This window comes from Triturus cristatus, chromosome 5_1, assembly GCF_964204655.1.
Source record: "Triturus cristatus chromosome 5_1, aTriCri1.1, whole genome shotgun sequence".
NCBI lineage: Eukaryota > Metazoa > Chordata > Amphibia > Caudata > Salamandridae > Triturus > Triturus cristatus.
Genome location: NC_140587.1, coordinates 975,841,623 through 975,913,711, shown reverse-complemented (window position 1 = coordinate 975,913,711; position 72,089 = coordinate 975,841,623).

Genomic DNA, 72,089 nt, shown 5'->3' with positions numbered 1-72,089 from the left:
TCCCATAGACTAACATTGAAGTTACCTTATTACATTTAATTAGCTGTAATTTCCAAATGGGATCAGGTAACCAGTTCATGTTTGATTTCTTTGCAATTGTAATGAAAAAATTCTACATTATGGCGAAGTCAGATTTTTAATCACAATTTTGACATTTTCCTGTCTTAGCCATTTAGCACCTGGAGCCAGTACCAGACTCAAACGACAGGGTGTAGCTGACTGTTGAACTTTGTGTATTCCTCCTAGATAGTCACACACAATAGGGAGCTTAGGTGTGCCTGGATGGGCATTCACAGACAAGATGGGAGGGGGTAGCTGGGCTCAGCCCCGCTTACACTTGTGTAGGCTGTGTCCTTCCTCCACACAAAGGAATGCATATCCCTTGTAGTTAGCCTGGAGCCAGGACAGGGAGGCAGGAGGACTAGGCACTTTAAAGAGAAGCCTCTTGAGGCTTCTTCCCACTTCAAAGGCACATCTGGGTATAAATACTGAACCTCATACACTAACTCATCAGTACACTTCTTGACCTGTGGATACTCGGACAGGAAGAAGGACTTCCAAGTTGCTAGCCTTCTGCTCTGCTGGACTCCTGTCTTGCCTGACTGCTGCCTTGCTGTGGTGACCTGCTGCCCCTTTGCCTCAGTGAGAAGGACAGGACCTGCATCTCTAGAACCCAGAACCCCAAAATGACTCCATGGGTTAGTTGTTGCCTCTGGACTTGAGCCTCAGGGACAGAAGGCTCCAACCTTGCTCCTGCACTTGGACTCTGCCATCTGTGAGTCTACACTGCCAAGTGGTGCTACCCCAGTTCTGGGCCCTTGGAATCGGGCCTAAGGTGCTCTGCCAGGATCTGTGGACCCAGCCAACTGTGCAGTGCAACTCTAAGCAGAACCAATTCATCACCACTGCCACAAAGACCTGCATCGCATCACAGCCTGTTGTTGCATCGGAACTGCTGCTGCGCAATGCATCCTCATCACTGGTCCTCGCATCCCTCATTCGGTCACCCGAACTGCGCAACGCATCGTTGACTCCGGACTTTGCATCAGAAGCCCACATCAACAGGATCTTTGACGATGATGCACCTCAGCCTCGCTGCCACTCGGAACCAACGCATGTCTTCTGCTGCGCAATGCATCTTCGATACAGATCTTAGCAAGGCTCCCCGAACCAGGATTTAAGATACTTTTTTCAATGGGCATAACTGGGTCCCTGGAGCTGTCTCGCACTGCATCGCAGTTGGCCTGAGCTTTTGCCTTTGTCCCGGTCCGGCGCGACCAGATATCGACAGTTAGGGCCTTTTTGACTAAAATCTTTAAAATTGAATATCTCTGTTTCTACTATTTGGATTTTTGTTGTTTTGCTTATAAAATATTACTCTATTTTTCTAATTCTGCTGTAGCCTCCTTTTTTGGTGTGTTTTTACTGTGTCACTGTTTGAAGTGCTGCACGTATACTTTTGACATTGCCTCTGAGTTAAGCCTGACGGCTCTCAGCAAAGCTACCAGAGGGTTGAGCACAGGTTAATTTAGGGTTTACTTGTGACTTCACCCTGAGAAGAATTGTAGTTGCTGCTTGAGAAGGCTTTACCTTCCCTCAACCAGTAAACCAATTTCTTACAACGACCAAATGCCATAGGGACACCATTGTCACTGTTGATGGTACCCCACCCAATTTGATCCTCAAAATATGGGAGGAGATGTCATGGAAATATTGGACCTTTCAATTATGAAAATGATCACTGAAAGGCATAGATGCTGGAGGCCTGTCACAAGAGCAGTGAGGTAGGTGTGGCATTCCATACTCATAACTGCATCGTCAATATAAAGGGAGGTTGTGGGTAGAACTAATGGTGAAATGTAGCTCAGTTTCAGAGCACGTTTCTACATTTAAAGTCATGGACACAGGGATTTCACTGGTAGTTTTTCCCCACACACCCATGTCCAGCTTTAACAATGCCCATGGTGAAAAATAAGATATTCTAGGGGATATTTTTATCATCTTCACATGTGTATAAAATCAAAACCTTACTTCTACGCACATTCTGGATAGTAAAATGATGAACTGGATCATAAACTAACCTGATCAAGGGCATGATGTGGTGGAAATTGTCTTTTCCAGGGATTATAATTCCTAAGTATTTAGTGGGATTTAAGATTGAAGGGATGTAGAAACATGTGCCAAGAGTGTATCTTCACATCCTTATTTAAATAACTCCCAAACTAAGGACATAGCTGTATATGTGGAACCATCCACCTGTACCGACTACAAGTGCACCAGGAGAAATTACCCCATCTGCTGCCACCACAACTGCAAACTTCACCTCTGCCACTACCATAGGTGCCACCATCATGACTGCCATAACCACCGCATTGCACTAAACGCCACCTCTGCCACCACCACAGATGCCACCATCATGACTGTCATAACCACCGCATTGCACTAAACACCACCTCTGCCACAACCACAGCTACCACTATCAAAACTGCCATCAACACTGCACTCACCAGCACTACTGGAACCGTCACCGCAACAAAACTCATTGCGTCCACTACCAGTATCCTGTTTAGACTACTGCTGTGAAATTTCTTTTATAGACACAAATATGTTTAGATAGCGAGACCCCTCACAAGAACAAAACAAGGAGATAAGATTCAATCAGATAACCTCATCAATGCCACATATGCTTTAACCACAGTTCAGTTTCTTGTTTTTCTCAGCTTGTTAAAATACTGCATCATTGACACAGTGTGAGACTATCTAGAACATAACAAGTGCTAAGGCAGAGTGTGGTGTACAGGTTCGAAGCTGCCGGCGTGTTTTTGTCAATGTTTTTTTTTCTTTTTATATGTACTTAAATCTGTTCCTGATCCCGAGATGAGCAATACTACAATTCACAAAGCACCGACCAAACGTACACCCCACACACCTCGGACATGATTACTTTCTTTCTTTCTCTCTCATAATAAAATACGTCTAAATCAGCTACAAACAGAACAAACCCCACCGAATCAAACACCTACATAGATATAACATGGTTTTCGTTATACTGGGTGCACCGAAGATAATATTTGTAAAGCAAAACGGATGACAGGTTAGACAAATAGACCAGTAGTATTATGTATGGTGTAGGAGCCAACAAATAAACTAAGATAAGAAAAATGAGTAAAACTCAGTCTGCTTCTGATAGAACCTAGATTACCACAACTATTCTTTTTATCTTGAAGTATTCTGTTAATATCGTATCTCTTTTAGCTGGTCAGTTATTTTTTACCTGCAGCATTTGCCTTCAAAGACAAGGTTTGTGTTTCAAGTATGTTTTATCCTCTTTTCTAAAAGGATGTTTTCAATTCCTATTACTAGTTAACATATGTTCCTGGATGAACAATTAGTATGGTTGTGTTATATATCACTAAGATAGTAACTATGTTATCTTGTTTGCAAAAAGTGCTTCTTTAAGATTAATCGAAATTTTCTTTCTACTGAAAAACGACACCAACATCTGTTAGATGTACACCTACATAGTTCTTTCTTAGGAGTATCAAAGAAAGAGCCCAATTTCTGAAATATGATCACACTATATATTGGAGAGCATAGTAAATTGAAGGCTTCCTGTTACAAGATGTGTTACATCCCTGACATTTGAAAGAGTATCTGTCTGGGATTGTCTGACCTCTGGATGCATAGCACATGTTTAATGTCAAAGAGGAGCAAGGTGTTCTACACCGCTTTTATGGCTCTCTTTGGAATTATTTTTATTTATGAAGAACATGTGCTTTCCAAACTGTAACAGAAACTAACCAGAGCTCAGCACATAACTTTAAAACTAGCATATAACTAAACGTCGTTTCAGGTATAGTTTCACTATTTATAAAACAGAACATCAGTATTTTACCCACTTTTCCAAAAAGCTCATACACAAAACAAATAAAATAAGAGCTCTGCTGGGAATGGGAACAAAATCAGCAATAGACCAATTTTGCTTGTAAAGTGACGCGGCGGAATATGCCTCCAGTACATTGTGTAATGAATCTGCAAAAGTAGGATATTTTGCTATTGTGCAGAAAAGTGGGGAATTCCGTACACTTTATGTGGGGTTCACCTTGCTGTGTATTACCAACATGAATATCTGTAGGGAAGCCTTGCTCCTACGCTGTCCTTCAAGTCCTCCGGATTGGTTGAATGTCTTAATTCACCAAAATTAAATAAAAAGAGCCACATAGTACCTGATTCTCAAAGAGAAGTTTGCATGCGGCGATCTTCGCACATGTAGAACTCCGTCTACACCTGGGTGGAAATTTCCACCTGGGTGGTGATCCACCAATTTCTACCAATTCCAGTTACAAATATGCATGCAGTAGTACGTTTTACACGAGGGGGTGGAGTCTCTTATGAAATAATTTATACCATAAAGATCACTTTTTTGATGCACTGGTAGCCCAGTGTGCCTGCTCATATTTACAAGACCACGTAAAGTCACCCTGCGTGACTTTTCATGGCCTTGTAAATATTGGCCCCATTCATATATTAATCTGCGTGAAAGGGGCGTTTAATTGGCATTGCTGTGGTTGTTCCCACGCAACATCCATGGAACTTGACACATTCCCAGATTTATTAAGTTTTGGAAAGCTGGGAATGCGTCAGAATCCTGAGTGGTGCAATGAGGAGAAATACTTTTATTTCTCCTTGTTTTTTTCCTCTTTCTGTGTGTGCTGCTTTCGGCAAATGCTTGCTTGCCCTCCGTTGGGGGCCAGAGACCGGAGGGGGCCAAAGGGGGTCAGAGAATGGACCGGGAGTGCTGGACTACACTCCCCAGCGTCCCCTGCGGCTTCCAGCACAGTAGCGCAGCTGCCAACGTTTGTCTTGTGTCAGGAGGTGCCTTTAAAACCACACAGGGGCTCCCGCAGCACGGGAAGCCCGGTTGCTGCTTGCTTGCCCTAAGTTGGGGGCCAAAGACTGGAAGAGACCAAAGGGGGTCAGAGAGCGGATCGGTAGCTTGGGGAGCGCAGGACTACACTCCCCAGCATCCCCTACGTTTTCCAGCGCAGCCGCCAACGTTTGTCTTGCACCAGGAGGTGCCTTTGAAACCTCACAGGGGCTCCCGCAGTGCGGGAAGCCCTTTTGTTGATTGCTTGCCCTCCTTTAGAGACCAGAGACCGGAGGAGGCCAAAGGGGGTCAGAGAGCGGACCGGGAGCTGGGGGAGTGCAGGACTACACTCCCCAGCATCCCCTGCGGCTTGTAATCAGGATCAGGGGAGCGCAAGAGTAAAGATGCCTAGGAACTCTGCATCCATCATATCTTACCTGACCTCCGCGGTGGGTGCCCTGAACAAGGAAATTCATAAAGCTGAGGTTGAGCTGGGTTTAAGTCTCGACATGCCTGGAAGTGCAAATGTAAACATATCAGACAGCACACCAAAACATCCTGGGGCTCATTTATGAGCCCCTGCGTCACTTTTGCGCCACCGGTGCGTCACTTTTTGTGATGCACCAGTGGCGTAAAACATGCGCCGTGATGCGCCATATTTACAAAGTGACGCATCTACCTAGATGCGTCACTTTGCAAACCCCTGCGCTACATTATACCTGCGTCAGGTATAATGTATGCAGGGTGGGCGTTCCCACGTAAGTAAGCATCATAGAAGTGACGCAGTGAAATCTACGAGATTTCACTGCGCCACTTCTAGGGTGCAAATGCGTCAATATCTTACGCCTGCCTCACAGCAGGCGTAAAACTGACGCAGGCCCTATCACATGGGGCTTGCCCCATGTGAAAGGACACATTGCTGGAGTTGCGACACTTTTGTGACACACTCCAGCAATGCGTCACTTTTGCGCCTACAGATACGTCAGAAATACTGACGTATCTGTGACTCCTTGCGACATGATGCGTCATACTGTAAATATGACGCATCACTGGAGTCGCAGGGAGGGCGCAGTGAAAAGTGATGCATCACTGTTTTCACGCAGTGATGCGTCACTTTTCATAAATGAGGCCCCCTGTTCCCATTGAGCCGAGAGTAGTGATAATCGAGCAGGGAACAGGGGGGGAGTGCACTCTACCCTGTGATTGACCGGCAAGGGGGACCAGGGTGGCGAATGATGAAGCCCGGAGAGGTGATGGATCTAGGCAGAGAGCCCCATCATCCAATCTAGGGAAGAAGAAGGGAAAAAAAAGACCAAACAAACCTGGACAAATCTCCAACCAGGCTGGAGATTTGGATTCACGTGCTGAGGCAGCAGTGCAGAAAGTGATGCCGGCCATTTTCACCTTACGGTTAGAGCCTATTCTTTCAAACATTGTCAAAGACATTGCTATGCTCCTTACTGCCGTAGAGGGGATTAAGGCTAAACTGCAACACCTTGAGACCCAATTAGGGGGCTCAAAAATGGCATGTGATATCTCTTTTTTAAGTTAAAAAGATTTTTATTAGACAAATAAAGGTGTCAATACATAAGAAAACCTAAAACATAGCATCAATATGAGAGGTGGAATAAAACATGACTATGGAAATAAACATTAATTTAAAAGATAACAAATAATTGAGGCTATATAACAGAAAGCAATACTGGAAATAATATGCAGTAAAATGGATTGTAAAAAATGCAAAGGAACAAAAAGGCCAATCAAGGAGGCTTAGAGACCTCCTGCTGAAAGGGAGGCAAATGAGATGAACGCTTAGCACAAATATCAAGGTACAGGGTCACAGGAAGCCAAAGATCATGTCGCTTTTTGGCCAGACTGAGGGGGTAAACAAAGACAGTGTCTAGCCTGTGATTGTGACATACATTGTACCACCATGCTCTAAAAGAAATATTAGCGAAATGTTTCCAATTTACAGTAATTTGCTGGAATGCAACAGCTAACAACAAGTCAACAATTTGTATATTAAAATCAATATCTGCCCAACAGGGAGAGAGACTCCCTAAAAAAATATTAACAACGGAGAAGGGAAATGCAGTATGAAATATGGCATTAATTTGGGCCCAAACTTGTTTCCAAAAATTGTGCGTAACAGTACAAGAAAAAAGCATGTGAAAAAGAGTAGAATTAGGTGTCGAGCAAGACCAACAAAGATCAGGAACTGAAGAAAACCTCTTATTCAACATATGGGGTGAAAAGAGAAGTCTGTTATAGATAAAAAAAGGGTTTGTGTGAGAGACGCAGCCCTAGATGACTTGCGGAGCTTGGTCCACATTTTATCCCAAAGAGAGGTGGGCCAAGAGATGTCAAAATCGGACTCCCATTGTTCCTCTACCATGGACTTTTGGCCTAGGTGTGAGAATCTTGTGAAACGCAGCAAGGAATGGATGTGCAGAGTAGGATTGGGAGGGTCAGGTTGAATGGGAGAATTAGAGAATTGGGTATAAGTGGACATAACTGCGTTCTTAAGCGTGAGATATTTACGGGCAAAGGAATGAGGGAGATTGAAATTTTGGCTAAGAACGGAGAAAGGTAAGAAATCGGAACCAGAAAAGAGATGGGACACCCAGATCAAACCCTTTTGTCTCCAAGATTTCCAATAAAAAGGCTTGTGGTTGATGAGGATACTATTATTATACCAAATGGTGGTATTGAGAAATTCGGCTGCAGAGGAAGGAGGGCCTGGGGAAGTGGAAAGAAGAAGTTTGGTAGTGAACTTATGGATGGGAGTGGAGGTAAACTGGGGCTTACGGGAAAATGAGAGATATTCAGCGAAAGTAAACGGGGACAAAGAAAGACGTTCAGTAACAAACCATAAGGGGGGAGATTCAGCAGGGTCCCGCAACCAAAGGGAAGCTTGCCGCAAAAGGAATGCTTTGTGATAAGTGGGAAAATCTGGAAAGTTGACCCCACCCTCTGACTTGGGAAGTCGTAATCTGAACAAGGACATACGTGCTTTTTTGCCGGACCAGAGGAATGAAGAGAGAATAGTATTGATTTTCCTAAAAAATTTAGTAGGAATAGGAACTGGAATATTGGAGATAATGTAAAGAACTATTGGGGAGAACATCATTTTAATCGTGTCGAGGTGACCCCACCAGGAAAGGTAAAGCGGGTGCCATCTAGAAGTGAGGTCAGACAATTTCTGGGTACACTTATTAAGGCATAACGATACAGTATCGGGAAGGGAGGGGGTAATGTGCAAACCAAGATATTTGATATGTGAGGGACTCCAAGTAAAGTTGGACGCAGCAAAATCAGGTTTGAAGGTAAATTTTGTAAGGGGTAAAATTTCACATTTGTCGTTGTTCAACTTATAACCAGAAATTTGGGAGTATTCATGAACTTCAGTTAGAAATGCGGGAATAGAAATGGTGGGATTGGACATAAAGAGTAGGATATCATCTGCATAAGCAACAAGTTTGATGTTTGTTTGGGAGATTTGGAAACCATGCAAATTAGGATTTTGACAGAGTTTTGAGAGAAAGGGTTCTAAGGCCAAATTAAAAAGGAAGGGGGAAAGGGGTCAACCCTGACGGACTCCTCTACCTAAGTTGAAGAAAGAAGAGACTAGGCCATTAGCACAAACCGCCGCTCTGGGACTGGAATACAGGAAAGAAATGAAGGAGATAAAATTAGGACCAAACCCAAACCATTTGAGGGCGGAAAAAAGGAAAGTCCACTCTACTCTATCCAATGCTTTTTCTGCGTCTAAAGCAATTGCCGCTAGCGAATCCTGGAACCGTGAGGATTTGGACAGGACATTAAACAGAAGTCTAGTATTATCTGTGATGAAACGACCCTCAACAAATCCAGATTGTTCCGGGCCCAACAATTCAGGAAGAAAGGGGTCTAATCTTATGGCAAGGGATTTAGCATATATCTTGTAATCAATGTTAACCAAGGAGATTGGTCTATAGTTCTTACAATGCTGGGTGTCTTTCCCTTCTTTGGGTATAATACATATGTGGGCGTCTTAGAATGTGCCAGACGAAGTGCCACTAAGTATGAAAGAATCAATAAGAGAGTGCAATCTGGGTAATAGTAATTTAGAAAAGTGCAGATAAAATTCAACTGTAAATCTGTCCGGACCCGGGGCTTTGTCCTTCTTGAGTGACTGAAGTGCAGTGTGTAGTTCGCATCTAGAAATGGGCAATTCAAGAATGGATAAATCAACAGGAAAATTGGGAGGTGCCTGAATGCTGGAAAAGAAAGTAGCGAGAGATTGGGCAGTAGGGTGAGTTTCAGAAGGATAAAGTGTGGAGTAAAAACGGGAAAATTCCTCTAAAATATCAACGTCCGTGTGCTTTAAAACAGAATTAACATCATAAAGAGACTCAATGTTCAATTTATTTTGCTTGGCTTTTAAATAATTGGCTAAAACCTTCCCCGCTTTGTTCTTACCCCCGTAAAATTTTGAACTAGATTTCAACAAATATAACGAAGCATCTTCAGTGGATTGTTTATTAAATTGCATCTTAGCATCAATAAGAGCAGTCAAACTTTCCTGCGAGTGGGAAGTATAAAAAGAATGCTCCAGTTTTTTAATCATGAGAAGAAGATCACTAGTACGTTTACGAGCAGTCTTACGTTTCCTAGCCACATGACCGATGATGAAACCCCTGCCTGCAGCCTTATAAGCGTCCCAAATAGCGTGTTTGGGCAAAGTGGGAGTGCCATTAATGGCAAAAAATTCTGTGGTGAATTCAACAAAGGAAGTGGTAAATTTGGGATGAAGAAGTAAAGTATTATTAAAGCGCCATCGTTTTGGCCCAGTGGACTTGGGTAAAACATCAATGTTAACCAAAACAGGGGCGTGATCAGAGAACAAGATGGGGCCAATATCGGCGTGGGTAAGGGACTGAGAAATATGATGGGAAAGAAAGATGTAATCAATGCGTGATTGTGATTGGTGGGACGGGGAGTAAAAGGTAAACTCTTTAGTAGTAGGGTTACATAGACGCCAAGCATCAATGAGTTTGTGTTGGGATATTGCTTGAGCAAAGAGCTTATGAGACTTATTAGGGATATAAGATGCTTTGGAATGTCTATCTAAAAAGGGATCAAAGGGTAGATTACAATCTCCTGCCATAATAAAATTGTCATCAATGTATTCAGTTATACGAGAGGCCATTGCGCGCCAAAAGGCGGGGTCACCACCAGTAGGTGCGTAAATATTGAGAAGGGAGATGGGAATACCCTTCGAGGAAAGTTTGACATACAACCATCTACCTTCGGGATCTGACTCAGAAGTCAAGAGCGAATGAGAGAGAGACTTGCGAACTAACACAACCACACCATTTCTCTTACCATCACCAGGAGCAGAAAACACATCCCCTACCCATCCCCTCTTGAGCTTAGCAGCTTCAATATCAGACAAATGGGTTTCTTGCAAGAAGGCAATGTCTACATTCAACTCGGCTAGGTGAGAGAGAATTTTTTGCCTCTTAATGGGAGAATGAAGACCTTTAACGTTCAAAGAAACAATACGTACTGACATTAAGGATTATTAGAAGAGTAATGCAAAGAAAAAGTAAAACATCGAGAGAGAGCCTCACGAAAAGTAAGAACGTAGGAAAAAGAAAGAAAGAAATAAGAATAGAGAAGAAATAAAATGGACAAGAGAAAGAGGAGTAAAAGAAGACTAAGAGATGTCATAAAGATAGAAAAAAGCCAAGATGCTACTGAGATCGGTGAGAAAATACAATGAAGTCTTGAGAGATTGGTAAGTAAGGTCCAATGAAAGAGAAAAAAGAACATGCGTAAAAAGACAAATGAGCAAGCAAGACAAGAGAGGAGAAGGCCAAAGGGAGAGAGACGTAAATATGGGTCAAAGGAGAAGTGAAATAACAGGGAGATAAAATATGTAAAGAGAAAGAGCATGACCAAGGGAACCAATAAGAGATGAGGAGAGAGAAGGAGAGAAAGAGAAAAGAAGAAAAAGGGCGTGAAAAAGGTAATGACACCAATAAACCTGAAAATATGAAGGGAGAGATCAAAGTAAGGAGATACAAAACAAGGACAGACATGTCAAAAAAGGGATGAGAATACTTACAAAGGGTAACTTAGGGAAGGTGCGATCAGGAACAAGGACAAGCAAGGACGTACGCGGAGGCGAGGGGAGGGAGGTAGGGCCAACTGGAGAAGGCAGGAGACTCGGGGTCAGTGAGACGTCCAACCAGAGAAACAGGACGGAACGCGAAACATTGATCTGTGAAGGAAGAAAGGTAACAAGGTTAGGCGACGGCAAACGACAAGGGCACAAAACAAGCAATGAATAGGACAAACCGCGGAACCACTACGTCAATAACAAATGCTACAATGGAAAGCATAAACTCATCAAGAGAACATGCAAGTTTAAGAACAGTTGAACTACAAAAATCAGCAGACATAAGAAACTGGAATATCATAGTACAACTTCAGAAAAAGTCACGGTGGGAGAGAAGAGGAAGGGCCAGAAAGCTCCATATCAACCTGGCCGCAGGAATTCAGGAAACTCCGAAGTCGCGTAGGCTCCTCATATGTCGTAGTCTTATTATTGTATGTGACTTTAAATAGGCAAGGATGGAAAAGACCGTATCTGGCACCAATGGAGCGAAGGTCAGGTCTCATGTCCAAGAAGGCCTTACGTCGATTTGCAGTGGTTCTGGCGTAATCCTGTGCAAAGAACAAAGTGGAACCCGACCATGTAAGACGAGGAGAGGCTCTGGCTGCTGAGAGAACTTTCAGCAGGTCTGTGTATTCTAGAAAATACATTATTACACCTCTAGGCTTCGCTGGCGTGGATAGAGAGGAGGAAGCTCGTCCAAGCCTGTGGGCATGTTGGATATTGAGTGAGGTATCCTCAGGCAAGTGTAAGAGCTTAGGAAGAAAAGACTTGAAAAAATTGATGGGATCACTCCCCTCACAGCCTTCCACCAGGCCGTAAAGGCGGAGATTATTGCGTCTATTTCGGTTTTCAAGGTCCTCCACCTGCTTCTGGAGAGAGGAGATCTGCGCATGCATATGGGTGACCTTGGCTGCAGAGTCCTGAAGAGAGGAGACATCTCGCTCCACCGATGACATTCTTTCATCCATCAAAGCCCAATTGTCAGTAAGAATCTGCAACTTAGCATTGGTTTCTTCCATGAAGGGGCGCAAGGCCCGTATCTCCTCAAGGAGTAACCCCATCGAAATGGTTGAAGAGGACTTAGGAGGTGAAGGTGGATCTTTTTTTAACCTCTTGGGAGTCATTTTTACTGAAGACTGTGAACAGGCTTCCATGTTCGGCGTCGTCTCGCTAGTAGGGAGAGAATGAGAGGCTTTTAAATGAGCCAATTCCGTGAAAAGCTTGGAATTTTGTAATATAGTTGCGTTTTTGGACCTTGCTGGAACAGTCAGCCATCAACACACCCGTGAAAACAGGCACTTTGCGGGATCCAGAGAGCGTGGAGAGTAAAAGAGGAGCAATTAAAAAGATTTGACAGGAAAATATGCTATGCCAAAAAAAAAAAAAAAAAAAGAGCCATGAATACCAAAGAGCCAGGAGACGCAGATTGAGGTCTTAAAATGGCCGCCAGGTTTGAGGAGAGCAAAGAATGTCAATTAAGTCCATGAAAAATGCCATATTCATTAATAAAAAGTCACCTAGAGATGCAGGTCTATTTCATCTGTGCCGCTGGGAGTGCTGGGGACATTGCAGATCCAACGAGGCAGTCGGAAATCCAATGCGCGGTGAAACGCGCTGCTGAGGAGATCACAGGCAAACACAAACAAAATGGCGGTCGCGGCCGATGCAGAGCCGTGACCGGGAATCAGAAAGGCAGCAGGATTGAGAATAAATCTGCCGCAGCATCAGAAATGGGCTCAGGACACGCCCGGCACTTCCGGCGGCGAAGGCTTCCCTCCGTTGTTCGTAGAAGAACCGCGAACCGCCGGTGAGCTCTGGTGTAGACGGAGCTCCTACACCGACGCCGCCATCCTCCTCGGGCGCCTAGCCACGCCCTGCATGTGATATCTCTAATTACAACCCCATCCCTCAGGCACAAATACAGCCCACAGGTGATAGCAGGGTGCTGGGAAACCAACATCAACATCTACCTAAGAACAACTCTGAAGGTAACTCTGTAATGAATATAGGTGCACCCATAGGGAGTCAGGAAGGGGAAAATATTTGTCGTAACACTGAGCCACCTAGAGGACTTCCGCCAAATGCTATGGTTTTGGCTCAGAGCAGGTGCCAAGGGATTGATGGGGCTATAAGCGGGATTAACATTAGTAGACTCCATCTGCCCCCAGAAGCTACTCCACTAGTTGCCATACTTACAGGGGTTTCCCCACTGAGAGAGCATAGTCTGGAATCCACTATGGAGTTGTTATGTAAAACTAAGCATTGCTGCGATCAACACTTCAACAGTGGGTTCAGCATTTCCTCACACATTATAATGGCCAAACGAGTGGGGTGGGTCGGCCCCAAACCTAAACAGATTGATGGCGACTGCATTGTCGTTAATTTTGACAGTGCAGATATTGCGGGACAGTTATTCAGGGATGGTCCCAAGGGTGGTCAGGGGGGCATTAGGGCGTTGCTAATGGGTTTTTCCACCCACCCCCCCAAGGTGGTTCAGTCACTGGGTGGCACTTCCCAGGCGCTTTGGCCCCATTTGGACAGTCGAAATCGCCCCACTCACCGTTCAAACACCAGGGAGGAGACTTGTCCTGCCAAGTCTCACTGGAGTCTAGCAAGTGACCCGAGGTTGCCAATTGGGCTTTTAGAGAGGACCGCAGAAGAAAATAGTTTATTTTGTCAAAAGAGATTCCTCCCCTTGTCCTCTTTAGATGAAAATGATTGACTGGTATCGTCTGGCTGTCATCAGAGTAACATCTGCGAATACATTAAAGGGCAGGGCCCAGAGGACACTAACATTCCTAACTGCAATAGTGTCAGCTGGAATATTGTGGGTCTGAGAAGCAAAAAAGACGATTCCAGGTGGCTAAACTTGTTAAAGGAGCATCATATAGTTGGGCTACAGGTGACCCGCGACATGGACAACAATTTGTGGGTGGATGGGTACAAATCTTATTGTGTCCGCTCGCAACCATCCCAGTCAGGCAGAGCAAGAGGAGGCCTTTAAATGCTGTTTTCACTCAAACTGTCAGGGTTCCACAAGATGGTGGAAGTGGGTTCTTACAATTGTCAGGCAATTGAATTCACTGCTCACAACTCGTTCAAAGTGTTGTTTGTCAATTTTTATAATTCAGGTGAAAGTAGCTTTTTAAACGAACATTTACTTAAACTGAAATGTTTTTTAGAAATGTATCGATCAAAGCAAACCACATATTATTCAACAATAATTATGGGCGATTTTAATATTCACGTATGTGATTTGAACTGTCAGGGTAAATAATTTTTAGGGCCAGCAAATCTGCCAACGCCACATTTTGAGCATACACAACAAGGGGAATGTTTGGCTGCTGTGGATCTTTTTGAACCGAGCTCCATTGACACTGACGAGAGGAATCCTACTTTTAAAGCACAGGGGAGGGATACTATTATAGATTTCATTTTTATTTCCTCTAATCTTCTATCTCAAGTGACCTCCTATAATGCCAAGTGGTCTCATTTTAGCAACCATAATCCGGTAATTCTTGTGTTGGACAGAGGCTGCAGCCAAAGGGGAAATCGGAAAAGCTACCAGGTGAAACCTGCCTGAAAACAACTGATCAAGGACGGAGGCTAAAATGGGCCAAAGAACTCCCGGATCTCTTTTTCCAGGACCTTTGTGAGAAGGCTGGGGATATGATTGTAACCTGTTTTGATAACTCCAAACAGGGGCCAGGGGTCCTTTTAGCCTTCGAAGGCATCTGTGTGCAGGTACTGTCAGTCCTCACCCTACCAACAAGGTTTAGGCACACCATAGGAGAGAAATGGTTTGACAGTAACTGCTCTGAAGCAGATCGAAAATTGATAGCAGAACTGAAAAAAGGCCCCACGAGACCCAGATCACAAAGCTAGGTTATGAAAGGAGTACAAGCTAGCCCTATCTTTACGAAAAAAGGAAATCAAAGAAGAAGCTTGGAGTGCCTTACTATCAGTAGAGTTTATAAAAGATAGATCTAGCTTCTGGGCCATTGTTAACAAACCTTTTTCCACCAGGGCAGGTAATGCCCCCATTGAATGCAATATCACAGAAGCCCAATGGCTTTCTCATTTTGAAGCCATATATAAGGCCACCAATAGCCCGGAAGCACCAACTAGTTGTGAACTTAGAAGGGCCTCCCCCACAATAGTTTTTAATGAAGGTGGAGTAGAATCGGCAATTATACAAATGACTAGTAATAAGGCCCCGGCCCTGATGGTGTCCCGGCGGATTTATATAAACAAAATCCATCCTTCTGGGCCAAAATCCTGACAAATGTTTTTAATGTGTCAAGTTGTCAGGGTTTCTCGTCATCATGGGCATCTTCTATTATCAGTCCGGTTTTAAAAAAGGTCAGAGAGGGGACCCACGCTGTTATAGGCCGATTTCACTAATAGATTCCTAAGTTAAAGTTTTAGGGAGAGTGATTTTAACTAAGTTAATGGATTGGTTGGAAGACAAATTAGGTTTTAACTAATTTCCAATTTTGTTTTAGGAGTGGGAGGGATACTTTGGATCAGTGGCTACATTTATGTCTATTAGCAGGCAAATATACTATAGCTAAAGAGGGTACGCTACAGCTGGCATTTATGGATCTCTTGTTGGCTTTCGACCTGGTAAATAGATCCAAACTCTGGCATATCCTGCTAGATATGGGCATAGATTCAAATTTAGTCTACTTCCTGGCTGATCTACACAGGGAGCTCACCGCAAGGGTGAGGGTCAACCGAGACGGAAAATGCACTAGGCACTTTACATCTGATAGAGGTGTTCGCCAAGGTTGCATTCTAGCACCACTACTTTTTACCTTATATATTAATAATTTAGGCAAGTTTTTAGAAACGGCTAGTCTGGACGTATCGCGGGTAGGGAACAGGTCTATTACTGTGCTTCTATACACGGATGATGCCGTCTTATTAGCCTGCACAGCATTAGGGCTCCAGAGGCTTTTAGATTCCTTTGAGGCCTATATGAAATCTTTGGATCTAGTGGTTAATATAGCCAAATCACATATAATGACCATGGACCGGACACATAAAAAAACAAAAACATTCCTTTGTGAAGGTGCTGAAATGACTAGGCTGACCTCTTTTACCTATTTAGGAGTACTTTTTGATGAGAGGGGCTGCTGGGTTTCTCAACAGAAAGTAAAAATAAATGCGATGGAAAGGTCGACGGCCGCTGTGAATGGATTTGCACAGCGACTGGGGGCTAAACCAATAGAGGCCATGCTCTATATTTACAGGTCCAAATGTTTAGCCATTGCACTATATGGCTCAGTCATTTGGTGTTACAAGTCACTGGAGGGGATACAGACAATGGAAAATAAATTCCTACGCACCCTCTTGTCTGTCCCCCAATCCACTCCTGCTTTTGTAATTCATCAAGAGTTAGGTGTTGGTTATGTGTCAGACAGGCTGAGGCCGGCCCCGGTGCTCTGTTGGCTTAAAACTTGGCTCAACCCCCAACTAACTCTGAATCATAAGATTATGAGGGATTGCGTCACCCTGGACCGAGTTCACAATATTCCAAGGCTAAACTATGTTAAGAAACATTTTAACTAAGCTTGGACGTTCAGACTTATTTGATTTCCCTGAAAAAAGATGACGTGGTGTGGGTAAAAATACACTTTCTGAATCTGAAGTCGGTAGAGCGAGAGGATATTGAGTTAATGAAACCATCTGTTAAAGCCCATTTCTTCCCCTGAGATTGAACCTTACTTGAGGATTGTCACAAAGCCATGCCACCGCCTGCTTTTAACCAGATTTAGTTTTAACTTAATTCATTTTTTTCTGGATAATTCACAAGGCTGGAGTAGGACGTGTGATTTAGGCCCCTGTATCTGACACAATTTTTCGATTCAGGACACAATGCATTTTATTATGTTCTGTGACCATTATCGTGATATCCGCAGAAAGTTCCTAGTTCCGATTTAAAGGGGACATTTTATACAGGTCAAACCCGCTCTACTGTATTTACCTCTGCTTAATGACCCATGGGAGATTTTTAACATTGCAAGATTTTTTGTCGCTGCTGTGAGACTTAGGAAAATACGGCACCCTATGTTATCCTGTGAGTATTCGCAAAGCTCATGTTATTAATCTTTTATTATTTGCCTTTTTAATATTCAATTTTTTTATCGCAATGATGCACTGTTTTAATTGTTTTATCTACAGCCAAGATTTTTATGTAACCTCATGAACTCTGATTTATACCCTCCCAGTATTGTATTATGTCGCCCTTATTTTTGATGATTGGGTTATGACATGTTATTGTGTGTTATATGTGATTTATATATCGTTTTGTGATTTAAGTATGGTACTTTTATGGCTTTTATTAATCGAATAAAGTGATTTAGTTGATTGATTGTTTTTGTTCAGGAAGGTGTTTCTTCCTGAACAAAAACAATCATACCCACAACACAAGCACTCTTACAACATGAAGCAAGGGTGCCTGTGCTGGTGCATGGCAGCCAATTGTGCGGCAAAGCAGGGGAAAGCACATGGATGCGTGCTATTGTTGCTAATATGACGCATCCCCGTGCTTTAAAAATGATGCATATCGGCACAGCAAGATAGGTTGTGGCGCCACATTGCATCATTTTTTTGTATATGAGGCCCACTATTCCAAATTTTACTGTTGTATTTTAGAAGCACACCTATAGTCGGAGAGCTTTGCCTCTGCTGTGGAAAACTCAGAAAGGACAAGTATAGGCAAGTAACGTTCACCTGGCCTTAGAAACACACATGATAATCATCACTCATACAAGCAGCTAAATACTGCCCACCACACTAGGCTCTCATGATTATGTTACTGGGCTCCATGCCACATATCCTGAGAAATGGTGCAAGTTTCAGGATGCAGCTAACCACACAGAAGAGGAGGAAATTAATTGAGGAGGAGATAGACCTTCTAGATAATGTTGTTGTTGATCATTACAGGAAACTGCATGATATGCCTACATAGAAGACCAATTTTTACTTTTGCAGGCATTTACATACATACTTTTCCATAAACGTTGCACACAGGGCATTGGTTTTAGCAGAGTTAAATTAATTGGAACAATGTCACCATGTCATCATGCAATACAATCCTAATGACAGTCCTTGGCAAGTATATTATGCAAAAATCAGTTGAGAAGTATGTTGATGACTTGAGAAGCCATGTCCAACACTGACCATACAGATTAGAAACTTGATATGTAACTCACTCAGATAATGTGGAAATCACACTTGGGTCATGCATTTGTCTCATGCAAAACATTTACATCTGAAATTAGCAACCGATTCATGTAAAGCAAACTGTTTGGCACAGCACCGTCATCTGTTGGCTCATAAGGACCTCAGAGTAAGGCCCACAGTGTGGTCATCTCATTTGCCAACATGCCTTGAGAAAATTGTGACGTTTTGAAGATTGTAAAAGGGGGAGGTTTAAAGTGGGGAGTGTCTTGCAGTTGATCCTTTGTTGACTAAATTGATCCACTGGAAAATAAGGCATATTACAAATTCATTATTACGGGAAACTGCAAAATGTAGAATAGGCCAATGGCCATCTATCTCATTGGAATTAAGTATATTTGATAGCATTATCATTGAAGTAGTGCACAAATGCACTTTGCAGTGAAAAGCGAGGACCAAAGTGGGGGCAATTGGACACGGGGAAGTGCATAAAAAGAGCCACAGCTTCAATATGCACATGCAGAAAAGGAGATAGATGAGGAGAGAGATGACTCCAATGATGGTGGCAGTATGCCCACCAAGAGACAGTCATGCTCACAAGCAAAATGACTCCAGTAGGAGGACTCCAGCTGCAGTGGGTGGTAAAACTTGATGCACATACTAGGAGGAAGCTAATGACAGGGCTTCTCCTGGCCATGAAGGACCTGTGGTGTCTGAAGAAAGGCCATACGTCTGCAATCACAAGTGATACGCACAAGACACACAGCCTTTTGTACATGTTTAGGATACTAGTCCTTTGGGAAATGACTTGCAAAAACATAATTTTCACTGCAGAGCTTACTCTGTGCAAGGAGACACAACCAATCATTTTCACCATGCATGGGTGTTCTAGAGCAAATTATAAGCACTTTTAGAAGCTCTTCTTGACCAAACATGTGTTGGCTGGCTGGAACTGTAAATATCATTAAGAAGCACAAAATTAACGAACTTCATTAAGGACTCTTGATCATTTGTTTTTCAAAGGATGGTGTGCAAAAAAGCAATTTTCGTATCTTTTATATCAGTGGATGCCCTTCTCCTATATGACTTCCAGCAGCAGCCTCCATAGATGTGAATTTCACACTCTTCACTGTGAATATCTACTCTTTATACTTAAAATAATAGACTTCTAAGAAGTAATAGTGCTTTGGATTTAATTACTCAATTTGCTTTCAATAGCAGGTGTGAAATCTGAGAAAATAATCTCCAAGCCCATGTATACTCTTCTCTTGGCTTTGGCTGTGAAGTCCATAGCTGCAGCGTTTCACCAGAGCAGCACACTGGGGTTTGAGGGGTAGAGGAATTAAGGAAGATAAACAATATATATAATCTCCGGGTATACAATCTCTTTTTATGTCTGAGGGACACTGAGACCTGGGGCAGGTTCTAGATTAACTAAATCAGTTTGGAGGCATATTGGTTTGATGACGAACATAAAAAAAAAACTTCCTTTACACTCTTAAGCCCAGAAATGACCTGAAGGAGGTGATCTCCCTCCTTCCCTGGGAACACACAAAGAGTGATTATGTGGAAGTTCAAAGGCATCACACTGACATGGATATCATCAGTGGAAAATTGGCCAAAGTAATATCCGGCATGCTTTAGTCATTAATTTTCTGGAAGCCACTGGGCAGAGTGGCTTTCACCAAATGGGTGTCTTACCATGCCTTGTATACTTGTTGCCGCCATACCAATGCACCTGGCTAAAACCTCATTCAGGGCTCTCAACAGCAGACTTACAAACTTTATATAGGGAGGGCTCAGACACAAACCTTCACTAGGCAAACTGCAGCTATCAGTATTGCCTGGTTGATCACTTTGAACTATAAAATCTGGCAGCCCAACATCAGTGCGTAGTCAGGTGGCTGATGTGGCCCAGCAACCCAGAGGTACAATACATGCACAACATGTAAAATGGCCCATTTGTGCTGACACAATTGTTTGCAAAACAGTGCAGATACAACAGCAACCCAAAATTTAAAGATACAGCTTTATGTATTTGGCACAGAGCTCTAATTGGAGCAAACTCAAAACTAAATGACCTATACTTCTGATCTGACATCATTTTGTTTACCTGGTATATAAAAAAAGTGAAACACCATCTAGCTGTGTTCGAGGACAGGAATACTGACACTAGGGGACATGGTTAATGGTAAACAATTGCACACATTCTACTGCGTTGAGTAGTCATACCGTATTACAACTGGCCAGATCTTAGCATTAGCTAGTATGTTTAGGAAACTTCGGATATGTTGACTAGGCTGCTGCAAATCCATGCAGTTATGTCAATGTTGTTGGTGTTGGGTAATGTAGGAAAAGCAGTATGGCAGTTATAGCTGATGTTGTGGAACATGACTAAAACAGACACAATGATGTTGAGGGAGATTTTGACCTATGACCTGGACAGGGAGCTGAAGAGGTAGAAAAGTGGATTGCAGTGAGGTATCCAAAAACAGTTTCTGGAAATGCCAAGTTTAAGATGGTCCCCTACAACATAATACACCACAGGTACCTAAAGCCCAGTCGCTTCGATAGAATGTTCAGCACAGCATCAGATGTATTTCCTTTGTATTTCCAAACCACAAAGCTACAGTACACCAATTGAAAAGCCAAGTTTGTCCCTTTAAGCACTGACTCTCTTAAGGGACTACGGGTAAGATGACAAGTATTTCTAAAGGTGGTGAAGCAGATTAGAAACTCAGATACTATATGGCACAGTAAATGCCTTTCAGTATCATCAGCAATATACAGACATTGCTTTATCTTAAATGAGAGAAATAATGAATTTAAGGTTCATGTAAATAAAATAGGAAAATGGATTAGAAAAAAACACAGATTGTGCTAGGACCTTTGAGGCCATCATACATACCCAAATGTTTATGTAACTCTTATGCGCTTCTATTACATTTGTGTATGGCCACTTATTTTCCTATGGATCTGTGTTCAACTTGGCTATGGGATCTCACAAAGGAAACAGGGCTGCATTCATGTTTAGAGCTTTTGCCCAGAATGATTTGAATTTTGAACAGCTGCATGGATTCTAAACATAACATTGTTCTTGGACAACCTTGGGTGCCAACGTACACAACTCAGTGATCAGAAGTCTTAGCAGCTGAATTTCCAGGGCCAAGGCAAAAATAAAAGGTGACCCACAAAACTTTTCTCATCCCCAAAACACCTAATTCAAACAAGAAGCATCCCACATCTATCAAATCATTGTTCACCCATGAATTCAGTGATGAAGACAGTTGTTAGGGACATTGTCCAGATCACTGGAGTCCAACTACTATTGTCTTCATGATCGTACTTGAGAAGGAGAGGTTCAATGTATGACAGGGCTTTGCCTGTTTTCTTTGATCCGCTGATGGTTTCTTCAGCACTAGGGTCATAGTATTTTGTTGCGAGATTCAGACTCCTCTTTTCTACAATGGTAACTGTACCTCAAACAGTTTGTTAGGTTACTTATTGATTGACAAATTTTACAAGAGTGATACATGTCACCGACCTGTCCACAGCACTGTACACATAGGTAAATAGGTACACAAAGTGACAGGGTAGGGAGTTCAATGATAGTGTGTCCAGTCTTCTTTAATTTCCACCCCTATTCTAGGCTGAGGCCACTTTTATGCGTGTTGAATGCCAGTGTTCTTGTCCTGTGTTTTTTTTATTATCCCAAGTCAAATGTGTAGCTGTGTGTTATAATGTACATTCTAAATTTTACCAGTCCTTTCCCTCTCTTTCCCTACCCTCCTCCTTCACCATTGTTGGTTCATTCCCATTAGGAGTTATATTGAGGAAGTTCTCTTAGCAAGATTGCAACTATCATTTTCTCTCTGACTAGAATTGTGAAGGTAAATAAATATTTACCTTTGAAAGTACAGGTTGGGTTTCACGAATTCTTTTTAACAGTGGTGACGAGGAGCAGCTGTAAGGGAAGCATAAATTGTTCAGAACTAAGCTTAAAACCGGGCTGGCTGTTAGAAATATTTCCTTTCCTCTCTTCTGTTGTGAACTATTTCCTCCATTTGAAGCCGCTGCAGTGCTTTGAGATACTTTTGGGTGATATGTGTGCTCAACAAAACCCAATAACATAACATAACATAACCACCTTTGTTCCATACAGAGTGCCCACTCAAGAGCCATAATAATGAACTGCCATATGGTACCTTTACTAATGTATACTATCAACTATTGCCGACTTCATCTACATTGAGTTCTATGTGACAATTTATGGTGCCACCAGCACTTACTATTTTGTTTGCAGTGTGACAAATTCACTTATTCGAGCCTCCTTTTGTATTTACCCACTCTGCTTCCACACATTACCAGAAGCAGAAACTGCCCTCTCTAATATTTTGTCACTGACACAGCACCCAGTGCAGCTTTTGCTGAGTGGACAGTGCTCCGGGGGGCAGCACCACCTGTCAGTTTTGGTGCCCCACAGAGGCCCGATGCATCTGGCTTGTGCTAGTGTTTGCCCAGAATGTGGCTTTGTGAGTCTCAAGGCGGCATCTCCTGTAAGTTCAACTACCTGCAAAGACTTTGTGTTCGCCTTTACGGCTCCAAGATCATGTCATTGGGACTGGGCTTTTAGGCAGCAATTTCCAGAAAATTACTTCAAGACTTCCTTGTTGAAGGATCTTGGGATCTCAGGATGTTTTACTCTTCCTTTGTAACCCAAAGCCCTCCCAGTCACACCCATAAAAACCAGTAGAAAGTAGACATCTCTATTTCGTCCATGTTGGAAAAGTTCCTCATTTAGAAGAAGTATTGAGAAGTAACATAAAATAATTCCTACTACACTGCACAGTATTGACCTATCAAGGACATGTCAGCAGCTAGTATGTCCCAACCTCCACCCTTTCTTAGTGATGAAGGTGACCCCGCCCTTTCTTTGAAACAGTGGACAAAGCTATTTGAGTCATATTTAATTGCTATAGGAGGAGAGAACCTTTATTCAAGCAAGCAACCTATATTAATACATAACCTAGGTATTGAAAGAAGCAAAGTATAAGACAACTTACCTCAGCCTGAAGATGAAGGAGATGAGGTAGAATTGGATCTCCATCAAATTTCTTACAATGAACTTCAAGACGACTTTGGAAATAAAATGAATGTGATATTAGAAAGGCATACATCTTTAACCTAGGGTGCACGGTAAAGCAGAAAAGGTTACTTTGTACATTGCAGCTCAAAAAGAGCTAGCTAATACTTGTGAACTTGGCACATTAATGGAATCCGTGATCAACTGGTAAGGTGGACAAATAATCCTAGGGTGCTGGAAAAATTACTTGTGCAAATCCTTCATCTCAAGAGGTCTGTGAACATAGCAGTGGTAATCAAACACTATGCGGAATGTATGAAAAAAATGAAAACTAATGCAGTAAAACTACCATTGATGACTGAAGTAAATGTAAGAAAAAATACAGGAATGCCTAGGAAAAAAACAACATGAATGAAACTATGAAACAACCAACAACCCAAGAGAAAATTAAATGTTATCATTGCAGACACGTAGGATTCCTTGAAAATAACTTACATTGCCAAATACTTTTATTTATTTTATTTATTTATATAGCGCCTGAATCGACCCCTGAATGGATATATCTGCGCTCCGGACAGTGCTGCGGGAAAGCTGACGGCCAGAATCAGAATAGGATGGATAGGATGGTCTTAAGGAGATTTCTGAATTGGAGATTATCAGAGCATTGTCTCAAATGATTAGGGAGCTGATTCCAATAGAGAGGGGCTAGGTGGGAGAATGCTTTCCCACCCAACCTAGCTTTCCTGACACGATGGACCACAAAATGCAAAATGCAAAAAATATGATAAAGAGGACACTTTGCCAGATCATGTAGAGACATGCAAAATATACTAGTACACGTGATAGAATCCGATATACAAGAAGAAAAGAAATTTGTCTTCAAAGTGGGAGAATATGACAAAGATGTGAAACTTCCATCATGTGAAATTACTTTAGATTCAGAGGTCTCCAACCTTTTCTGTACTGAGAACTACTTATGTTAAATGAAACGCATTGAGAGCTACTAAGATTATTAGTATTGTATAATTTAAATTTTTTAATATGTATCATAATTCAACCAAGCAAAAGCTTTCTAATTTAATAAACTGGGCTGCACACAGGTGAGCTACTCAGAGGTAGCTGGAGAGATAGAGTAGCTCACAAGCTACTGGTGGGAGACCCCTGCATGAACCTGTGAATGTCTTTGAATTTGTTATTGTCTTTGCCGATTCTTGCTCTCCATATACACTGCTAGATAGTAACGTTTTTGAAAACATGTTTCCTACTAGCTATGATCATTTAGAAAAGCTGATATTAAACCTAGAGGTTCCAATGGAGACCTGATTCTTCTTGAGGAAATGATGACAATGTGCCTTTGTTTCAAAGACAGAAGTACCTTAGGGAAAGTGTACATTACTAAAAAAGGGGTCAAATCTACTTAGACGGAAACATCAAAAAGAATTGGGAATGATGTTTTCTCAGTGAAGTTTGGTTTGATGGAGAATTATCAACACCACAATTGCCCTATTTACAAGGCAGCATTAAACCACTTAATGTGGCTTAATGCTGCCTTGTAAATAAGGCCCCCTTTCACAAAATGCTTAGCGTGAAATGGGTGGGCAATGGGTGTTGCTGGGAAAACCTGGTCTTACCCTGGCACAATGAGGAGAAATGTTTGTGCAGCACACATGAAAACAGCAAAATGCCAATTATTGTTTGAGTACAGGAAGTTCCCCCTTCCTGCACATAAACAATAGTTTTTTTAAATGTCGTTTTGCAACTTCTGCATGTGCTGCATTAGGCAGCACCAAGAGAAGTAACAAAACAGCATTTAACAATTGTTTATGTGCAGGAAGGGGTATCTTCCTGCACATAAACAATCTTCCTCTGCACACTGACACCCTTGCACTATGGTGCAAGGATGCCTGCATTGGCACTAAGCTGCTAAGCTGCTAAGTGTAGCACCAGCACAGGGGGAAACGCAGGGATGCACCATATTCTTGTAGATATTGTGCAGCCCTGCGTTTCTGAAGAGGTAGAGAGAGGCGTTAAGCCAGGAAGGCTAACGTCTCGCTCCACCACTTCCCTTGTACATATGCCCCCTATAGTGTGTGAGGTCAGATACATTACTCACCTGTTAAATGCACTACTAAAGAAGAAAGTAACAAACTACTTACTTTAGATGTAATCAAACCAATAGAGAGTTTCAAATGATTACCCTCAGTGTTATAGCCTGAAAATCCACGAAGAGAAGAATTACACTGTGTGTTGACCTTGGGGACTTAATTCAAATATTTGGGTTGACAGATACCCTTTACCCTGCATTCATGAAATCTTAACCCTTATAAGAGATGTCTTATTCGTCAATGTTTTGGATTTATCTGTGGTTTATCACCAGGTGGAACTCGATTCCCCATCAATACACCTCACATATTCCCTCACACCCCTGGAAGATTTCCAATATAAATGCATGCTGTTCAGTCTTGAATCGGTGGCAGCTGCTTCCCAGAGAATCATGCAGCATTTGCTTCAAGGTATTCCTTGTGAAATATGTTTCCAAGACGGCATTTTAAATTTTTGGGACTGATGAGTTTGAACACAATACTACCCTTAGAGAGGTATTGAAAAGACCAGTGATGCAGGACCAACCACAAATAAGGAAAAATGTTGCTTTGGAGTAAAATTTGTAGAGTATTTGGGTGACACCTTACCTCAAGAGGGCAATAGTCCCAAATGGGATCTGGTGGAATCAATTAAGGAAGCACCTGTCCCCACCAACAAAGAAGAACTCAAGTTGTTTCTGGGGCTCGCAGAGTTTTAATCACTATTAGTTCAAACTTTTGAAACTATAGTAGACCCACTACGTCATTTGCTAAAAATAGGGACCTATTCGAGTGGGAGAGTAAATGCCAGGATGCAATATCAAATCAGCCATTAATAATGCTCCACCACTAAGAAAATCTGATCCAAATAAACCAGCTCAGTTTACCACTGATGCCAGTAAAAGAGGTCTAGGAGCTGCCCTTACACAGAAAATAAATGTATCAGAACACATTGTAGCTTTTGCATCCAGAGCCCTAAAATAATTTAAGTATTCAATAGTAGAAAAAAGGCTCTAGCATACTATTAGGAAGTTACACACTTTAGATTTTTTTTATGGGAAATTCCATTCACCATTAGGACTTACCAAAAACCTTTATCTTATGCATTTATCACAAAAGGGTCCGAAAGGACAACACATAAAACTTCTTACTGGGTGCTAGAAGGATACAACTTCAAAATGTAGTACTTGTCCAGATCACAATGCCAAGTTGCTGATTACCTCTCCCGACACAATGGACTCTCAGAAAAAGATTCAGAGGATTTCATTTTGGAAATAACATTACCCAGCCTACACCCTAATGAATGGAAGCAAAGCATGACTGAAGATGAAGAATTCTAAACACTTCTCACCTTATCTATGATGGGTTCCCATAAAGTAAAAGTGAATTGCCAAATTCCATTACAAACCATTGAGAGGTATGATCTGAGCTAAGTGATGCTGGGAACTATATATACACCGGTGTGAAAAATGATTCCTCCACTGGGTGATAGACAAAAAAATCATTTTTCTGGCTTATGAAGGCCATCTTGGCCATAGCCTTACAAAAAAAAAGATACAGTCTGCTAACTGATCGCCCACATGGATACTATGATCAAAATGTAGTCAAAATGTGTACTGATTGCACTAATAGTGTCAAATCTCTTAAACCAAGAGTGCCCCACTTTCTCCTTTGGAGGTTCTAAGCAAACCTTGGGTCCAATTAGCTTTGGACATTATTGGGCCACTGCATTTCAAATCATTGAATTGGTATTTTGACTATAACATATGTTAAGTAGTGATCAAATGTGTTCATAAAGTCACCACAGAGATTTTAACTAGTTATTTACGTAACAACATTTGTGAAGAAGCGATGCCGGAAGTCCTGACTACAGACAATGGAGTACAATTTACAACTACTCAAATGCAAAATTTCCTCAAGGAAATGTCTATTAAACATCCTAAAACACCTCTGTCCTGCCCAAGAGCAAATGGGATAGTTGAGCGTATAAATTGTATGATAAAGGAATGTATGCAAAGAACACAATTGCTGCATGTTCCCATAGCAATTACTCTTCCAGAAACTGCATAGGCCTATAGAACTACTCCAAATAGTGTTACAGGAGTTTCACCTTCTGTTTCCCTCAAGGGTAGGAAACCAAGAACAAAAACGTCAATGAAATGGCTTAACAAAGATGTTCCTATACCTAATTCAGGGATTATGCAATGGAATTTATGCTGTTGGCAGATGTCCCCGATAGTCATAACAAAGACTACAAAAGAGAACGTTTTCATCCTGAATGACATAAGCATTTTGCAATCAACTGGAACCTGTTTGGGATTTGTTTTTACATCTTCTGTTGGGAATGAAAGTTTTTCCTTTGATGAGGAGATGTGTTGTAATGTACATTCTAAATTGTGCCTGTCCTTTCCCACTCCCACGCCCTTCCCCATTGTTGGTACATTGCCACTAAAGGTTATGTTGAGAGAGTTCTTTTACCAAGATTCCAACAGTTGTTTTCTCTCTGACTGGAATCATGAAGGTGAATAAACATATCTCTTGGAAAATGCAGGTTGCGTTTTAAGACTTCTTTACAGCATTGTACTTCATCTTCCTCCTTTACATAATAAAGATGATGATGTGTAATAGCAAGTAACTCCATATAAATGTAATTAAAAAAAAAGAAACAAGTATCCTTTCATCTACATTCTTTGGAAAGCATTTTTTGTTAATGTCATCCAGAAAAATTGCAGAGTTAAGTGAATGAATCAATAGTTCTCATCCCAACCACAATTCAGAGATCAGAATGGTAAATATCTATGCTAAACAACTCAAGTTAAAGTTATTTCAATACGAAAACTTATTTGGGAATCTAATGCACCTAGACTGGTAGAATATAGTGAGAGTACATTTTAATTCCAAGCTAGGCCCTTGTGGAGAAGAAAATGAGGAATTTTGTTCAAGCTAAAAGAGTGGTAGGAGTGTCAATTCTACAAGATAATTTCTCAAAGGAAGATAAGTGATGATCCTACAAAATGATGTCTCAAAGTGGGCCTCAATCTACAGCACAAGGACTGGAGAGTTATGGCAATGCTCTTATTAATTAAAAAATAAAGTCTATGGTGCACACCAATAGTTTAGTAAATATACAAAACTATTAGAGCTATGTATGTGCTAAACTGGTATCTATGTGTCTATCATACACAAGACATTTTGTAAAGTGAAGGCTAAGAACAGTTTGTTTCCTAAGCGCAGTCAGAATTGCTTAAAGAAATATATCACAATAATCAACAAGCTTATTTATGATTCCAACTTCATTTACCTTTACTCATATTTAGATTCTACAAAATGTTTTTGCTAATACAGAGCCCACTCCTATATTTCCAAAAAACAATGTTTTCATTCTCGAATATCACATTTGTTGATAACAGATTATTTAACTTAAATTATGCTCTCAGCTGAGAGCATTGTGCCCAATGCATTTTGGGACAAACTCCCTTCCTCGGGGGCTGTGTAGCATAGCTGTAAAATCAAACAAGTGCATCAAGTTGGATTTATACCCAGCAGTAACAATTAAGAAGCTGAAATGGCATGAATGTCAAGATCTGTACTCTATTGTGGAATTTAAAGATACTGTTGAACACAAAACCATCGCGAAGTGTCCCAAAAGTTATGCAGAAGAAACAGAATAGAAAGACTCAAGCCTCCTGTTGCTTCAGCCGGAGCAGTATTAGTGTAAAAAAAAAGAAATCTGAATAAATACCTACACAGTTGTGCCAGCCAGCATACAGCCCTTACGAGATTACACCCAATCTATCACGAAAAACCAAGTGGTTTCACCAACTCACAGATAAACGCTGTTATCACTGCATTCCGCATTAAGCTGAAAGGAAACTGAAATGCATCTGTGTTAAAACAAAAATCAACCTTCTGTAAATAGATGTTCATCAAGAAGAAGGTTATATTCACATACCACTACTCAAAGCGAGGAACCTTCTAATGTGTTCTCCTGAACCATTTGCAATATTCCCGATCTGTTAAATAACGGCAACGTAAAGTCAAGTCACATAAATCATGGTCTTATACTAACTAACTACCCTTAGACAATGCCACACAATTGCACCTCTTAAGAATGTATTTCAAGGGTTTTAATATCTTCTCTAGTGTACGAAATAAGCAATGATCGCACACTGGTGAAATATAACTGGCGTTTAAATTTACTAAACATCAAAATAGGACTGTTGTTCTGCTGTGCGTATTCGAGATACAGTTGCCATGTCACTGTGTGTCCGGATGAATATATCTATACCAAGTGTCGAACAAAACAAAGTGGTTATATGTTAAACAAAAAACGAGAATCCCTTCGTAGATATGCAAATATGTAGAAAAATCGAGTGATCATGAATTGTATCCAGTGTAAACAACATAACAAAGTTCCAGAGTGACAAAATGGACTAGATCCTCTACCAAGTATCACAAAGTAACGGCCGCCATCTTGCACATTATACATGTTGCTACACCAATACGAGAATGACGCTAAGAGCTTTGAGTGACACTATATTTTATGAGATGAAGCATAGTATTAGATACACAAGTAAACGGTGGTGAGCCCAGGTTCGAGTGTAACAACATCATAAATTATACCAGAAGTGTGTGTTGAAAATCCACAACACAAGGTGGTCCATACATTGGTGCCACAATAAGCAACATCTACTATTGCCAATTGTACTGGTCATAAAAAAGAGGAGGATAGCAAACAAACCCAATTTAAAACCCTGTGAGGTGGAGAAACCTGAAGTCAGAAGAGTGAACATAAGATAAAAAGAAAATAGAATATGGGCCATCAGTATGCAAAGTTAGAGGTGCTCTATACAGATGTTAATTGCCTGTTGATATCTAGATATTGACAACAAGGTAGGTGGTAGTGATTTAGAAATGCTCATAAGAAGCAACTATTGTCAATTTTGTTATTTTGGCCTTTTGGAACTAACATATCAAAACATCTAATCCAATATATCTCTCTTTTTAACAACAACTGAGCATTGTTGCGTCCTGTGTGTGCAAATTGCTAGATTATTTTCAATCGTAGTTGTGAAATGGTGTGTCTGTGTTCTAGCCAATGGAGAGCTAGATTTGAATTAATATTTTAAGTCCGAATCATACTCTTATGTTCAGTTATTCGGGTTTTTATTTTTCTCTCAGTTTTTCCAATATTAAGCATGCCGCATGGGCATTTAAAGCTGTAAACCACGTTCTGTGAATTGCAATCCGTAGAGTGTTGAAGTTTGATGATTTTTCCTGATCTTGTGTGTGAAATGGTGTTTCCCAGTATAACATTGCTGCAATGAATGCAATTCGAATATTGCTTGGTTACAGCGTATTTGAGAGTACTCGATGTTTTACGTATCATTAAGGATTCTTTGAGATTTTTTGTTCTGGTGTAGGCAAATAGAGGTTTGGTGTCCAAAAGTCCTCTGAATACAGGTTTATTCTGTAACAGTTACCATCTGCGATTGAGGATTGTATTGATGGTTAAGGTCCTTGTAGAAAACTTAGAGACAAACACAACTCAATCAGAAGCTTCTTTAATTTGTTTTTTCAATAATTGACGACGGTCCAGTTGCATGACTTTGTCTTCAGTATCAACAAGTAGTTTGGCAGGATAGTGTCGATCGAGGTATCTGGCTTTACTTGTATCATTTTCCTACAGGTTTCAGTATCGGAGATGATTCTCCGAATTCTAAGAAATTGAGAAAATGGTAGGTTTTTATTAAATGCAAGGACGGAAACAATGATAAAACAATGAGTTGTTTCTGCATGTAGGTTTCTTGTAAACAGTAGTACTTAAACCCGTCTCAGTTTTTTGGATCCAGACTTCCAAGAAAGAAATTTCAGTGTAGTTGATGGTACTGGTGAATTGAATTCTTGGGTCAATCTGGTTCAGATCTCTCATTTGGTGGTGCAGTTCTTCTAGTGTGCCTTTCCAGATTACAAAAATATCATCTATATAGCGACAGTAGCAACAGTATAAAACGAAATTCTGTTGCCATGTCGCATTCTCCACAATGTTGTCGGATTCAAATTTTGTCATGAATGTATTGGCGAATGCTGGGGCCCCAGCAAATCCCATCTAAGTGTCTTTAAGCTGAAGATAACATTTCCCCTTCCAAGAGAAGTAGCAATGATAACGACAAAAGTGTAAGAGTTCCAAAAGGAACACTTTGTATGCCTTGATAGATGATTATCTCACTAAAGCCCATTCAACCGCCTCTAACCCTGACACTAATACTGCTACGGCTGGAGCAACAGGTGGTTGGGTCTTTCTATTCTGTATCTTCAGCATACTTTTTGGGACATTTTGTGATGGTTTTGTGTTCAACAATATCTGTAAATTCCACAATAGAGTACAGATCTTGACATTCATGCTATTTCAGCTTCTTAATTGTTACTGCTGGATTCAAGTCCAACTTGATGCATTTGTTTGTTTTTACAGCTATGACACACTGCCCTGAGGAAGGGAGTTTGTCCCGAAATGCATTGGGCACAATGCTCTCAGCTGAGAGCATAATATAAGTTAAATAATGAGTTATCAACAAATGGGATATTTGTGAATGGAAACATTGTTTTTTAGAAATACAGGATTGGGTTCTGTATTTGCAAAAGTGTATTGTTGAATCTAAATATGAGTAAAGGAAAATTACTTTGGAATCATAAATTGCTCTTGTTATTGACATTAGTAGTTAATTTCTGGATGCTATACATGAAGGAGTAATTTTGTGGTGTGGTAAGAGAGATTATAATTCACTAATGACAACAAGAGAGGAAGCACTGAAGCTTGATTTGGAATTAACAGACTAAGAATGGGGTGGCAGAAAAAGGGGTCAATAACCGATCAATTGTAACTCCCTAAGGGGACTGAAGTGGAGTTTAAACACCAATAAATTATTTATAAACTCTTGTGGGTGAGGGGATTTTGGATAACTATGTCAAGTTGCCCTGAAGCGCCCTACATCAATTCAAATATGTAAAACCATGAATCAAAACCCAGATAAAGGTCTACCGATGATCTGATTGAAAAGGAAATACTCAATAAAGGAGATAAAACAGCCATTGCCGCTGCTTGTGGGGGACTTCTAGCCACAGGAGTATTTGCGCTAGGTGGCTCCACTAGTTGGTTGGGGCTGGGTCAACCTGCAAAACAAAGTGCTGCCCCTACTCCCGCTCTGCGGAACATGCGTGGGTGGTGCCCAGGCGAAGCTCGGTTCAAGGGCAGGCCTGTCCCTCACCTGTCAGTGACCGGAAGAGACTGGGCTGGGATACCCCTCTAACCTCTTCTATGTTAAGGTACCGGTGATCGTTCAGTTTGGCCGCTGTATTACAACTTTAACTTGACCCTAAGACTTGTTTTATCTAACCAACTGCTGACTGGTATCCATGTGATGTGTTACCACTGACTTTTGTCTTATTTTGATCTGATAGTTGCTATGGTCAAATGGAAGGCTACAGGGGTGACGGGGGGTCTAGGATGGTAAAAAATTTAAAATTCTTAAGAGGACCAAGTTCCCCTATCAGCAATGTAGCAGAAAAGTGACAAAGAATTCTGGGGATGTTCCTGAGGTCAATGCCACAGGGATAACGTCTTTCTAGTAGAAAGCAGGCTGTACCATGCCAACCATCTATCATCGTCCCCCAGTTCGGCTCACCTCGGCAGATTATTACTGTAGATCTGAACCATGAAGCCAGTTCGTGTAGTAATCACTTTGACCCTAGGTGTGAGTTTCGGGAGGAGCAGACATTGACAGCAACCCTGACAATGTTATTAAAAATTTAGAATGCTGCACACCTGAAACCGCAGTGTCTAATAGTCTTACTCCAAATGAGGTCTTGCTTAATTCTCTTGTACAATCCTTGGTTATTTCACTTACCTCCACAGTTAACCTGTTACTCACTTCTAGTAGGCCCACAGAATTCTTTGCTACCCAATTGCATTTTGAACCCCAATGCAGATCTGTATCCTGGGCCCAAGGATCATACACAAATTCAGAATTATGATCCACAGAGATTTTTCTAGGCTAAAGTAAAGAAGGCTTGACAGTCCAAAAGAATCAGATAAGGGCACTTTTGCTAACCAACATCTGTGCCCACGAGGGAAAGCTTAAACAATATGATTCATATCTTTAGGGGGCTATTTCACAAAGATCAAGGAAACAATGCATACGCAGTTAGGAGTGAACATGCTACTTTAGGCTACATCCTGATGACTAACATCCCTATGCTGCCCAATCTTACAGACAGAAGAGTCCCTTAAGAACAAGGCAATACATTGGATTCGCCATGTCAGGGGATGTCGTTCACTTATCTGAAATGGTTAGGAAGTAGTAGCCCTGGATATCATAATTTAAAGCTAACCCTGACCACAGTTGAGCTGACAAACAATCTAGTGGATTTTGACCACAGGACCTTCCCTCCAGCCAACTCAAAAATCCAATAAAATATACCAGAACACAACCCCACTTTAGCACTGAGCCACCTGCATCACCACTTAGGCGTATTAACTGATTTAAGAAGATACCAAATGTCCATGTAAGTTCACCTTTGATGAATCCACCTAATATTACTGGGGAAGACAGTGGGGAGCAATTGTATGAAACAAGTAACCCTTCTTTGTGCCCAAATGCAATTCTACCAGACAAGTTGTAATCTATAGGTTGTCCGCCCCATATAAATATTTATGAGCCTGTGTGTGACGATATCGCTCCCCAAGGTACTACATTAGCGGAGGCACCTGTTAGTTCTGCTAGTTTGGATGAGGTTTTTTGGGTACTTGGGGTTTCACATCAATCCACAAAGTTGGCTTTACGAACGTCTTTGTACCTGCTGTATGTCCACGAACAGGCAGATCTTTGGGGGATTGACAACGTGGGTTAATATTGCATTAGGCTTCCTGGTAAAACAGCTCAATATAAATTTGTCTGATATTTTAGGCCTGGAATTTTTACCCTGGTATGGGAGGAAACTTCTTTTGTAAATTATTTATAATAGATGTTGTCCAAAGTCCCTTGAGTCCCCTGTATTGTCGATGTTACAAGAGTATTTACCAGGACTAGACAGAAATGTTGCTGTTATTGTCGCAGGGGATTTCAATGTTAAATTTGATCCATCAGTAATTATAAGGGGCATTGCGTACGAAGAAGATCAAGCCCAAGCTATCCCCCAAATACAACGTTCCTGTGCAAAATCAATGAAAAAAGTGGTCCTTCAGATGATACACCTTTCATTATTTTGTCACATCAGAGCCTGTAATGGTCGAGCATCTTTTGTTCTATCATTAAAGGCCACTTTGGAAAGGGGAAACTATCTAACCCCTTCGATGCTCATGACGGAATGGTTCCGTCATGAGCATCAGTGCCCCTGTGCTTATGACGGAACCATTCCGTCATGAGGCCAGGGGCACGAAATCCCTCTGCTGCAGACAGCAGAGGGATAGCCCACGCTATCCCCCAAATACAACGTTCCTGTGCAAAATCAATGAAAAAAGTGGTCCTTCAGATGATAGACCTTTCATTATTTTGTCACATCAGAGCCTGTAATGGTCGAGCATCTTTTGTTCTATCATTAAAGGCCACTTTGGAAAGGGGAAACTATCTAACCCCTTCGATGCTCATGACGGAATGGTTCCGTCATGAGCATCAGTGCCCCTGTGCTTATGACGGAACCATTCCGTCATGAGGCCAGGGGCACGAAATCCCTCTGCTGCAGACAGCAGAGGGATTTCTATTACTCCCCTGTGACCTCGGGAGCTGGGAAAGAGCTTCCCCAGCTCCCAAGGCCCCCTCCCTGGTTTCTGTGCAATGACGATCAGCGCACACGTCGAGCTGTCGTCATTGCAAAGAAACCAAAGGCTCATTTCAGTTTCACTTTCTATATGCTCAGGGGGGTATCTCAGCCCCCTGAGCACATAGAAAGATGGGAGAGGTATCATTGGAAAGGGATCTAGGGGCATATGTATCAACATCACCATTTGCGATTCTCAAATAGCGATTTTTAAAGAATCGCTATTTGAGAATTGCAAAACGGGATGTATTTAAAAAATTGCAAGCTTTTTGCGATTTCTTAAAATTCCTTAATTGCGATTAGCAAATTGCGAAATCGCAATTAAGGAATACCTGCCCATTCATTTCTATGGGCCAGGAGACCCATAGGAATGAATGGGAAGTAATTCTCAAATAGCGAATCGCAATTTGCTAATCGCTATTTGAGAATAATTTCAAAGGTGCAAGGGTGTCATGATGACACCCTGATGCACCCCTGAAATTAGCATGTGTGTGCATATGGCGCACATACATGCCCTAAGGGCATGTATGAGCGCCATGTGGCACTTTGTAAAATTTAAAAAAGTGCATTTTGAAAGGAAATCGCAAATTACCACCAACTGGAAGTTGGTGGTAATTTGCGATTTCTTAAGGATAATTCGCACAACTTGGGTGCTTTTTACATGTCATTTAAGAAATCGCATTTTGCGATTTCTTAAATGCTTGCGAAAAGTTAGGAAATCGCAAATTTAGCGATTCCTTAAATTAGCACTGAAACATGGCTCATACATACCGTTTAGCGATTTTTTGTTCGCAAACGCTGTTTTTTGCGATTCGCAGCGTTTGCGAGTAAAAAATCGCTTGATACATATGCCCCTTACTCCCTACACACCAGGGAGGGGAGACCTGCCCCTTGGGCAACGGCCTTCGCAGCCCCCATAATATTTTTTTGGGCACAATTCAGTCTTTCTGCCCCCCCTGGGGGGCAGATGGGGCAGCAGCCCCCAATCTGCCCCCCCAGGGGGGGCAGAAAGCCCACTAAATGCCAGGGATTTTTTTGGGTGCATTTTCTTTAGGATGGGGCTGCCTGAAATGGGCACGCCAATGCTCCCCGCCACCATTACAGCCTATCTGCCCCCGCTGGGGGGCAGAGGGGGGCAGGAGCCCCCCTTTCCGCCATCCCCCAGGGGGGCAGAAAGCCCACTTGATGCCAGGGATTTGTTTTTGTGCAATTTATTTTAGGGGTATGGGCTGCCCGAAACGGGCACGCCAATGCCCCCACCCCCACTACCATTACAGCCTTTCTGCCCCCCCGGGGGCAGATGGGGCATTGGCCCCTAATCTGCCCCTTTGGGGGGGCAGAAAGCCCAGTTGATGCCAGGGATTCTTTTGGGGCATATTTGAATTAGGGGGGGCTGCCCAAAACGGGCATGCCCATGCCCCCACCCCCTTCCCTGCAAAAATTATAGCCTTCCTGCCCCCCCTGGGGGGCAGATGGGGCAGCAGCCCCCAATCTGCCACCCCAGGGGGGGAAAAAGCCCACTAGATGCCAGGGATTTTTTGGGGAAAATTTTAATTAGGGTGGGGGCATTGGCATGCTGTTTTGGGCAGCCCCCACCCTAATCAAAATTTGCCCCAAAAATTCCCTGGTGTCTAGGAACCTTTCTGTCCCCCCTGGGGGGCATATGGGGACATTAGCCCCCAATCTGCACCCCCAGGGGGTCAAAAAGCCCACTAGTCACCAGGGATTGTTTTGGCACAAATTTGAATTAGGGTGGGGGCTGCCCAAAATGGGCATGCCCATGCCCCCACCCCCTCTCCCGCAAGAATTGCAGACTTCCTGCCCGGGCATTAGCCCCCAATCTGCCCCCCGGGGGCAAAAAGCCCACTAGATGCCAGGGATTTTTTTGTGCACATTTTAATTAGGGTGGGGGCATAGGCATGTCCATTTTGGGCAGCCCCCACTCTAATTAAAATTTGCCACAAAAAATCCTTGGTGTCTAGTAGGTTTTCTGACCCCCTGGGGGGAAGATGGGGTCATTAGCCCCCAATCTGCAACCCCGGGGGGGGGCAAAAAAAGCCCACTAGTTGTCAGGGATTTTCTGGGGCAACATTGAATTAGGGTGGGGGCTGCCCAAAACGGGCATGCCCATGCCCCCACCCCCTCCCCCACAAAAATTACAGCCTTCCTGCCCCATGGGGGGCAGTATCCCCCAATCTGCCTCCCAAGGGGCAAAAAGCCCACTAGAAGCCAGGGATTTTTTTTGGCAAATATTAATTAGGGTGAGGGATGCCCGAAACGGGCATGCCAGTGCCCCCACCCGCAAAAATTACAGCCTTTCTGCCCCCTGGGGGAAGATGGGGCAGTAGCCCCCAAACTGCCTCCCCCGGGGGGGCAAAAAGTCCACTAGATGCCAACGATTATGCTGGCAACCCCAACCCCCAATAACCCCACAGGGCGGCAGAAATTCGACTAGCCACAGATTTGTTTTAAGCAATATGCCTACCTGTGGATTTTGGGCTCTAGCCCGGCTGACACATAGGGAAACCTAGCAAACCTGTACATTTTTAAACCTAGACACCCAGGGGAATCCAGGATGGGGTGACTTGACTGGCTCTCACCAGGTTCTGTTACCCAGAATCCCTTGCAAACCTAAAGATTTGTAAAAAAAAACACATTTTCCTCACATTTCTGTGGTGGAAAGTTCTGGAATCTGCGTGGATCCACAAAATTCCACCCACTCCGCATTCCCCAAAGTCTTCCGAGAAAAATGGTACCTCACTTGTGTGGGTGGGTCAAGTACCCGCGACAGGCAAGGCCTAAAACGTATTGAGGCGACATCAAAATTGCCTATCACAAAATGACCTGGTTTTGCAAGGGGGGGTCACCTGAATTTCTAGCCCCGTGCTCAGCGGCCAGCTAGGGAAACCTTCCAAACCCATACATTTCTGAAAATTAGACACCCGGGGGATTCCAGGGAGGTATGGCTTGCATGGATCCCCCAACGTTTTCTTACCCAGAATCCCCTGCAAACCTCATATTTAGCTGAAAAATATCGTTTTTTCCGCACATTTTTGTGTGGGAAAGTTGAGGCATCACGGGGCTGACACAATTTTCCTCCCACCCAGTGTTCCCCCAGGTCTCCCGATAAAAATGGTGCCTCACTTGTGTGGGAGGCCCAAGTACCCGTGACAGGCAAGGGCCCAAAACGTATTGAGGCAACATAAAAATTGCCTATCACAAAACAACCTGGTTTTGCAAGGGGGGTCCCATGACTTTTTGGCCCGGAACTCACCGTCCACCTAGGGAAACCTACCAAACCCAAACATTCCTAAAAACTAGACATCCAGGGGATTCCAGGGAGGTATGGCTTGCATGGATCCCCCAAAGTCCCGGGGCTCGGTGGCCACCTAGGAAAACCTACCAAACTTACATATTTATGAAAACTAGACACCCGGGGGTTTCCAGGGAGGTATGGCTTGTGTAGATCTCCTAAAGGTTTCTTACCCAGAATCCCCTGCAAACCTGAAATTTAGCTGAAAAAAAATCACTTTTTTCACACATTTTTGTGTGCAAAAGTTGTGGTATCACCGGGCTGACACAAATTTCCTACCACCCAGTATTCCGCCAGGTCTCCCGATAAAAATGGTGCCTCACTCGTGTGGGAGTCCCAAGTACCCGCGACAGGCAAGGGCACAAAACGTATTGAGGCGACATCAAAATTGCTGATCACAAAACAACCTGGTTTTGCAAGGGGGTCCCATGACTTTTTGGCCCGGAACTCGCCGTCCACCTAGGGAAACCTACCAAACCCAAACATTCCTAAAAACTAGACATCCAGGGGATTCCAGGGAGGTATGGCTTGCATGGATCCCCCAAAGTTTTCTTACCCAGAATCCCCTGCAAACCTGAAATTTAGCTGAAAAAATCACTTTTTTCACACGTTTTTGTGCGGGAAAGTTGTGGCATCACTGGGCTGACACAAATTTCCTACCACCCAGTGTTCCCCCAGGTCTCCCGATAAAAATAGTGCCTCACTTGTGTGGGAGGCCCAACTACCCGCGACAGGCAAGGGTCCAAAACATATTGAGGCAACATCATAATTACAAATCACAACATTTTTGGGCCTTTGCCTGTCGAGGGTACTTGGGCCTCCCACACGAGTGAGGCACCATTTTTATCGGGAGACCTGGGGAATGCTGGGTGGAAAAACCCAGACGCTTTCATTTGCAGCACTTTTTTCCCATTTTTCCCCCAAAAAACAGAATTTAGCTGTATTTTAGCTAATTTCTGGGTCCCCTTCAGGGGAATCCACAACCCTGGATACCTTTAGAATCCCCAGGATGTTGGAAGAAAAGGACACAAATTTGGCGTGGATACCTTATGTGGTCAAAAAGTTACAGGGGCCTAAGCGCGAACTCCCCCAAATAGCCAAAAAAAAAGGCTTAGCACAGGGGGGGAAAAGGCCTAGCAGCGAAGGGGCTAAGTAACATCGACTATGTATTTTAGATTGTATTTCTGGCCTAATCTCATTGATATGGAAGTGCTAGCACAATACAATAATGACCATTGTCCTTCACTACTCACCATCCAAGGCAAGCCAGACCCCCTAGGCTGTCAGTTTAGAGTACAAAAAGGGGACCTTATTGTCACTAATAACAGGAGAAATGTCAAATGGGAAGTGTTAGTCTTAAATGAAGTGACCTATGCAGAACTTTATCACAATCTGGGGGTAATCATGTTGGAAATGGTCGGCCAAAACTTTGTCTCCAATATCTCTATGGATTCCCATAAGAAATGATTTGAGGACCTTAAAAATCGTTTTTTTTACCACAATTTCTCCCAGACAGATTTCGCCACTTGATACTCAGCCCACTTGGTATGATAAAACCATCAGAATATCTAAGACCTAAATGATCAAAGCCATCAAAAGCACCATCTCAAGTGACGTTAAAATAGCTAGGGCAAAATATAGGAAGGCCTAGAGGCAGGCTCAAATCTTATGGGATACAAACCTATGGGAAGAAATACTGGGCACTGGCTGCCAAAATCAAATAACTTTCGGGCACTTTATTAATCAAAGCAGAAAAACACATATGGAGACCTGATAGTAATATTCTAATAGAAGAGTGGAACAGCCACTTCCGATCCTTATGTGCTGAAGGTGATGTGGTCTCTGATAGGCCTTCCCCTCAAGATGAAATAGGATTGCCACTCAATAAATGTGCAAATGACACCCTTGAGCATGCCATATCAACAAGGGAGACTGATGACACCTTGGAATACTCCACACTAATGTAGACATGCAGTGCGATCAGTGCACAGAAACTAGGCAAGGCTCTTGGGCTTAATAAAATTCCTGCAGAGCTATTTAAAGCTGAACTTAACATTTGTATTTTTAACGCCATAATGGCAGGTTCCCAAATACCTGTTACCTGGAAAGTAGCAGAGATAGTTCCAATTTTTAAAAAGGGCTCCATATCAGACCCAGCAAATTAAAGCCTGGTTAGATTAACTGACATAGATAAAAAAATCTTCTGTAACATTGAATCACCTATTAACATGGATTGAGGATAACAATATCCTCTCCCAGTTTCAAGCAGGGTTTCGATCAAAGAAAAGTATGGTGGATCAGGTTTTTAGATTTCAGATGTTAAGAAGGAAGACAGTGGATATAAACAAAGGAAGCCTCCACATCACATTTGTCGACCTAAAAGCAGCCTTTGACATGGTGCTTAGAAGTAAACTTTGGGGTTCCTTGAGAAGCATGGGGATAACACTCTCTCCTATTGGATATAATCATGCATCTCCTTATTGACAATTACGCACAGATTAGGTGGAGAACAAATGGGATAGTCACAAATTCAATAAGGGTGGATAAATTGGATAAAGGGGTGAGTCAAGTCTGCATGCTTTTCCCAACATTATTTTTGTTGTATATAGTGGCTGTGTGGACTTCCTAATGGATTGCGAGAATGACTCCCCAGTGTTGGGCGGCACAAAAACACAGGCTCTATTATTTGCCCAAAACACGCTATTGGTTTCCAAAGCTCTAAAGGGTATCACAAATTTACTCCATAGATTTAGCCTTTTTTGCATTAATCACAGCAGGGTAATTAATGCCAGTAAAACAAAATATATGGCCATTCACCCGCACAATCATTATAGAGGGGCTATTAGTCTGGAGGGAGTAAACCTGGAAAGATTAAAATAATTTGACTATTTGTGAATACGTCTATCCAGTTCAAACTTATAAACTAGCCAAAAAGCGAGGAGCTGTCTAACTATTAACCATAGGACAGCAGCCATTTTGGGTTTGGTAATAAATACTTCTCTTCACCCGATATCCCCAATACTTGAAATATGGAGAGCTCAAGCTGTAGAAGCTGCATTATATGGCACCGCCTTATGGGGCCACAGTAATGGTAGCTCATTGGGGTTTCAGAAAGCAAATGTTTGAGGATGACACTCAAACTTCCCCTAAGTACCCCACTTATTTTGAAAATGGACTTAGACATTCACTCGATAGTAGTGTGGAAATATGGATTTTGCTGATCAGTTATGTCCCCTATCTTGGACCCCAACGGTTCCATGTATGAATCACAAGTACATGTATGTTCCTCCAGTTCCAGTTATGAAGACGCAAACATATGTGTGTCCACCGTCAACATGTCCTCTATCAGATCCGCCATGAATAGGCCGGATATTCTATTCCTAAGTATGAAAGGCCACCGCCTTTATATGGCTCAGTTACTCCATTTTGCAGTTCAGGCAAGTAGGCCCTGGTTCTGTCATCGAAAATCCTCTTCTACTTCTGCCTCTGAAGCTCCAGTCCGAGCCTGCATCTGTGGCCATGAACTTCGTCTCATTTCTCTGCGCGGCTCACGAAGCCTGACATCAGCCCGCTGACTGCCAAAAACTGTATTTCACCTTCGAGTTATCTGCTTCGCTCCCTGCCCGATGCATTCCTGTCTAGTAGTTTGAGTAAACATTCTGCCAGCTCCCGAGCAAAGGCCCGGCTTCTCTGTCCTCATGCAAAGTAATTCATAGCCCTGTTACTATGGAAGATTCCTGCCCTCGCATCTAGTGTAGACACTTAGACGCTTGTACACGCACACACAGTCAGTATAGAATAAGATTCTATCCCAAGAAACCTTCCTTTAGGGATAACATAGTTCTTTAAACATAGGATGTTAGATATGATTTGGGATTAGGTTGACTTGACCCCCCAGACTTCTTGTCTCCACATGTAGAGCTAAATGTCAAGTCCCCTTCACCCCCTAGTTGCACGTCAATCACACGTCATGCTGCTGCGCGCGCATCTATGTCAAATATAATCTTATAGATCCACCTATATATGACATCATAACCAATTATGTTTCTGTTTTACTCCTCATTTACGCCCATTTTCGGCTACGTATATGAATCGTCATTTTCCTTATCAATTGTTACGCCTACCACATTCGCTTCATTGTAATGTATGTTCTATAAAAGTCATTTCATGTCAATAATGTATGTACTTCACTTCCTGAACCCCCGTGGTGATGGAACTTGGAGCAACCGATTATAATCGATTATTGGAATAAAGCCCATTCCGAACCTCTAATACCACGGATTCTGCCTCTCATTTACTGAGCTATTTTATTATGTTTCTGAATTAAATTAAGTCCCGGTAATTAAATTATTTACCACATGAATGGCGCCCGAACAGGGACACTTTCTCATCTCACGCGCCGGCGGTGAGTTGCAGGCCCGGTCTCCTGCCACAGCTGGACGGACAATTACGCGTACCAGCAGGATTTCCTGTATCTCCCTCCGGTCAAGCGGGGGCGACTGAGACTGCGATCAACACCCAGACGAGGCGGTGAGAAGTGCGAAGTATCCCGACCAGAGCCTAGCTGAGAGAGCAAGATCCGAGGTATACAGAGGCCCACCAGTTTCCCGACGTCCCGAGTCGAGTCCAGGTCCCGCAGTATTCGAGTCGAGTCCAGTCCGGTTCAAGTTCAAGTCCAGTTTCCGAGGCCTTCCGTTTCCGAGCTACCCGGTGAGTACCATTGCCGGGGAGGCTGTCTGACGTGCACATAGGTTGTGCCGGTCAAGACGGGTTTGGGTACACAAATCCGGTCTGCACTGTTTCAGCAGTGTATCTGTACTGTTTAGCAGTATATCTAGTGTATCAAGTGTATAAATTCAGAATAAATTCAGTTAATGTCGAGTATTATGTTTAGTGATTAAGTTTTCCTTAGACCGTCATCGTTATTGATTGTTCAGGTAAATGTTAAATGTTAAATGTTTTAAGTACGTTCTGCATAATGTGGTATGAATGACTGTTCATTATCGTGTTTTCTGTACTAAGTTTGTTCAAAATCAAGTATTAAAGTCAGTTCTCAATATGCCGCTCTTTTCGAAACTAAGACAGATCACAACAAGAAAAGGGGTACTCGAAGAAGCCGTTCCTATTCCTCCTAGGGACACTCCAGGGTACTTCATGTATCATAAACATGGCTTAGATGCTATATTATTTCTTGATTTATGGGTAGACTACACCAAGGAATTACCAGAAAGTCAGAGGTGGCCCACAGCGGGAACCTGGGATGCAGAGTGCATCATGAAAGTAGAAGAAGAGTTATGGAAAAGGAAAGTCAGACAGTCACAGAAAGACGCCGTTGAGTTATGGCGTAAAGAATCTCATAGACGTACAGAAAAAGCCCTCCGACAGGAAGAGAGAAATAAAGAGAGTTCAAATAAAGTACGAGAAAACCTATTAATTGAAGAAGGTACAAGAGTGAAATCAGAACAAGTAGACAGACAAAGAAATGCCCTTACGAATGGTATGTATCCCCTTCTGGCCGAAGGATTACCTAAGGCTACTCCAGAGATACCGAAAGACTTGCCAACCCCATTGTTCCCAATAAAGGTACATCCCAAGGGACATCCTAGAACCGCAGAAGATGTTTTTCTTTCCTCATATTTAGATGACGCAGTTCCCGAGTATGCTAATCCCGCCCCACATAGACCGCCTGCCAGGGAGGTTCAACGCCAAGATCCAGTATCCGTATCTCTACAGCCACAAGTTCTGTCACAAGTTCCGGCAAGCACATCTGTTTCTGTATCTGTTCCTACAGCTACTTCTGTAGCTGTGTCCACACCTATAGTTGCTGTATCGCGTTCAACGAATCCTTTCACGCCCGATACCCCAGATGGGGCTACGGGAGGTGCTACCAACACTTTCTCTACGCCACCCAGAATAGATAAACTTACCTTTCAGGAGTTAGCACATTCACGTACCCCCAAACTCATAAACGCCCGTACGCTTAAGGAACTTCTTGTAGAGTGTAGATACGACCCTGTGCCCGGCAAAGAGGACGAAATGATCATGGCATCATTACGTATCAGACGAGCCGCGGTGTATTTAGGGAAGTTACCAGGAATGACTACGCATCTAGATAATATATATCATTTTGTTCAGACAGGGCGAGATTCTGAATGTATTAACAGAGCTATGGAATACCAGAAAGTGGAGATACAGGGGGAACTGTTACGTTTCCTCATAAATTGTGTGATCAGAAATCAAGACCGACCAAGGGTAGACCCGGAAGCAATGAAAATTCTTACCAGATGGAGTCAGAATATATCAGAAGGAAGACATGATAAGCAAAATTGTATAATAGCCATGTGCCGAAAGATCCGTAAAGAAATAGAACGCCTACACGAAGAAAGATTAGCGGTAGATCAGTTCGAACTAAACGAGGACGAAGGATCAGGACTGCCCACAGAACAGCCAGACACCATAGCCTATGTAGGAAGAGGAAGATCTTGTAATAGTAATAGATGCCTTATTGACCCGATACGTCCGATATATCCAGATAAAAACAGGAATGTCCCAACACCCATAGTTCATATGAGGTCTAACGAGCATTCATTCCAAACCGCAGACAAATTACTTCGAGAACGAAGGGGTTATCATTTCCTCGATTCTATGGATGAACAAGAATTAGCCAGGTCAGCCGTTCATTGGGTTGACAGTCCCGGAAAGTATGGTGATGATACAGTAGCACACACGTTTTTGAATCTCACCCCAGATGAACAGCGTTTAGCTGGGATTTATATGATTCAACAACTCCTTATACTATATCAGAGTCAATATTCGGACCCTGGTCCCTTACCTGATATATTGACTGAATTACTCACGAATAGATGGAGAGGTTCAGGTACTAAATTAATTAAAGAAATACTAGAATCAAGAAAGCAGTACATTCTTTCTGTAGGTTCAGAACACGTCTCATTGCCCATTAAGGAAAGAACCACGTATTACATGGACAGGCAGAATCCTTTACGAGAAGTACACCCAATAAAGGGCGAGAACAATGAGTTTAAACGCGTATTTGTATATACGCCCATATCGAAAATAGAATTGTTACAAATGAAGAAAGTGGTACCCAGTCATGACAAAGACCCAGCAGGTTTTCACCGAGAAATTAAAGACATGTTACTCATGGGGGAGTATACCTATCCCGACATTATGACAATACTGAAGGTATTGATGCCTGCTGGCATTTACGAAAAACTCAAGGAAAAAGAGTGGGAGGTAGGAGACCAAAAGATAGAATGGTCAGCATTAGAAGCAGAAGAAAAGGCCCGAACTGCAGGAGCAGGGCTTGGGGACAAAACTAAGGCATTACCAGGTTTACTAGTACAGGTACTGCCACGTTTATTAACTACGAAAAAGGAAGATTGGGGTACTATTTCAGCCTGTAAACAGAAGCAAGATGAAGACACTAGTGATTACTATGCCCGATTTGAAAAATGTTTTGGTATAAATAGTGGCATAAAAGCAAGTAGCGAATCATACCCGCATCTGTTTGTGACAAAATTAGTGGAAAATGCCTTGCCTCCGGTGAAGAACAGAGTATTAAAATTCGAGAGTACCTGGCAAGGTAACACCCCATCACAAATGTTACAAATGTTACAGTACCATCACAATAGAATTAGAGAGGAACAAGAACATGAACACAAACGCATGAAAGACACGAAAATGAAAATGCTAGTTTCTCAGACAGTTCCAGCTGAAGGACATAGAAAGGGTATGACACATTCCGGTGATTTAACAGGACCTGTAAAAGGGACATGCAATTATTGTAAAAAGCCAGGTCATTACGTACACGATTGTCCAGTTTTAAAACATAATATCGCCATAGGTAATACAAAAGAAAGACCACGGCCACCCAGACAGGATCAGAATGAACAAGGAGCTCTGCAGCATACACAGTCCATGCCGGCTCCACCACAGTCTATACAGTTTGTGCCAGCTGCACCAGCGCTGCCTGTTGCTGCCACCCAAACCACGACACGACAACTGTACCAGACCGCACAGTATGACTATCCTGATTACCAACGATACGCATGAACCAGCCTAGAGAGGGAAGTTGAATTACCCCTTATCGAGGTCCCTGTAGACCAAGAAGGACCTTATGTACATAGTAAATTATTAGGCCAAGATAGGAAGTTTTTACTCGATACAGGGGCAAGTCGAACAACTATAAAACGTAGTGAAGTTCCAGGGGCACCCCTCTCAGGCTCACAGAATATTTCCCTTGGTTTTTCAGGAAAACCTATTGTTAATGAAGTGTCACAACCTCTGCCACTTACGATAGGACCTTTGACCCGAACTACAGATCTATTGCTTACTAAATCATGTCCAGAAAACCTGTTAGGAATAAAAACACTGAAAGCTCTAGGAGCTATAATATGTTGTTCTCCGGAAGGAGTAAGATTGTTTTTGCGTGATTTTAAAGGTCACTATGTATCTAGAGACATGGATCCCCGACTGCAGACTTTACCTACACATCTGTGGGCACAGGGCCCTACTGATGTTGGTTGCATGAATATTACACCATATCGAGTCACATTAAAAGCAGGAGTGGTGCTACCACGAATGCGACAATACAAGTTACCACCAGATGCTGTAGTGGCTTTGCTGCAAATCATTGACGAGCTCATTGCCCAAGGAGTAGTTGTGGAAACAGACTCCAATATATGTAATTCACTGATAATTCCGATTCTTAAACGAACAGATCCGAAGACCCCGCCAGTATATCGATTGGTTATTGATCTGCGCGAATTAAACAAGTGCATTGTGCCGCAATTCCCTGTGGTCCCAGATATCTCGTCCTTACTGACAGCCATTGATTCCGAAGCAACATTCTTTACCGTAATTGATCTCAAGAATGCCTTTTTCAGCGTCCCAATAGATCCGGAAAGCCAATATTTGTTCGGATTTAGTTTAAATGGACGTAGCTTTAAATTCTCACGCGCACCTCAAGGATTTACAGAAAGTCCCAGCATCTATAGTCAAGCACTGAAACGAGAACTTGACAGTATCCACATGCCAGTTGACACCGCCTTGCTTCAATATGTCGATGATCTGCTGATCACCGCGAGAAGCGAACCCGAATGTGAGAAAGCATCACTGACAGTTTTACAATTTCTAGCCGAAAAGGGGCACAAGGTGTCCCCTTCTAAGCTGCAATTCTGTGTCCAGCGAGTTGTTTATCTTGGACACTCGCTGTCCAAGGAGGGAAGGCAGCTTACACCCGACCGCATTCAGTTAATAGCTAACATGCCAATACCCAAGACACAAAAGGAAGTACGAGCTTTCATAGGTCTCACTTCATACTGTAGGCAGTGGATCCCTCAGTATGCATTTCTAGCAAAATCACTCATTCAGTTGACAACACAGGAGGCAGCCACATCGACTGTTCTCCCTTGGACTCAGGAACATACACAAGCTTTTGAAAGCTTAAAGAAAGCTCTATGTCAAGCACCTGTTTTAGCAACGCCATGTTACAGAAAACAGTTTACACTCTTTGTTACAGAACGCGAAGGTACTGCCTTGTCAGTACTCACACAGGAACAAGCAGGGGCACACAAACCATGTGCTTATTTTTCTAGTACATTAGATCCAGTAGCTCAGGCTCTTCCTGCGTGCCTAAAATCAGTAGCAGCGACAGCTTTAGCAATCAGACAAAGTGATGCCATAGTGTTAGGACATCCTTTGACAGTTCAAGTACCACACGCAGTAGAGGTTCTTGTAAATAGAACGCAAACACAACACTTGACCATAGCACGACTAACAGGGTACGAACTTACATTGTTCCAGCCACATATAGAAATCAGACGCTGTAACACATTGAATCCTGCCACACTTTTGCCAGTAAATGGAACAGACCCACTAGCTCATGACTGTATTGAAGTTATTACAATCACGACGAAACCCAGACAAGACTTGACAGATGTTCCATTGTCAGATCCAGACTTGACGTTGTATGTAGATGGTTCATGTATGAGAACAAGTACAGGAGATTTAGTGGCCGCTTACGCAGTCACAACAGATACTGAAATCATTGAAACAAATCGCATAAATACCTTGTCAGCTCAAGCCGCAGAGCTCATCGCTCTGACACAAGCCTGTATTCAAGCTACAAATAAAAAAGTCAACATATACACTGATTCACGTTATGCATTCGGAGTCGTCCATGACTTCGGCGTACTGTGGCGAGAGAGAGGTTATTTAACTTCCCACGGTGCTCACATTCAGCACGGATCCCTCATTCATGCCTTATTAGATGCGATACATCTACCCACGGCAATATCAATCATGAAATGTAAAGCTCATACGAAAGTCACTGATATCATTTCTCAAGGCAATGATCTAGCCGACAGAACAGCTAAACAGACTGCTCAAACACAAACATCCGACATGACAAAGACAATAGTCCCGACGCCGACCCATTGTATGACAGTTAAAGACCCTACTCTTGATGTAATTGATATACAGACACATGCTACACCAGATGAAATAAAGAAATGGACTGAATTAGGAGGGATTCAAACGGATCAAGGATGGATGACGAAGGAAAAATCTGTGTGGTTCCTTCCTGATTCAATGGTCCAAGTTATAATTAACACTATACATAGTCCAGCGCATCTAGGAGAAAAAGCTATGCTAGACAGCATTCAACACATTTGGTTCAATAAACATTTACGAGCAGCAGCCAAACAAAAAGTCCGCACCTGTATGATCTGTTGCCAGTTCAACCCAGGAAAAAGCGTTCCCGTAGAACAGGGTGGATTTCAGCCTCCTGATCACCCTTTCGAAGTCCTCCAGATGGATTATATCCAGATGGAACGATGTCGAGGATTCAAATATGTTCTCGTAGTTGTATGTGCTCTCTCCCGCTGGACAGAGGCGTACCCGGTTTCAGATTACACTGCCCCGACTACTGCCAAACAGTTGGTTCGAGAATTCTTCCCACGATACGGTTTACCACGTGTTGTCTATTCAGATAACGGCCAGCCGTTCTCATCCGAATTAATGAAACACGTTTCACTTTTGTTAGGTTATCAGTGGAGATTCCACTGTGTCCGGCACCCCGAGGCAGCAGGTCTCGTAGAAAGACATAATCAGATCCTGAAAATCAGATTGTCCAAAATATGCAGAGAGAAAGGCGTCGACTGGGTAGTAGCATTACCAGTTGCACTCTTTTACATGAGAATGGTAGCACACTCTCGAACAGGGCTATCCCCTTATGAGGTGATCTTTGGCAGACCACCAAATATGTGGGGGACGCCTATACCACGCAAAATAACTGATGTTGACTGTAATATGCTGACAGATTACCTGGCTTCCTTGATGTCTGCACTACAATCTTGTCGTTCACAGGTAGCTGCAGCTTTTCCTGACAATACCGAGGTGAAACCCCATGACGTAGTCCCGGGGGACTTGGTCCTCGTGAGGAACTTTGACCGAAAGACTCAGCTGGAACCTAGGTGGAGGTCACCTCAGCTGGTGCTGCTAACGACAAGAACAGCCGTGAAGATCGAAGGCAGAAAGGGATGGATTCATTCAAGTCATATCAAGAAATTTCATGGACTACCAGCCGATGTGAATACCACCCCTCGTGTGCCCTCACCCATTGACTCAAAACCTCTTTTTGTTGAAAAAAGCAGTTCTGAACTTTATAAACTAAAGCTTAGGTCCAACGAGTCGAGCAATTTGATTGTTTAAGTCCTCTCCAAGGTGAAGCGGTTGAATTGTCTCTGACATGTATCCCTTGGATCTAAATAGAGAAAGCACCCGAAAAATGTTGAAACGACAGGCGTACTGTAAATCACTGTGTAGCCATTGCATAATGACGTTATTAATTTTGTTTTTCTTGAGTCTTTTAATAATCGTTGCAAGTATATTGTTGCACATATATTATCCTATTTCTGAACATGTTTACAATGTTACTGCCGAACATTCCTTTAGTGAATTACCACAGCATGAATTGTCCTATAGGGTTGCGCTGCGCAATAACACTTTCATTAGTATGTTACATCATTCCCATCAGACCAGTAATGCTACCAATTGTTGGATATGTGGCCAACTCCCTCCCTATCAGGATTATAAAGGAGTTTTGCCTCTCTTTCCATATCCATTCACACACAATGGCTCCTGTGGAGCATGGTTCAGTTTAATGAATTCTTTAGACTCAAATTCAGTAGTTCATCAAGACAATTGGGAATGGGGAAACCTGAACCCAGCTTTGCTTAAGGTCTGCTACCCTAACAAGGAGGGACTCCCCAAAAGAACAGGAACTGATCTAGAAAATGAAGTATATGGATTAGGTAATTTTACACTTAACCTTATGATCCTGAACGTTGAATCCGAATCTGCACCAATCTTGCCCGCCATGTCAGTATTCCCAGAAAAAGGGGAATTATGTATAAGAAAGAATGGTTCCATACACCTGGGCCATAGTAAATGCACCACTGTGATAAAATTCAGTGATCAAGGCAAAGCTACATTTAGAGCTTCGCGTCATTCCTACTTTATATGTGGTCACACCGCATATATACGCTTACCTCCAGATTGGGATGGTACCTGTTACATAGCATTCCTTCTACCACCTGTTTTTCTAGCCCCACCCGATTATCATAGGAATATCCATTTAGTACACAATAGAGAACAGAGAGATCTCCCAATTGTTGATTACACTGAGACAGCATGGGAAAAATATACAGATTTCAATAAAGGTCTTTTTCCCTATATAGGTACAGTTACTAATAGTAAGCTGATACGTAGATTAACTAGGACCCTTGAAGCCGTAGTGAATGAAACTATTTCTGCCCTAGGCAACTTGACAGAGGAGCAATCTGCGATGAGGATTGTTGTTCTTCAAAATCGTCTTGTCCTTGACGTCATCCTGGCCGATAGGGGTGGAGCTTGTAGGGTCATCGGATCAAGCTGTTGCATTTTCATACCAGAAAATTCGCCATCTGTATATAAAGCCATAACTCGCCTTCATAAGATTGTAAGCCAGATACACCAGAATCCAGGCACCTGGACTTGGTCCGGTTGGTTTTGGAGTGTATTATCTACCTTTGGATGGAAGGTCCTATCTTTCCTAGGTATTGGCCTTCTCATACTATTCAGTTGCTGTCTATGTCTACAGTGTGGACCAGCGATCTGTGGTCTGTGTGCCACATCGTGCATTCCACATCAAGATTTTCATTCAAGATCCCGGAAGAAGAAAGAAGAACAAATGATGTTATATGAACTAATCAATGGATTGATGAAGATTGATATCTCTTAAACGGGCAAGTAGGGGACAAGGAGGGAATGTGGAAATATGGATTTTGCTGATCAGTTATGTCCCCTATCTTGGACCCCAACGGTTCCATGTATGAATCACAAGTACATGTATGTTCCTCCAGTTCCAGTTATGAAGACGCAAACATATGTGTGTCCACCGTCAACATGTCCTCTATCAGATCCGCCATGAATAGGCCGGATATTCTATTCCTAAGTATGAAAGGCCACCGCCTTTATATGGCTCAGTTACTCCATTTTGCAGTTCAGGCAAGTAGGCCCTGGTTCTGTCATCGAAAATCCTCTTCTACTTCTGCCTCTGAAGCTCCAGTCCGAGCCTGCATCTGTGGCCATGAACTTCGTCTCATTTCTCTGCGCGGCTCACGAAGCCTGACATCAGCCCGCTGACTGCCAAAAACTGTATTTCACCTTCGAGTTATCTGCTTCGCTCCCTGCCCGATGCATTCCTGTCTAGTAGTTTGAGTAAACATTCTGCCAGCTCCCGAGCAAAGGCCCGGCTTCTCTGTCCTCATGCAAAGTAATTCATAGCCCTGTTACTATGGAAGATTCCTGCCCTCGCATCTAGTGTAGACACTTAGACGCTTGTACACGCACACACAGTCAGTATAGAATAAGATTCTATCCCAAGAAACCTTCCTTTAGGGATAACATAGTTCTTTAAACATAGGATGTTAGATATGATTTGGGATTAGGTTGACTTGACCCCCCAGACTTCTTGTCTCCACATGTAGAGCTAAATGTCAAGTCCCCTTCACCCCCTAGTTGCACGTCAATCACACGTCATGCTGCTGCGCGCACATCTATGTCAAATATAATCTTATAGATCCACCTATATATGACATCATAACCAATTATGTTTCTGTTTTACTCCTCATTTACGCCCATTTTCGGCTACGTATATGAATCGTCATTTTCCTTATCAATTGTTACGCCTACCACATTCGCTTCATTGTAATGTATGTTCTATAAAAGTCATTTCATGTCAATAATGTATGTACTTCACTTCCTGAACCCCCGTGGTGATGGAACTTGGAGCAACCGATTATAATCGATTATTGGAATAAAGCCCATTCCGAACCTCTAATACCACGGATTCTGCCTCTCATTTACTGAGCTATTTTATTATGTTTCTGAATTAAATTAAGTCCCGGTAATTAAATTATTTACCACAGTAGCCACAGCTAGACTGAAGCCAATTCTTTACTGGATAAGGATTTGGTTGACAGAAGAACTGGAACCCTATAGAGTCTGACTCAGGGACATTTTGGGTATACCAGAAGCAGTGGATCTGCTCCCATGGATAAAATATATAAAAAAGATATTAATTGGTTTGATATTGAGCAATATTTGGAGTCAACCACCCTCTATTATTTCGTCCTCCATCAAGTTGGTAAAGACTGTCTTCTGGATTGAAGAGGAAAAGGAGATCCTCCAATAATCAAATCTGGGTAGACTATCGATTACATTTTTAGATTTGAATCCAGCTCCAAGATTCAAACCTGTTCTTAATGTAATAGATCATCCCTTTACAAGGTTTTTATATATGAGGTTTAGTTTGGGAACCCTACCTCTTGCTACGATATCTTGCAATTGGAGGGGACCCAAATTAGGTAGTAAAGTCTGCAGAGGTTGCAAGAATTCAGAAGAAACCAATATCCATCTCTTATTCTTCTGCGCTACCTACCACAGACAAGGCAAGCAATGGATAGTGTCTCTTTTACGAAACTTGGGTGTCCGACAATGCAATGTAGCAAAGTGAACACAGCTGAAGCTTGGGGAGCAAAGAGCTCAAAAGGGCGGAATACACTGCCCAGAGAAGATAAAAGGGAGGCTTCTCCTGGGAGCGGAGGAAGAGGAAGATGTAGTTCACACAAAAATCGCAAAAAAATTTACACTGGTTTGGGGAGCATATAAGGGGAAAAAACTAATAATTAGTCCAAGTAGTGCCCAAATTGAGGAGGTGAGGACCCCGGGAGCGGCAGGCAATGTCGAGGCCCAAGCCAAAAAAACTAAAAACCCAATGCTAGTTAATATCCTCTCATGGAATGTTAATGGCCTCAGAATCAAGAGCCATAGACAAACAATTATGGAATACCTGAAAACTATAGAAAGCAAAATAATAATATTACAGGAAACTCATCTCTTAAAGGACGAATGGGTTAACATTACTAAAAACCAGAGATGGTTGGACACATACGTGTGCACAAATCAAGACTGCTGTATCAAGGGGGTGGCAATTCTCTTTAAAAAATCGCTTAAAGTAATGATAGAACAATAGACGAAAGGGAGTTGGGCAATAGCAAATGTCAGAATAGGCAATGAATTGTGTATAATAGTGGAATACCATGGCCCCAATATAGATGACCTCGTACCAGTACAGAAGGACTACTCACAGAAACTGGATGTCTCAGCCCCCATAATCATGGAAGGGGGGATTTCAACATAATTATAAAACCTAGAGAGGATCGACTACCAACTAGAAAGACCTCTAATCATCCTAGAATGAGGGAGTTGATTAGACTTTATGTCAAGGACTTGGGGCTAACTGACATCTGGAAAGAGAATGGAGATAAGGCCCACCGTTACACTTTTCAAAATAAAAAACACAGTCATGCCTCTAGAATAGATTTTTTTTTTGATAGACAGGAACTTGATCAAGAATACACGGAAGGTGGAGCATCTACCAGCGCACCTGTATGACCACTCCGCAGTATTATTACAAATCCAATTAGGGTTTGCTCCATCTCCCTCAAGATGGACAGTAGATCTTACCATACTCACGGATCCTCAAAGCATGGAGGCACTCACAAAAAAGACGGAACAATTCTTTATATTAAATAGGGAGGATATATCAAGACAATTAGCATGGGACGCATATAACCAGTCATTAGAGGGAAAATATTAAGCCTTGCGGCATATAAACTCAAGAGTACAAAGAGTAAAATCAGCTAACTGGAAGAAGAAAAAAAAACTTTAAAACAGAAATAGGGAAAGGGGGGAACACAGGAAGGAGTAAATAGGTTGGAAGAAGAAAAGAAAGGAAAGAAAGAGGGCCTATCTGATACCCTAGAGGCCAAAGTAAAATGCATATGGGAGGCAAGAAGATTGTCCCACTATGAAATTGGGAGGGCTGTGGTAGGATGCTTGCCTGGAAAATAAAAACATATCAAACACTGAATAAAATAACAAGCATTCAGGTTGAGAATCAACAAGCTTGGAAGACTCCGTGATTGAGAAAGCCTTTATGAGTTTGAAAATCTTTACACAGAGGACATTGCTTCAACAATGGACCAAGTTAATAGTATTTAGAGAAGATAGCCCTCCCAACCCTGTCACAGGGACAAAAAGAGGATCTCAATGGAGGAATCACAATAGAGGAGGTGGCCGAAACAATCAGGGGTCTAACAAAGAGGAAAGGCCAAAGGCTCCGAAGCACTTTTTAATGAGATATATACCACACTAAGGGAAGTCTTGGTCCCCCCTCTGACGGAGCTACTAACATTTTCCAAGCAAAAAGGGACCTCTTAGATTCATGGAATGAAGCGATTATTAGTATATTGCTGAAACCCGGGAAAAACCCAGAAAAATGTGATTCGTACAGGCCCATATCACTCCTAAATAGTGATTACAAGATTTACACACAAATTATACTATTTTAAAAATGATCACAGCACTGAACCCTTCCAATCACTTCACAGACCCTCTCCCAGCAACCCATTTAAAAACCTTCATTCCACTGCTATTACCCCTATGGACCAGGATTATAAACACTTCTCTTTCACAAGGAATCATCCCAGACATCCTCAAAGTTGGTCAGATATCCCCCATCCTAAAAAAAACATCGGCGGACCCATCCGACCTGAATAACTATCGCCCAATTTCCAACATCTCAACCCTCGCCAAACTGCTAGAAAAATGTGTCCTCGTGCAGCTTAGTAATCACATAGATCACTTCAACCTGCTCGATCAATTCCAATCAGGCTTTCGATCAGGGCACAGCACAGAATCAGCCATGACCCACATAATTGACGACGCGCTACAAATCCTGGATCAAAACAAGGGATGCTTGCTAATCCTGCTTGACTTATCCTCAGCCTTCGACACAGTCAAACATGACAATCTTCTAGACCTCCTAAAACACAGGATGGGACTATCTGGTACTGTGTTAAATTGGTTCACGTCCTTCCTCCAAAACAGAACTCAAAGATTCAAGATTAACCAATCGCTATCCAACCCCTCCCCGGTCACTCTGGGAGTACCCCAGGGTTCATCCCTCTCCCCGACACTTTTCAATATGTTTATGGAACCTCTCACTGAGCTACTCAATTCATCTAACATCCAATATCACATGTATGCCGACGACACACAACTCTACATTAAGATCCACTCACTTGATGACATCAAGTCCCTTAATTCAACACTCCATAAAACACAGATCTGGCTGGCAGAAAATCATCTAAAACGAATTTTTCCTAATCGCCCCTCCCAACCAAACAACCACCATCCTTGAATGGATGAAGCACATTACAGCACTCGGTGGTCAACCGATCATCATTGACTCAGCTAAATCACTGGGAATAACCTTGGACAACAAGTTAAATATGCAGAAGCACATCAGAGATGCAACCAAAGGAGCTAATTTCCAGATTAACACCTTGAGAAAACTGAAACCCTTCATACCGGCCAGCGACTTTAAACAGGCAGTTCAATCTCTAGTAATCCCCAAAGTGGATTATGGAAGTACTGCTCTCTGCGGCCTACCCAGATCAACGACCGCTCCTTTCAGAGCTACAATCAATACAGCCGCTAGGCTTATCACAGGCTCCAAAAGAAACACCCACATCTCCACTGACCTTCGAGCCCTCAACTGGCTTCCTTTTGAGGCCAGAATTCATCTGAAAATCGCTTGTATGACACATAAGGCCTTACACCACAAGACACCGAGATACCTAGCGGAGAAACTGGTACTATCGGGTGGTAACAGATCCACTAGGAGCTCCAGCAATCTTCTACTTAAGCCACAACGGTTCTCCAAGATGAAAACATACTACCGCTCCTTCTCAGGAATGGCTCCCAGGATTTGGAATGCCTTGCCCCAAGAAACGAGACTTAATCCATCCACAGCTTTTTTTAAAAAAGAAGTGAAATCTATTCTTCTAGCCAAATTTACTTGACTCTTTGATATTCCCTTGTAAATACATGCTATTTGTGTTTGCTCATCTTTCCTGTATTCACCTACTTCACGATATTTATATGTTTTTATGTTGATAGCTCTGTACTGTAAAGCGCTCTGATACCTGCAAGGGTCTTGTTCGCGCTATACAAAACTGCTAAAATAAATAAAATAAATAAATAAATTATGGCCAAAAGATTGGTAGCCGGGCACTTAATATACATAAACCAGAAAGGCTTCATCAGAGGTAGAAAAATCCAAGAGCTGACTCACAAGCTGATTGGTGCGATTGATGTAGCAACACTTGAGAATCTCTCCCTGATGGAGCATGATTTTCTGTAATAAAATCTGCTCAATGACATCCACCTGTCACGGTAATATAAATGCTAACGTTTGGAAAAACAAAACTACTAACGTTAACCTAAATAGTGTACAACGTGAGAATTGTGCAAAGCACAATAATTGTCCTGCTTAGGAAAATGAAATAAAACACAATGTGGACTAAATGGAATTAATATAGTTTATATGCATGTTCTAATATGTATCATTCTGTCTCCTTTGCTGCAGGGAATTAAAACGATAAAGAGAAAGCAAAATTCTTCGTGAAAGTATAGAGCAGGATTTTTTAAATAATTCTTTCTTTGCTAAAATAAATGTAGGCTTTAGAAATACTAGGGGATGTGTTCACGTACTCCTGTCCTTGGGATTTTGTAAAACAAAGCTGTCCTTCGCTTTAGGCCTTCACATGTTGCAAGTTGTTTCCTGGAGTAGATATTAGCCTAAACCTGTCTAAAATAATGCGTTCTTTCACTGTCTGAGAGAGAGTAGACGGATGTTAGGAAGTAACAACAAATACAAATGTAGCTAGGTTACTTCCACTTCCTTCTTTGGAAGGTGTATGATGTATTTGACAAAGGGTGTTTAGAAATAATGGTTCGGTCATCGTCAAAATACCGCCACACCATCTTGTTTAACCAATGAAAATGTTCATGGAGAGAGAAGAGTGATACCATGTTAACCAAGAGAATAACATTTCAGTGTATAAAGACCTTCGTGGGAAGGTATTCTTCGGCTTGTTCTCAAGACTTCTGGGGACTCATCCTGCGTTCGTTGTGTGAGCTGCATGCTGTGCTGATTCCTGATATTCTGTCTGGCAAACCTGCTGAACCATTGAACTTGCCTGAGACTTTGCACAACATCGGCTGATGGTGCTGACTTTGCTATTCTTCATGGTCGTGGGACTAGTTTACTAATAAATCTAGATGATTGCGATGATAATCCAAAGCAGGCTTTATTAGATTTAACCACTGACACAGACAGGTCTGCTCTTTAGCGCTTCCCAGATCAGAATGCCGGTCTCAACCTAGAACCCATGAGATTCACATTCTGTTGCTAAGACAACTACAAGTACTATTGGATCTTCAAGGAAAACATGCAAGTAAATTACAACACATCCCCTTTACAAAAAAATAAAGAAACTTACAATACAACTAAAGAATAAATATATAAGGCATGAATGAGAAAATACATTATTACTGGAATCTACATAAACAACCAAGAACATAAGATAAGTTAGAAACTAAACAGTACTAATATAAAACATAATCCTTGAACTTCGAAGGTACCCGCCTCAGCCTAGTTGAATTTTCAAAACTCCCATCTTTATCCACAGAAGCACAACTGCGGGCATTGGCTGTACCAGGATCTGCACCGACAAATTTAACCAACCTAGACATACTCCAAGTACAGCCATTGTCTAAAGTTACAAAAAAAAAATTTAATTGCAGTGATGACAAAAGGGCCAAGAAGATCAGACAACCCTTTATGACAATGATTGACTCTCTTCACCCAAACCTGATCACCAAGACTCCACTTCCTTTTCCTCACAGACCTCTTGTCATCATAACGCAATTTATACTTCCGCTGATACTCTGCAAGCCTACTTCTCTTCACGTCCTCACTCACACCCTTACTTTTCCACTCAGGAAGCCAAACTGGATTTAATTTTGAAACCGCTAACCTCCCCCTCAAGGCTTCAAACGGGGATTTTCTGGAAATGGCATTGGGAACTGTACAAAGTGCCCACCAAGTTTCTCTTAACACATTACTAAAAGAAACTCCAGAATAAAGTGCCCTCTGAGCACAACTCTTGACAACTCTATTCATTCTCTCCGTGAGACCATTAGCTTGTGGAGAATATAATGCAGCATTCTGATGAATTACACCTAGACCTTCAAGAAAAACATGCATCTCATTAGAGATGAACTGCACCCCGTTGTCAGTGACTAAATATCTAGGACCACCTTCACACATAAAAACATATTTAAGGAATTCAATCACGGACTTGGAATTAACCGTACTCATGCACTTGGAAACCACCAACTTTGAAGTGTAATCCACTAAGAGAACAACAAACCTTTCTTGGGGAGGCATTAACTCAAAGGGGCCCATGATGTCTAACCCCAACTTGGTCAAAACTGCATCCGGTACATCCACAGGCGAGAGAGGAACTTGACTGGCCACATGAGACTTGTCATTGATGGCACATAAATGGCAGTCTTTGACAACAGTCTCTACCATTCGATCCATTCCTGGCCACCAGTACCTTTCTCTGACCCGTGCCTTCGTAAAACTTCTTTCGAGATGTCCCTCATGGGCTAAATTAATTACCTTATCTTTAAGAATGTCAGGCGGAACCATTCTATCGCCCCTCATCAATTTACCTTTACAAAAGGTTAAGTCATCCCTTACACTCCAAAATGGCTTCACAGCTGGATCAAGATCCTTGTAACTTGGCCAACCTTTGGTTATAAAGTCTTTTAGAAAGATAAACACTTTATCTTTACCAGTACAAGATAACCACTCTTCCTCTAACAACGAATCCTCCATCACCCAATTCACACACTCCAACTCGTCACTCAGATTTTCAGCAACTGCTGGCAACCTAGACAAACAATCAGCTGACTTATTATTCAAACCTGAAATATAGTGCATGCGAAAATTAAACTCCTGTAACCCCTCACTCCATCTCTTAAGTCTAGCAGTCATGTGATCACTATAATGACTCGAGAAAATTTGAACAAGAGGGCGATGATCAGACTTCACCATGAATGGAATCCCCCATAAATAAAATTTGAAGTGTTGTATTGCCCAATACACACTTAGTGCCTCTCTCTCAATGCACGAATAGTTGACTTCTGCATCTCTAAGGGCCCTGGAGGCAAAGGCCACAACTTTCTCTTCCCCTGCCTCCACCTGTGAAAGTACCGCTCCCAATCCCTTGAGACTAGCATCAGTTGTAAGGATAGTCTTCAGTTTAGTGTCAAAATGACCTAAGGTAGGCATCCTTCCTATTTCGGACTTGACTAAGTTAAAAGCTCTCTCACATTCTGGTGTCCAAACAAAATGCACTCCTTTTTTAATAAAACTCTGATTGGCTCGACTACACTGGCAAACCCTCTCACAAATTTAGAGTAAAACTCTGCCATACCCAGAAAAGACCTAACTTGTTCCTTGTCTTGAGGTGCAGGGGCTCTGACTATGCTCTCAGCAAGCTGCAATTTGGGTTGTATACCCTCACCAGAAATAACATGTTACAGACTTTAACCCTATTCGACACTTATCTTTCTTAACATTGAGTCCTCTCTCTCTCAACTTACACAAAACAGATCTCAAAACTTTCTCATGTTCACTCATTTTCCATAGTCCAAAATATCGTCTTGAAAAAACAAGACATTAGGAAGATCTCCAAGTATCATCTTCATTATTCTCTGGAAACAAGCCGCCTCTGAGGCTAACCCAAAAGGCATTCTTAAAAATCGATACGCCCCCAAAGGAGTAACAAAATATGTCAAATGCCTGGAATCCTTGTGAAGTTTGAACTGATGATACGCGGACGACAAGTCCAACACACTAAAGATTTTAGCCCCCTTCAACAAACTTATACATTCCAAAATATTTGGAAGAGGTTGGCGATCTACCCAGATCCATTAATTCAATCCGCGCAAGTCCACAAACAGCCTCACAGCAGATCCACCATCCTTGGGTGCAAAACCCACTGGAGATAGCCACTCTGAAGCCTCAATTTCTTCAATCACTTTCAATTTTAGCAATCTATCAAGTTCAAGTTTTAACGGCTCGACAATTAAATTTGGCACTCTCCGTACCTTGTGCACACAAGGCTTGGCTGAATCTTTCAAAATAATCCGATGCTCAAAGCCATTGAGACAACCAAGAGCATCAGAGAACACCTCTGGAAAGTCTTTGAAATATTTTTCACTAACATCCACATCATCAACCGAAAAAATCTTTCCATGTAAACTCTCACATACTTCATCCATCAACATGACTTGATCTTCTGGTTTTGTGGCATTGGGATTTAAAATTATTCCTAAATCACGTTGATGCCTCCAGCCAAGAAGATTATCCCCCCTCACTGCCACATAAACTTTTCCCACGGTCTCCCTCCGCTTAAATACAATCCTTGCAGTCACATATCCCACAATATCCACACAAGACCCTCCATTACTAAAAGGAGAAATATCCGGAGGCTGCAACTTCACATTCTCTAGCCCAACTACTTCATCCCAAATCTTGTTTCCAATCAGTGTGAATGGAGAGCCAGAGTCAGCCATAACAGTGAAATTGTTAGCATCAACAGAAATGTTGCAAAATGGCATGCCAATTTTTCCAGAATCCACCTTGCTCTCATCTTCTGAAATACTGGAAATGACCACAGTGCGAATAGTGTCAGAAGGATTCTCCACATTGCGACTTTTCTTCAAGGACTTGCAAACACGGGCATAATGTCCCTTGATCCCACAATTAACACATACAGATTCCCTAGCATAACAGTTGGGATAACTGGATGAGTGAGAAAAACTTCCACATCTGTAACAACGCACTCTCTGAATATGGCTATTATTCTTCTTGCGATCAAAAGAACGTTGTTGTCGAGGATCACGTTCATTGCGCAATTGGATATCCTTGCTAAAGGTGGTGCGTGATTGAGTGTTTTTCAAGACACTTTTATTCTTCGACCCCAATGACACTTTGGCAATGCTCTCAGAGAAGTCACCTTCAGTGTCGCACTCAGACATGGAGTGGACACTTCCTTGACTTTTCTTTGTGTTTTCACTATGAGCTTGATCATGATCCTCACGATCTTTCCTTATCTCTTTCACCCAATAGGAAGTATTTTCAATTTCCTATACGATCGCAATTGCTTCTGACAATGAGGGATTTTTAGACAATAGCTTTCCTTGTACTCTTGAACTGTTGGTGCACCTTACAAGTTGAATACTCACCAGAGTCTGACAAGTCACCAAATTCACACATACGTGCTAATGTTTTTAGAGAAGCAACATAGGTTCCCACTCGTTCAGTGGGACCTTGAACCCTCGTGAAAAATCTATGGCGTTCTAAAACAAAGTTGATTCGCGGTCCAAAATATCTTTCCAACATTGTCATGGACATCTCATACACATCTGCTGGCTCATGATCACCACTACCAATGGTTATGGGGTCCATGCTGTCATAAGTGTTTCTACCTTCCACACCTAGATTATGTAGTAATATAGCTTGCTTTCTGACAGCAGAAAATGTTTCTCCCCCAATTGCCACTAAGAGTCAAATAAGTTCCTCCACCTCTTCCAAGGAAGAATAGGTTCACCTTTCTCAGATAAAAATGCTGGAGGTTGAGACATGCTGGTGGATGTGGCCATTTCTGTATTCTGTTTGTAAAATATATAATTCCTTTATAATATGGCACAAAGGAAAAATAAACAAACAAAAAAAACAGTTGCCAATGTGCCAGTCATCACCATGAGTCTCTGTATCTCTCTGTTATTAGAAAAGAAAGAAAGAAAAAAAGAAATCACTTTCTCCCCAATCGCGTGTTGAATGCAGGAAGTTTGAAATGCAGCCAAATCCAAAATGGCCGCCACGCTCTAGGACGCAATGCGTGAAGTAACGCGAGCGTCAGCGTCGCTGTAAGATTCCAAGTAGAGGCGTTCTGCTTGAAAGAATGCGCCGCATGAAATTTGTCGTCATGGAGCCAGCAGCGCGCGTAGATGCTCGTGAGGAGATTTGAAAGTAAGTAATGAACGGTTACTTACTTTACTGTACGTGGAAGTCCTTAAGGGAGGGAAAAAATAAATAACAGAACTTCACTCCACGTGTAGTGTGTGAATCCAGTTATCCAATTGTTCGTTTGCGATCGAAGAAGAGAGAATGTCATTAAAGACATAAATCCATTAGATTTGAAATTCATACATCAAAGAAAAAAAATGGGTTCACAGGGGAATCAGTGGTTGTAGCTTGTCCCCAATCAAGAGCTGCTCGTCGCCAGTAATAAATCCAGATGATTGCGATGATAATCCAAAGCAGGCTTTATTAGATTTAACCACCGACACAGACAGGTCTGCTCTTTAGCGCTTCCCAGGTCAGAATGCCGGTCTCAACCTAGAAGCTATGAGATTCACATTCTGTTGCTAAGACAGCTACAAGTACTATTGGATCTTCAAGGAAAACATGCAAGTAAATTACAACATTTACCTTCTAATGTTCGCTGACCATTAGAATTCCCGTTCAAAGGTGAAGTATTTTCACTGCTGCTGTTTTCTACTCTTGTTGAATTTGATATTTGTGATTTGAATCTGTTTGCCGCATTGCAATAATCAGTAACATTTGTGTACTGAGATGTCATGCTATTTGGACTTTGTGATTGACCATTCATTATTCCAATAACAAAAAGATAATCAAAAGAAAAGGTGTTTGTCTTTATTAATGAGATAAATACTTGCCTGATGTTATAGATTATGTTATTTAGCGTATTTCCTTCATTCTAGGTTCTCATGGGGAAATAGCATAACGTGATTTCAAATTACACAGTCCCTTTTAACTCTACCAAAGATCCGTCGGAGGACCTTTGCTACAGTTACATGTGGAATAATGCCTTATAGGCTCGACAGTATGTATATGTTATTGTAGTTATTATAGAGTTTGGTGTGGTTAGTAGTGATGAAAATTAATACCCACCCGCTTCCGCTACATCACCCCTCTCAATTATCATCTTTGACGCAGCTAAAGCATTCGACAGAGTTAGCTGGCCATTTCTGAATGCAGTATTAGGAAAATGTAATCTAGGGGAAACCTTCCTAGGAGCCATAAAATCACTATATAAAAACCCAACATCGAGGGTCCTGGTCAATGGCAGTCTTACTGAGAAGAGAGTTATCAAGAGAGGAACTATGCAGGGCTTCTCCCTTTTCCCTCTACTTTTCAACCTATATATTGAACCGGTGGCAAGCAAGTTCAGGAGTGACCTAGAGATTGCCCCCTTGAACTATCAGGGGTTGGCGAAAAAAGTGGCCCTCTATGCGGATGATTTAATGATATTAACCAAAAACTTGATAGGGTCACTCCCGGCAATAGATGATACTCTTGAGCACTTTGGGAAGGTCTCAGGTTATCTGGTCAACCAAATCATGGAGTGGAATAGCCACAGTAATAAACCACTAGTAAAAGAAAAAATACAGTATTTGGGCCTGGAATTAGTAAGTGACATTCATAAAATAGCTCATATACATTTTAACAAAGTACTAGGAGAGGTCAGGAAACTCCTTAAGATCTGGGGTGCAGGGCTCCCATTAACCTTCATGGGGTGATCAAATATAATGAAGATGACAATCCTACTCAAATTTTCATACATTTTTAGCTCCATACAACTGAAATTTATAAAGGATTGGATAAAGAAATTGCATGGGGAACTGAGCAGTTTTATATGGGCCCCAAAAGGGACAAAGATAGCATGGAGGAAACTTAGAAGAAAAAAAGAGCAAGGGGGATAGCAAGCCCTGATATACTAGAATATTGCAGACCATTTCAATTTAAGAACATGATGATACTGCTAAATGGATACGAGACCTATCCCACTTATTTACAAGCAATAGTTAACGCAGAAGGTTGTTATTTTTTGGATAAATCGGGCATCCAAAGTACTTTAAAAAGGTAAAAATTAAAATGCTTTTGTCAGCTGCCAGATTATTGTATCAAATAGGAAGATCCCTGAAAATACCTTGCTATAGTGAATTTTCCCCAATATGGGAGTCCCCTGGAACCAAAATGGGGTCATTCTATAGAGGAAAACACCATAACATATTAGGACCAACTCACAATCAAAACCAACGGTACTCTATCAAAGTTTAAGTACTACCAATTACTGAGTTGGGCTAAGAGCCTTAGGGAAGACGATTTCGGAACTCGAGAAATAGAGAAGAAACTTCAGGGGGGTGTGACAACAAAAAGGAAGTTGCATGCTTTTACCAAGCCCTTATATCTGCCAGAGAAGAGGAGTTTACATTGCCCATCACGATCTTGGGGGAAAGAGCTGCCGACGCTGGATGTGCAGAACAGATGCTAAGTATCTATGGCTACATGTTGGTACATTGTAAAATCTGCCTCTCTAAGAAAAAACAGTTGTTCACCATACATAGAGCATACTGGTCACCAAAGGGGCTGTCTAAGTCAAGTAAACAGAAGGTTAAAAGCTGCCCAAAATGTGGAGAAGAGAGGGCGGACGATGTCCACATGTTTTGGCAGTGCCCCCAGCTCGAGAAATTTTGGAATGATGTTGGTGAGGTTTTCACAAATTTGATGGGTCAACCAATAGAGGTAAGCACAGATCTCGTCATTTTTTGGGTTGGTCACTATATAGAAGGCTATCCCAAATTAAGTAAAAAACAAGAAAACCTCCTTTTTTATTAATTTTGCTGACCAGAAGGGAAATCTGTATTAAATCGATAGTGCCCAACACAGTGAGAATGATTGGCATCGGTTCAGAGGGTAAACAAGCTTGATCGAAGTGGGAGACAAAGCAAGAGGTATAGCTTTTGGGATGTCTGGGAACAAAGATAATAAGAATATATGAGAAATGCTGAATGGTCCTTGACTGTCTAATAATTATGCAATAGCAATAACCAACAAGCGAGGGGCATGTACGAGTAGACAAAATGGCTAGCTCCACCCTACGAAAGGTAATCACTTGAAGTGGAAACAATGGGGCCCTGTTGGTCGGAAAGGAAAGATCTCCCCCATCCCATATGTTTCCACAAGGGGCAGACACAAGTCGGAATAGAAAAGCCAGGGGCCCCCTACACCTACTATTTTAACTTATTGCACAATGAGGACAAAAAAAACATAGTGATGCAGGTAGGGCTGAATCAGACCAGTCGGACAGACATGGCAGGAGGAATTCAACGAAAAAGAAAAAAGAAAGAAAAAAAACTAAGGGGTAAAAATTGGAAGTCAAGTGGGTGTAGATGCCAACAGAAAATGGGACTGGGACCCTGCAATGCAGATTCATGAGCATCAAGACCTTCTAAATAGCTGGGAGCAGGAAAGGGTCACAGAGATTATAAGGACCTTGAACATTTGGGAGTAGGTTTTAAGTACAGTAAGGAGGCTCAGCCACCTTGGATAGGGCGATATGGGATCAAGGTTTCTGTCCTTTTCCGTTTGTCCACAAATAGGAAAAGGAAGCATGACAGAAGACAGTCTTGAATTTTATATGCAGCCTGTTATGAGAGGAGCCCTCCCTAGGTCAGTTCACAACTGAGCAAATGTGCTCTATGTGGTCACTATGCAGATATCTGAGCAGCTTACAGACTTGCTGGCAGTTGCATGCTAGAGCAATGCAGTGTAAAGGTAATGACCTGACATAGTCAAGAATTTGGGTTCCGTGCCAATGCAGCAGGAGACTGACATGACCAAATTCCCAACTGATGATAGGAGATGTGGAGGTTAACACTCCATGGGGAACCTACCGATACCCAACAGCTGCTCCTAGGGGAGATGCACTCCTTGAGCTCTCAGCGTTGCAGGGGAACCTGTGGTGCTGTCTATAACACACACACACACATGCACACACACACTCAAACAGAGGTACCGCAGCATGTTTACACTCACAAGCATGCACACGCATAAAAGCACGCATGTGTGTACAAACATACACATAAGCACATTCTCTAGCTTAGAAGAATATTTGGGCCATGTTTTCAGACTAAACCAGAGTGCTAATGATGGCCCGTCTGTGACATTTATTTTTTGTTATACCCTGTACAAATGTTGTTTATCTTGCTTAAAGAGAGAGGACTACTTATGCTATATTAATTTTAAAAACGAACAAACATGGATTTATTTTACACTATTCATGATGATACATAATTACAATATTTGCTAAAGAAAATTATAGTAAATCATTGTTGGTATGGGTTTTATGTAATTATTAGATTGGAAAGCAGCCAGGTTGTTGAATTGATATTAATTTTCCTTTCCTTGTTTTGCTAATTGAGCAGCAATCAACTAATGAGTGCAGATTATGCAACTTTTAGGTTGTCTTGCAAATTAAATCGATTCAATCCATGTTATAGAAAGAGGTCTGAGTGTCTAGGTGACATAAAGAAACATTGGTTTTGCACGTCTTGCAAACATACTCCATGCAAAATAAAAAACAGATCATATCAGCCAAACCCAAAGAGTACCCCTGGTCATTAGATAAGTAGGCAGGAGAATCAGGGAAGCAAACGAATTACAAAAAAACAAAAGGCACTGCCTGAATAACGTTTATATTTGCGGAACATCTCACCCAACTTCAAAAAGGTTTTTTAAGTCATCACAGAGTCATGGTGTGAATGAGTATATCTGTCACAATCATATTAATCTGATATATATAATATAACTACCAAATCACATTTTTTTATCAAAAATATAATGTATTTCTTATAGTCATCATCATATGAAAATACCTGTGTATATATGGATAACCCTTATATACACAGGTATTTTCATATGATGATGGCTATAATAAATAAATTATAATTTTGATTTACTAAGGACCTGCGTTGTCCTTGCAGAATGCAAGTCGTCGCAAGGCAATGCAAGCACTTATTTGGGCCTTACAAAGACATGCTAAGCCACTTTACGCAGTTTAGCTTATACAAAATAACGCAATGCATTATATAGTGCAGTCTTGCATTTCCTTGCATTGGGAAGGTGTTCCGTGGTTGGAGCATGGGCGTTCCCGTGCATTCACCCATGTATTTTGAAGCAAATCCCGAAATACAAGACTTATAAAGCTGAAATTGCTCCAAAATGGCGCCCCTAATCGACAGATGTGTAACAAGGCGAAATATCTTTATTTCTCCTCGCTAATTTTTTTTTCTAGAGCATACTGCACCACACATAGAAAGAGGTATATATCTCTAAGGATTGTTTTTGTGCAGGAAGGTGTCCCCTTCTGCACTAAAACAATTCTGCCCTTAACGCAGAAAGCCTTGCACTATGGTGCAAGAGTGCCTGTGTTGGTACTAGGCAGCACAAAGTACGCCAGTGCAAGGGGAGAACAGAAATGCTACATGTCTCTGTAAATATGGAGCATTTCTACCCTCTCCATTTCAGGCTATGCAGAGCAGTGCAGCAGTTTGCCTTGCTGCAATGCTTTGCATGAATGATAGGTAAATCTGCTCTGAAATGTCTATTTCCAGGGCCCGTAGTATGATCAGGTGCACTGGCTCAGAGCAGAGCACCTATTTTTTGTGTCTGATTTGTCTACAGTTCATACATGAATTTCTTCAAGTAAATGCTTGAACTTTAGACATAGAAAGTCAGAAATGAAGGTCACAGATTTGTTTTCTCTGATTCTGACTTACTCTGTCTAAGGTTTTATGTGTAAATGTATTAAAGGACAATCTGCTTTCATGGTAACCCCCACTTTTTGCTGGTGTTATTCTGTTTTCTGATAGTCTGACTGGGATCCTGCTAATCAGGACCCCAGTCACTGTGCTCTGTCCTTAAATTTGACTATTGTAAGTACTTTGGTACCTTCCCAATTGGCTACTGGTGTAACCCTCTAAGTCCCTAGTATATGTTACTAAGGTACCCAGGGCATAGGTACACCAGAGGTCTCCTATGGGCTGCAGCATGTATTATGCCACCCATGGAAGACCACTCAAACTGTGACTGCATGCCTGCCACTGCAGACTGTGTGAACTGGTGCTAGCACCACTCCCAACAGATATGAGTTTCATTACATCTGAGATCACTGCACTTAAAATCTATAAGTCAATCCTAAGGCAGGCCTTTCCACCTCGAAGGCAAGATGCTAGGTTATATGTGTGAAGGTGCAGGGAACTCACTACAAACCCTGAAGTCAATTATGTGTGGTCAGCCATTTAATACATACTGTGGGCTTCAAGTCAATAATGAGATGTCTAGCTATATATTGAAACTGGTCGTGTTTGGTATCAAACATGTTGGAATCCTACCCGAACACTGCTTCCAGTGTTGATTGCAGGACCCCCTGTATTCCTGTTACCAGCCTTTCAGTGTCCAACAGCAAGCTAGTGCTGCTGCCGACCACAGACAGGATTCTGCCCTCTTGCTGCTGAGCTGAGCTCGAGTAAGGGAAGGTTGAACAATTGGTTTCCTGTCGCAGGGAGGTGTGACCACCTTCCAGACAAGACTTAGTGTATTGGGCTGGGATGTGGATGCTTGCCAGTGCCACCAGACTGCTTTGAAGGGCACAATTGGTGCCCTCCTTGCATACACTAGTTGGAACCAATTCAAGGAGCTGTTGGCTCTCCCTCTGGCTCAAAACTGGACAAAGTATATGGGAGTATCCTCCCCTCTGCCCAGCCTCTCCTCTGGGAGGGATCCCTGAATCGTTCCAACCCTTTCCCCATGGTACCTAAGAGCTTACCTGTGCGTGGCTCTTCAGAGTAGTCATGGGACAAGATTCAGATCCGAAACCACTTCAATTTCAACCGTCTGGGCACCTTGGACTTTGTTGGACTTTGCCTGGAACCGAGACTGCATCTGGGAAGAATCCTGCTGCTCCTGGTTTCACCGTCCTGCCAGTCTTCTGTGTTGTCTGTGCCTGTGCTTCATCCAGGTTCTTCTCCAGGCCGTTGGCATCATAGACACCCAAAGTAATCTCCCTTGGAGTGAAGGATTCACTCCCCTGCATCTACAGGCACGGCAACAAAGCTGACCAGTCTGCTGCTCCTGAGGTCCCATGGACTCCGAAAGGCTCAGCAACACATATGTGGTTCTGCAACTCCCTCGAGGCCTGCCTTGTCTTATCAGCAAGTTTGAGGCCAGTATCCCTCAGTGGTACAGCTGAAACAGAACCCCGGTGAACCGCATCGACTTGTCGTTGCCATTTATTTATTTAGGGGAGAGAATGTAGCCTAACGTTTAGAGAGGTCGACCTCAAATCTGGGGAACTGGATTCGAGTCTGAGCAATGATGCTCAACATCCTGTGATTCTGGGAAAATCACTTAATCTCCCTGTGCTTAACAAAAATGAATGTGTCCTTATGCAATGCAACTGGTGCTCATGTAAAGTGCTCTTCGGGTCAAGTTTGCGCTATATAAAACTAAAAAAAAAAAGACTTGTTGACTCTGTCCTCCAGAGATCTTCAGTCTACAAGAAGCTCCATCCTACAGCATCTCTTGCTACCAAGATCTTCATCCTCATCACATTCTCTGCACAGTGGGCTTGCATTCTCGGTGAGCTGCTCGCGTCCTCTTGCGACTCCTGTGCTTTGGCCTGTGGGTCCTCTTGAGGGTCATCTTTGGTTCTCTAATTCTGACATGGGATAACTTGTGAACAGTTCCTGGTCTTCCACAGCGTCGCCTAGTCCTCACAGCTGCAGCGACAAATTTACTGTCAACTCTCCTGCATCTTCCATCATCAGTGGTCTTTAGACTTCCGTGCCTCCAGGTCACTCTCAAGTGACATAGACTCTGTCCCCTCTGCTTGCAGGTACTTCTCTTCAAGAATCCATCCTAGGATTCCACTGGACTCTATCACCTTCTACCCCAGTGGCATTATCACTGAAGTCCTCAATTGTGGTCAACTGCGGTTTCCAGCGTCACTTTGCACCTATTCACCTGGCTTCCCTGGTGTAGGTATCCCAGTTCCTTGGGTATCCACAGGTGGGGTGACTCTCCAACCTTCCATCTTCCATGTGGTTTCTTCAGGGTCCACTGGGAAGGGCCATTCTTCTTCGAAACTGCAACCGCGACTTACCCATTGATTTGTATTGAGAATGGGACTGTGTTTCCACTCAGAACCCAGCCTCCGTGGTGTTCCTGGGTACTTACCTTGGGTGGTTCTTTGGATGCCCAGCTCTTCTGAGTCCTCTGGTCCAAGTCTTGACTTCAGTCGCAGTTTGCATTCCACTTCTTTAGTATATGGTTTGGTCTCCCCCTGGAGACGATTGAGTATTTGTGCTTACTTACCTGTTTCCAATTGAAATATTGTGTGTATTGTGTAGGAGATATACCAATGTATTAGTGAGTATGTATAGTAAATATAACTGCTTTTATAACTATACTATGTGGTTCTTTTTAGTTTAACCTACACTATATGATTAGTTCTAGTAAAACAAACTGCTTAGCACTCCTTCTGGACTAAGCCTGAAGGCTTCTCTCCACAGCTACCTCTTAGAGAGCTTTCTATGGTTGTCTAAGACCACTAAAATCACTATAAGGGTTGTCTGGATTAGAACAGGGTGCTTCACTTAAATAAGTGTGCACCATATGCTAAGCCAGCCTCCTACAGTAAACATTAGATTTCTCAGATGTAAAATAGAAAGGTGCTTGACTCTGTTCTGAGCCGACGCATCCCATCATGATACAGCCCCTGGAGGCAAATTCTTCTCTCTCTTACAAAGCTGCAATGTCTGAAAATCAGGTGTAAGGACTATGGGCCACATTTATGACCCGATTTGCATCACTCGTGCACCATGCAACATAGTGCAAGAGCGATGCAAACCATAAGCCATATTCTTGAAGCCATGTAAAGCCACTTTGCATGGCTTTGAGTGACTCCAAAAATATGAAGTAACACAAAGCATTGCAAATAACTGTGTTGCATTACTCTGCCCTGGGTAGGCATTCTATAAGCATTGCGTGGGTGTTCTCATGCAACTCCCATGGATTTTGACACAATCCCTGATATACAAGACTTTGTAAACCTGGGAATAGACCTAAAAAGAGAAGCCTCCCCAGGAGAGGCATA